The following is a 72089-nucleotide window of genomic DNA, read 5'->3' as shown; positions in this document are numbered from 1 at the left end:
TGTCATGGGAAAGAATTACTTATGCTAAAGGAGGGACGGGGGAATGTGCAAAGAGAAGGCATATCAGTCGTCTCGATTCGTTCCCAGCAGACAGTCAGTCGCAGCCGCGTTTCATCGTTGCTCTCCCGCATCAGATCATCACCTGCTCGCGAATGACGCACATGTTTGGTTCCCAGTGTAGTAAGAGGAGGTCAAAGGTTGTGAATTTCAAACCTTGGACTTGCGTGGGGTCGAATCTGACTACCTAACCGATTCCGATCCGGAAATTCGACGGAGAGCAGTCTAGAGAGTAAACCGTTTGTGTGGTGAATTGATTTTTGAAGTTGACATCAATCATGTCTTCCTCCATGGATAGTCCGTCGACAGTGATGCTGAATCAGATCACGGAGTTTACCGACACAGGTAATAATAGTGTTTCGAATCAGTTTTAATGCGTGTGGTGTTGAAGTTAATGGTACTGCGAGGTAAAGTTCCTGAGGAATTGTTATTACTTAGAAGTCTACAGTTTAAGGCAGGATCTGGATATGGACAGACTAAACACCACTATATTACTTATCCTAGTCTAATAAAACACAACCCGACACCCGACATTACAATAAGCCTTTCTTTAATTTTGCATATATTCAGCCTTCCTAAATTCCGTCCAATTTTCCAATCGTTTTTCTCCCTCTTCCTCAATTGCCTAACTCTCTCCCCTTATCCAACATTCCATCGCTTATCAAAATGATCCTCATCCACTTCACCTACCTCTTTGTATTTCTCTCGACCATCTTCTCTCCTTTTCCCTAATGCTTGGAACTTGTTCGTTTATTTTCCTTTCCTTCCATATTACCTTGTATATCATTCTTTAGACTCACATTTCAAAACCCTTCAATCTAGCCCTATTATTTTGCTTCAATTACCAAATTTCCGTGCATTACAAAACCACGCTCCATATCATTTTTTTAATAATCTAATATTGGCATCCTTCCTTAACGACTTTTATCAACTCTTCCTTGCGTATTTTTTCCTATCGCAATCCTTTTCCTTATGCCACTTCTGCTTCGAGCATCTTGGTCCAAAACGCTTCTATGATAGGTAAACTGTTCCACCTGCTCCAGCTAATTTTTTCTCTCCAATTTTATATTTGACTTAGCCTTCCTCTTTCTCGAAAACTTGATAATCTTTTTTTTCATTACATACCTATCACTGTATTTATATGCGAACAGCAGTTATTGTAATTTCTTGCCTGATTGTCTAAGTGTAGCTTCTAAAAACTGAAATTGTTGCATTGTAACCGAAGCTTGATCATCCGCATTTCTAACAGCTTTTATCGTATGAACTCCTCACTTGCTTTCATTCCTATGTTCAGTTCTTTCCATGCCTCTTTTACATTTTCTCCACATATGCGTTGAACAGCATGCGTAATATTGGGCATCTCTATTTTACCCCACTTCCTAACAGATCTTATCCCAACTTCCTCAGGTAATGTCCACGTTACGGATAAGTCGCCTATTCGTTCAATCTACTCCAATCTTCTCTAATACGCTCATTAATGCTATACAATTAACCCTATCAAACGCCTTCTCGAAATTTACGAAAAAAAACTTTTAAAATACTATGTGTCCCTTTTTATTAGTGGCTTCATTTCTGCTATTCCTTCACGGCTCTACCCTTTCTGAATTCCAACCGATCATCCCATAAGTTGTCATTTACCCTCCTCTCTGTCTTCTTATCGTCGATCCTGAGAATCCTCTAAACATTCTTTCTGTCTCTCTTGAATCTTTCCTGTTCAATTAAAAATATTTTCGATGTATCTTTGATATTGGGCTCGGATTTCCTTTTCTTATTTCCTTATAGCTCTTTAAACTTTCTCTACAGCGCACCATTTCACCCCTACTTTGTAAACTCTTGATGTCCTTATGACCTCCACCACACTCCTTTTACCCTATTAGTTTTCCGCCTTAATTTATTATTCAGCTCTTTGTACTTTCTTCTGCCTAACCCTCTGTTTACGTTCTTCCATTTCCTTCTCTCGTCTATCTTCCTAATCACCTCGCCCACAATCCATAGTTTCCTTTTCCTATTTTCTGCTCCTATAGTTTCTATTGCGGTATTCGATATCTCATTGCTTTTAGATGTTCCCATAATTTCGTCCTCAATCATAATGAGAGTTTTTTTTTTAAGAATATGGAAGGTAAACTTTAAATTTAAAGGCATGGATAGAATGTGGATTTATACAATTTTTTTGCTTTTCACATTCATGCGATATTAAGGCGCATTATTTTGATGATTTTTTTATTGTTTGCATAGGTATTTACGAGTATTTAGGGCGTAAATTACAATCAGGCTTTGGTTTTAGTGGTAAGGGAATGATGTAATCGGAATATGGTAATGTTATGATCAACACATTCAGCAAGGGCTTACATTTGAAGGGATATGCTTTTGAGGAATTAGGATGAACTTAGATTTGAATCTTCAGACACTGACATTCGAATTATCTCATTGAAACATTTATCCGAATTTAAGTTACCAGATTATGACTCTTTTATATAATTAGGAATAGCATACCGGGTTAGGGTATGTTTTACCTGGATCCAGGAACCACTTTACTTCTCCACTCTAACACGACACCAAATATCTTTAAACCCTATTGCATATTATAATAATTTGTTCTTTAGCTCAGCCTATTTTCTGCCTCGCTTAGTGCCATCCTTGAACGTGTATTCTTTTCCTACGTCTGCATCTATTTCACAACATTCTCTCCTCTATTGCCGTACTCAGAATCACGATGTTTCTTAGTATCTCCTTTATCCACCGCCTCTCTCAAATATCTCCCAACAGCCTCCTATTTTCCCCTAATATCTCTAGAATTTCTTCATTTTTTTATCTTTCCGTCCATTTTATTTTTTCTATTTTCTCCACTTCCGAATCACAAATTAATCCAATCTATGCTTATTCTCTTATCTGAGTGCACAAGTTTCCGAATGATACAAAACTTTGCGCTTATTAAAGGTTTCTCTATTCCTTTCTTAAAACCTTTAGGAAATCTATCTATCTCCGCCTATTTTGAAAAGCCTACTCTATGTAATCCGGATATCTTCGGTCTTTATTGCGCATAAATTATTCGTCAACCCGAGGTTTTGTTTAATATTAATGGGAAGTAATGGGTAGTATGGGTAGTTACAGGTATTTTGAGCGTTTAGTTCTCTTTTTTGAGCTTTTGCTGAAGGCGAACAACAGAATAATTTACATGTTCCTGATATTGCTATGTCACTTGCTTCCTTGTATCTCTTGTGTTTATCCTGAAGGATCTAGTGCTTATGAAATCTTATGGTCGCGGTTGATATTAAATTTATATTTGCAAACTCGCTGCGAGGTCAGTGTTTGCTACATGAAGATCTTCGAGTCTGCAAACAAAATCTTCGGCGAATTATATGTCTGATTGGACGGACTCTTATACGTCACGATTCTGATAGATTGTATTTGAATCCCTCGGCAAAATCTATTTCGAACCCTAGATCTTCAACCATGGTGATTTCGCCGGGTGAATTATACCATCACCTACCAAACCGACCTTTGGGTTGATTACTGTGTTTATGGTTTATGGTATAAAAATAGATTAAACCATTTTGGAGAGGATATGATGATGGCAATTTATCTTTTTTGATGGCATTTCTGCATTGTTCTTACGGATGATTCTCTTTTCCAGAAATATCCAAGGGAATCAAAAGGAATTTTCCTTCAAGTTTACGTATGAGTTGTTCATGTTTTCAATCTAAAAAAGTTACTCAATCCTAATCGGCGTGAATGAACCACCTCGTCATATTGTAAAATATTCAGTTACAAATAATTCGAGAGTGTATATATTTAGTATTTGTATCTTCAAAAGAAGTCTGTCGTGTAACTATCTGTATGGCAAGCTTAGAATACAACCGTTGTGTGCTTCTCGTAACCATATATGAAACTTTATTCTCTCTTATTTTTTGCGATAGAAACGAGTTGGTTGTAAAAATTTAAAAAAATTTGAAAAACAATCTATTGCACTGAAAATGGTCTAAATACTCAAAAAATCCGAAAATTCCTCGCTCAATTTAAATTTTGTTTGTTTCAATTTACAGAATTTCCCATTCAATAAGTTGACTTGAACTAAATTTTACCGGTTATCCGACATATTTTATCGTAAAGCCCTTGTGTTTTAATCTCCTTAAAAGGTAAATTTATCATTTACCATTAATTTTTTTGTTCACTTTAATGTAACAAGAATTTTTAAATAAAACAATCAAATAATCATTTTTAGTTTCGCTTGCCTCCGATGTGATTTTACGCTTGCCTTTGGTCAAATGTGTCTAGTATTTCCAGAGATAGGAGCGTAAACACTCGTAAAATCGCAATATTTTCATCTTGTGCTTGAAACAATTCCTGGAAATGAGTTCGTTTGGTTCATTTTCTAAAAATAATTCTTCCCGCCCGGTCGCACTTAAATAAAAGTGGTGAACACGATTTTTCAAAAACACTGCAAGAGTTTTGGTGGCCGAATTATAGCGTCCACTAGGAGCATCCTCGAGTCGGCCATCTCGATTCCGTCAATTTCACAATTTACAGAATCCCACGAAAATAAACCCCTGTTCCCTTTGCAGCAAAGAACAAACGGAAGATCGTACATACTTGACGACAAAATGCGCGAATAAAAGTCGGAATCGTATGTCCCGGGGTGGTACTACCTGTTCAAGCAAGAAATGAGTCCTCGCTCGATGCGCGTTGCCAAAGACTAACCCCATCTCAGACTCGCGGAGCAAAAAACGATGCATAAATTCTATCCAGTGCTCTGTATCGTTGATTGTTTTTATCTTCATCCAGAAATCTCTTGTCTTTGGCAGCGCTCTTTGAGACGCTGAGTACGTGAATCATAAAACGTGAGTAGGAATGATTAGAGGCGAGTCAGGGTGAGCAATGTTGTCAATGGCAATAACAAGGTTGTCACATATCACTTTTTTGAGCGTTTGGGTAGAGAGCGCGATAAGAGTTACCATATGAAGAGCTGTACTTAGGGGTCAAGGTAGCTAGGGAGTGGATTAAGAAGCTATCGCGGTTCGCATATGATAAAATTTCTATGAGTCATTCACATCAACGATTTCTGATAATGGAAAACAGTATGAATCATTCGAAAAATATCTTAAATGAAAAATCAATCAATCACTATAAAATTAAGTTATTTTATACAGCTAGGTGCGATGTGATGGGCACGTTTCGTTTTAAAAAGCAACATCATATACTTTTCTGCTAAATGGGCATTTAAGATTTGCAGATTTTTTTACGGTCTAGCTCCGATATGATAAATAATTATCAGTCTAAAATTTTCTCAAATGATGGCGTTTTTTTTGACACACATATGTTGCCTAGTTTTACCAAATGTTTCCTAATCGAATACAGATATTGAAATACATTTTTCATAGTAGTGAAATAAGTAGACGGACTCGCTTATAATTGAAGAATATATACTCTCAGAGAGAACGAGCGAGTAATATTTTCCTAGCAAGAGTGTATTATTTTTTCTTCATAAAACAGTGATATATGTTGCTACTATAGTGAAAACAGCTCGAAGTAGCTTGAAGTTCAAGGTATCCACCATAAGACCGTTATTAGTACTCTGTCAACGCTTGATACCTACGATAAGATACAAAACAAGAATTATGATGATCTAATTGAAACCTCTTTTCGTTCATGGTGCGTTGCAAAGTTTCGATGACTTTATAATATCTAATTCGGCGACCTAAATTTGGCAATACCTCCATGAGTTTTTACTCGAGGCAAGGGGTTCAATAACAATGGGAAAGTAATCGATAGATTTTTCAAAAACCGGCCATTAATACCAAGGCGAAGAAGTTTGCACAAAGGAAATTCTTTGGTAATATTTCAGCGTGACGGCCTGTTCATGTTGGCGTCGCAAATTGTATGAGTCTGTAAGTCAGTTCGTCCAGCAATATATCTTTCGTAATTTGTCATCCCTATCGATTCCGCATGAGATTTGTATGTTTCCCTTCTTCTCACAAGTTGCATCACACTATTGTTCGAAGTTCCATTTGTCTTTCAGTCTTCACCTTTCAGGTGGCTCAAAACCCATATTTTGTGCAAGGTTATTTTGACAGCAGTTTTCCACTAAGCAGGTGGATTTTCTGTCCATGCATTCTGTCCACTTCCTGTATACTTATTTCTCTTCTGATATGAATCGTGACTTCTGTCATGATATCTGTTTCATGGTCTGACCTGCAAATATTTTCATGTCTTCTTTTTCATTAGTAGTAGTAGTTTTGAGGGGAGGCGACCGACAGCTAAGGTCATTTGCGCCATAGGGGATGGACAGGAAAGGATGAAGGGTGGAGAGAAACCCGGCGTCGGCATTAGCCTACTCTTTACGAAAGGCGCCAAGGGATCCGCAGTTTAACGTCCCATCCGACGGACGGCGTACTCCCTCAAAGTGCCCTCCACAAAGCACCTCAAGTAGGGATCGAGATACCTCTGAAAAATATTCAACACCGCCGGGATTTGAACCCGCGCCCTCAGGGTGGGAAGCCAGTACGTTAGCCCTTTTTCATTAGTGTATTTGCTCACTGTACATCATCACTTCCTCATTATATTTCTATTTCCTCAGTACACACAACAATTCCTCAGCAATTATTAAGAGTTTCACATAAAATAGGTAATAGACCTGTAAATTGGTATGTAATCAACAGAAGTGATTATATTTTGCATATTACGCACGTAGTAAGCATACTGTTGGAGGTGTGAATAACGTCCTATATTTGAGACTTTATAACTAATTAATATCAAAATTAATTAATACTTCAGCTCATTTTCGGGAATACCGGGGTATAATATTTTTTCTAATTCTCATGGGCTCAAAATTCACCTTCAATATGAAAAGAGGTGAGGCATCATTGAAAGGAATCAATAAGCAGATACAATAAAATGTTTCATGATTTTAAAGTGGTAATTTGCTTTAATGGGCTATGTGTATTTCCGTTGTGCAAACATTTCCTCAGCCAACGGTTATCACCATCAACTGATTAAGCGCCTGTGTTAAATCGAATTGAAAGACAACCAATTAATTCCTCTATAAAATCTTAAGAATCATTCCGAAGACTACAATCATCTCCTCGCTCATTTCCTTCCAACTACGCAGTTTCGGAATTTTCGAGTCCAGCGGTCGAAGAAGTTTTCTGGCTGCATCTTTCGAGTTAAAAAAAATCTGAGATGAGTGGTAAAGAGAGTAAAAGTGGGGAGCTATTTGATGCATCACCATAAATGTGAATAATGTCATATAGAGCCATCACGGTTACGGTTTTTGTGACATTGATGGCTTTGCTAAAGCCAACGAAGAAAGGAAATTTATGGTTTTATTGGGAAAATAATTGACACGAAATGTTTATAATCGTTGAAAATTTGAGAGAGAAATCAAAGTAAAATAATTTGTAGGCAATAAAATATCCAACCGTCTTCATATGCAGATGCGAAGAAAAATCTTCAGCGGAGCCTGGAAAAGTTAAAAACTTTATGGTTATTGCTTGTGTAGCTTATTGCAATTTTTTATTATTTAACTTTAATTTTCCATAAAACTTGTGCAAGATATAATAATACCCACCTTCCACGCAAAGTCACGCGTTTAAGCGATTCAGAAAGGGATATCTTGATGACTCCTCTTCCCACAACAATGCCTCCTTCAACGTTGCTTGCTAAAATTAATCTCCTTGGAGATTTTATTATTCTCTCACTATTCCTATGTAATCTAACCTGCACTCGTCCTCTCCTCATCATCCTCCTCCCATTTCGTCTCGAGTGTCACACTCATTGGAGGGCACTTATCTGGATGTGATTAGATACTAATCGGCACTACTCTCCTCTATTTATCCAAGGATATATGCCATTCTGGTCTCGATAGCGACAGAATCTAAGGAGGAAAACTGACGAAAGAACATGATTGGCTTCTAAAAAGCATCTTCTTGGTTCTCTGTGATTGCTCTTGTTCACCCAAAGACGCTTCTCTTCAAATTAATATTCAGTGTCCACTGAAAGAGGCTTGGGGCACCATGCACCAGGAATAGATTGGAAGCTTGGTTACGGGGTCACAGCCATCCATGGCTTGTGGAACCGAAACTCTTTACTGGGAATTTAGAACTTGAGATAGCGCTCTTCTTGACAAGCCTCCTTTGTGCGGTGCACGTTCAGTAGTGCGGAGTGGCCCTTCTTGGTTACATGGCATTCATATTGACGCGTCATTTCCGCCGATGAGAACGCCAGGACCTCGATTAGCATTGGCAGCGGTGTAACCAGAATTTCATGATTAGCGTACAATTTATAGTTTCATTATCAGAGCGCAATCATACATTATCAGAGGGCAAACAAATCCAGAACCTTGCGTCCCTTAAATGAAATTGCGTCCTAATATTCCTAATAATATCAAATCAAATTGCACCTTTCTCTCTGCTCTTTAATAAGATAGTGACTGAGTTCCACATTTACAAATCATTATAACTATTATGAAGTACGGAAGATAGATATCTATTGTTGGTAGATTTGTAGATGAATAAATATGTTACCAAGGTGGTGATAAAATAATTTACTACAAAATTTAACATTATTTTTCCATGTGAATCTTGGAATTCATTCTTTAATTACATGGCTGAGATTCTCCAGAAGGGATGTAAATTTTTTCCAAATGTATGTATTTCGATTGAGGTACTCATCAAATTCGCCTACTTTATTGACGCTATTTTAATTAATCCTTGTAGACACAAGTAGGCAAATGAAAAGCTCTCATCTTAAATTCGCTACTCCATTTCGCTATGCCAATATCTTAAGGCCTTTGAATTATTTCTTGTGGTCTTCCGTATGTCCTGGGAAAAATATCTCTGTATATGAAGAAGCTTGGGTTGTTACAGAAATCGTACTGAGAAAATCATTCAGGACAATGGTGTTCTGGGTTTAATTTTCAAATCCTTTGACACTAAGGGCTTTCGATTATAAAAATCTTTATATTACTTATAAGAAGAATTTTTAAAGCATTATCCCGATTTTTTCTTAATTTTCCTAAAATTGTTGCGGTTCATAACAGTTAAGGTCCATATGCGTGTAATTTATTATTTATCATGAATGAATATTTCGGAAGAGCGAGATAATTTTGAGTAAGGTCATATGAGTTCTGCGCCTAATTCTATGAGAAAAGACGAAATCTGATGCCCCTTTCTTTGCTTACATTCGCATAATACACTGGTTGGTGTGTAATTGTTATATCATGTTATACTGAAGTAGCAGCCAACCCTTCAATATTTCATTTGTTATATGATGAACAATTGATTCTAAAGAGATTGCCATTCTTCCAATAAACCTCTGAAATAATAGCTGGTAATCTTATCATTGGGCTCATAATTTATTATTAATATTGCCATTATTTTAAATCGGAGATTACTCTGAGTTGTTTGCTAAATATTTCAGAGATATCTGTCTGAATTTATTATCCTTCATCTCAAAATGACTAGAAGCAATAACTTACGGAGGCAAAGTCACGTCATGAATTTTTCATTTAAGTTATCGCCATTTCTAATAGATGAATATTCAAGATATCCACTCTCTGTTCGTTGATGAAGAAGGTTTATGTTGTTGCTTGTTCTTTATTATTGCGCGTTCATTTTCTAAGGTAAATTTCTCTCTCGGTTTTCTTGATTGGTAAGGGCACCTAAGTGAAAAGGTATATCAAGAATCTGCCAGCCTAGGGAAAGTGTTCCGGCGAGAAATGTGGACAAAAGTGGTCCGCCCCTATGCTCTATGATCTGATTGGAACACACCAGAAGTGGGCTCATCACATTGGTTTGGAATAAGAGACGTAGTGCTTCAGAGAAATACCATGTTGACTTTAAATGCTCCCGCCAATGCCAATAGCTTCGCAGCAAGGGTGTGAGAACTTTCAGGCTCAACCTCATTACCTCGATTCGCCTGGTTCTGGAATCAATTTCTTTAAATAACTCGGGGATCGAGATGGTGCGGGGGCTAACGTACTGGCTTCCCACCCTGAGGGCGCGGGTTCAAATCCCGGCGGTGTTGAATATTTTTCAGAGGTATCTCGATCCCTACTTGAGGTGCTTTGTGGAGGGCACTTTGAGGGAGTACGCCGTCCGTCGGATGGGACGTTAAACTGCGGACCCCTTGGCGCCTTTCGTAAAGAGTAGGCTAATGCCGACGCCGGGTTTCTCTCCACCCTTCATCCTTTCCTGTCCATCCCCTATGGCGCAAATGACCTTAGCTGTCGGTCGCCTCCCCTCAAAACTACTACTACTTTAAATAACTCCCAAAATAATCAACTCAAAGGTGATTTTGATAGATGTGGGTTAAACCCTCCCATAACTTACTGTTAAACTGTACAATATTCCCACATTCAGGAGTCCCCATTGCAGTCAGCTGTTTTCCATGAAGCCCCCCGTATCGGAAAAATTGCACTTCTTGGATTTTTTAGATGGAGTTCTCCAATCTCTTGTTATTAATTGTAAAAAGGGGGTAAAACTATTTTAGCGATGTGTTGGTAATCACAAGGACCATCAACTAAGAGAGAAATTTCTTGAGGTATTGACCGCCGGAAGAGATCAGTGCTGATGCACCGTCCGTTGTCAATGTTCCAAGCAGGGAATGAGTAGTTGGGGACATGATTAGAGGAGCGTTTTCCCCCGCATTTCTCTCCATTGATGGTCATATTCTGTGGCAGAAATATCGATTCTAGAAACTTAACTTTTGTAACTGATGCCGGCTCTGGAATTGTACTACTACTAACAATTGGCCAATAACTCACGTCATCGTCTCAGTCGCCTGGTAGTGGTCTGAATTCTAAAATATTATTCTCCCCAGGATTAATAAACAAATTACTCAGAATCTGTCTCGAAAATCCATTTGAGAACAATCAGAATGTAGTTCCATCAGTCGCCCGTCATTAATAATGATGCTTCAGTACCAAGCCAACTTTCCAAATATCGAATTTCCAAGAATAAATTTTTTTACGTGGCGTTGCCAGAAATTAGTGACTCACTGTATCGCATTTTATAAACTAGGAATTATTGAGGGCAACTGTGTCAAAACAATAATTGTGATAATCTTATATGAACATACTTTGCGTGCTTGTTCCCCGCCGCTAAGTAGGAAGCTATTTTGCCTATCTTCATAATCCCACAAAAATCACTTTTAAAAATGAACTCATGATCGTCCAGTAGTTTGGGCCGTACATACCTGACACCGGTCTTTGGGAGAATGGTTTCCAAGTCTTATGACAGAGCGGTCATTTTCACCCGGAGACAAAAAAACCGTCCACCCCACCCTCTTCCGTCGGCACAACGTCCAGACCGAGAGGGTAAACAAATTGTAGTGCCATCCAAATGAAATCACGTTATCGCTTAGAACATACTTGTATTGTTTCGTTATCAATCCCATTGTCCGATATTCTGCGATATTCGTTGGTCATGGTCGCTATCAATATCGAAATTTGATTGGCACGGTAGCCTAGTGGATGGAACAGTTCCAATCCCGCACCTGGGGATCCCTCGTTCAAAAACAAAGGATGTATCCGAACCAGAGACTCGGGAAAGACGTGCATACTACTCTGAACACGCCGCGTTTATTCACATGCGTTAATTCACGCGCACGAGGACCCCGAGACCGAAACAGGTTTTCAAATAGATAGTATTCACCTGTGCCGTGGAACACTTCTTAACGCATATCTCAGAAAAGATGTGCATGTGATTACTCGCATACTTCATGAATAGTGCGCTCGTTCCTCTTTGCGTTCACGTGACACTGATGGTAACACACGGCCATCTGGGCACGTTCACACGTCTGATATCTGCATGCATCGTTGCATGATAATGTTAAATGCCTGAGTACACGTGTATCTGTATGATAGAGAGTTCTAACTAAAACATTAGGGGGAAGTGGACGGCTTACTGACAGTCCGGGATTCAAATACTGCGCATTTCATTGGACGATCACATATAAAATTGTATTGTTCCATTGTGGTAGAACATCACTGGTATTTGCTTATAATATTTGGCAAGAAGCTGAATGTGTGCTTCTACACATAAAAAAATGAAGCCTTATTTAGTGTAAAGAGTACATAGACTACGTTAAGATTTTTGGATCTCCTACTATATCGGTCTACAGTTAGCCATAGATGTGCAATCTTTGTGAACTTAGCAAAAGTGTGATGTTTAAAGAATGGTTTGAGAAATTATTATTATTAAATTATTGTTCTATCAGATATTTTCTAGACTTATACATTGTAGACCAGATAAAACGTTGCACTTGTACTTTAAGCGGTAGCCAAAAACAAATCTCAGGGCTCTTAAACAATTATGTACAAGGTGCAGGCAGTGCAATCTAAATTGTCTAAATTTAGGGTTGGTATTTTGGTATTAGTTTACCATAATAATAATAATAATAATCTTTATTTGCCCAGAAGACACTGACACAGTGTAATAGATACATCAGATAAGTGTATAGGACACGTCATATGTACATATAGATGTTAAACAATGATGAAATTCAGAAAAGCATGACACAATAATAATTTTTTGCTTAAAATATATTCCATATTCAGTATGGTTATTTTTTCTCCATGAATTCCATTACAGAATAAAACTGTTCTTTCCTTAAAAATGATATTAATTTCTTTTTGAACAGGACTGGATCCTTTACGTACTTAAAATCGTAAGGGAGCCTGTTCAGTGCAAGGAGGCCCATTGATTTAGGCCCCAGGGATGTATTTAAAGTCCTGCAATAAGTTTGATGCAGGTCTCTGCAGGCTCTGGTTTGGTGACAATGAACGTTGTCATTTGTCATATAATTGGATATATTACTTTTAGCGAAAATGCATACGACATAAATGTAAATACATGGAACAGTCAGAATATTTAACCTTTTGAAGAAGGAAAGACAAGGTGCATTGTAGGGAGCATTGCATATTAATCGTATTAAACATTTTTGAGCTTTAAAAATTGAATCAGAATGAGGGGAAGAACCCCAGAACAGAATACTATAGATAATTAAAGAATAAAATTCTCCGTAATAAATTGAAAGTAAGATATCAAGGCTTACAGATTTCCTAATACTTCTAATAAGAAAGCAAATGGAATTTAACCTGCTACGAAGATTGCATATGTGTTCATCCCATGATACATTTTTATTTATAACAACTCCCAAAAACTTGGATCTAGAAATTTGGGGTACACACGTTCCCCCTAGGTCAATGGCCAATGAAGCAGGGGCTTTATTTTTATTATAGAAGTATATGAGTCCAGACTTGTCAGGGTTGAGTTTCAGAGAATTTTGTGAACACCATTCACAAAGAAGTTCGGAAACTCTAGCTGCTGTCAAGGTCAAGTTGTTTAACGATGGTGCTGATACAATTACGTTAGTGTCATCAGCATATAAAATTGGCTCGGCTCCTGGAACTGACTGCAGAACTTTTGGTAAGTCATTAATGTAAAGTAAAAATAGGATAGGGCCCAAGACTGAGCCTTGGGGTACACCTAATGTAACTTCTTTACTAGGAGAAGTAAAATTAGTACCGTTCTTTAACAAAATAACCTGTTGGTGCCTTGCGCTGAGGTAAGATTTGATCCAGTTATAAGGGATACCTCTGATGCCATAGTGTCCTAATTTGGACAAGAGTAACTGATGATTAACTAGGTCAAAAGCCTTGGAAAAATCGAAGAATAGTCCCAAGGTTTCAATTCTATTATCAAGATTTGAAAGTATTAGGTTTACGAGGTGATAGGTGGCTGTAGATGTAGATCTGCATTTCCTAAAACCATTCTGTGAGCCAGACAAGAGATTAAAAGATTCAAGAAATGATGTAAGTCGATTATGGAAGACCTTTTCAAATAGTTTCCCTATCTGGTTTAATAAAGATATTGGACGGTAAGAATTCATATCCTGCTCACTACCTTTCCCTTTATAAAGTGGTACAACTTTGGCAATTTTAATGGCATCAGGAAAAACACCAAGTTGTAGGGATTTATTAATTAGGAAGAGTATCTGTTCCTTGATAGAATTAATTGATTTTTTTATCACAATCCCTGGGATACCATCTGTACCAGGACTACTTTTGTTAGGGAATTTTTTAATGATGTTCATCAGTTCCAGTTCAGTACAAGGAAGCAGTTACAATGAATTAGACAGGCTTGGGATTAGAGGATAATTAACAGGAATTGGAGTATTTGTAGTAGTCTGGTGGGACAAGTAGAAGTCATTTAAGTTGGATGCCATTTGAGAGTAATCAGAAATAACATTACCGGTGGAGTCCTGTAATTTGAAATCATGATGATTATTGATAGAACACTTAGCTTCCTTTATAATCTTCCAAATTTCTTTAGATTTGTTATCGGCATTGAGAATTCTACAGTTGTTAAATGTTTTTTTAGCCAGTTGTAACTTTTGACGGTACGTTTTTTTCAGTGTTCTATACTCCAAGCAGTCTATCGAGTTACATTTATTTTTATAAGAGATAGCTAACTCCTTCATTTTTTTCGAGAGGCATCGTATTTCATCGGTGACCCAATGGTTTCTAGTATTTAAGGACAAGTTTCTAGTTTTGTGGGAGACCAATGGAAAACAAATGTCAAAGTAATATTGATATGAAGAATAAAAATACTCAAATGAGTCATTGTAGGATCTGAGTTGGTATAAATCAGACCAATCATGGGACTTCAACATATAATTGAAGATAATAAAGTTTTGCTCTGTAAACTGCCTTTTATAAATATTTTTGCAGTGACTAGGAGAAGAAATTAAAATCTTGCATAGAAGAGGATAGTGATCTGATATGTGGGATTTGATTACCTCAGTATTTACTTTTCCCAAATCAATGTTTGTTAAGATATTATCTATAATAGTAGAGGAAAGGCCGTTTACCCTAGTGGGTTCGGTATTAGTAACACAAATGTTGAAAGAGGTGAGGATATCTAAGAATTCCTGTTTGGCTTTGGAATTACTTGCGAAATCACAATTAAAGTCCCCAGTTATAATTAAATTAGGTTTTGGTATAGCATCATGAATTAGCTCTAATAGTTTAGCAAGTTTGTTAAGAAAAACACTAAAATCACTCGAGGGAGAACGATAGATAGATAATAAATGATATGCGACATTATTTACACTGAGACCCACGACACAGGACTCGAAGGACAACTCTTCATTGAGAAAATCCTGTGAGAAACAGGTCGGGAAAAGGCGCACACACTGTGAAACTAGAACCAATACACCTCCATTTCTATGCTTTGAACGGCAAAATACATCGGCGATGGAATATCCAGGTAGATTTAAAAATTTCAAATCACTTAATTTCAACCAGTGTTCATTAATACAAAGGACATGAGGTTCATATTCACTCATCAGGACCTCAAGATCCAGCAACTTGTTACTAAGACATTGAATGTTAATGTGCAGGACCTTGAGGTACTTCGCTACCCTGTCGATGTTGTCGGGCGTGTCTTCCAAAAAGAATAATTTCCGACGTGCACATATTTGGGCCAAAATGAAGGCTTTATGAGGGTTTCCCGTAGCTCACTATTCACTGAAATGCGGAAGGAGGCATGGTTGCCGCGGGTCACTTCGAGCTTGACAACTTCCATGACCGATGAAGTATCCAGATCAGGAATTTCCTCTCGAACATATTCCTGAATAGCTTCCACAGTTGTGCTGGAGTTGAGATTCCATACATGAAGATGCGATCGTCGTGGAATACCTGCGAGGGAGCACATCTTCTCCGACGATCCTATCGCCAGAGGAGTACGGCGTCTTCGTTTATTGGTCGCAGGGATGAATCCATCATCAGATGCATTAAGGGGATGACGAGGTTTAAGAGTCATAACAGATTCAGGTTCAGGGAAGTCACACAATTCGACATTGCGGGCACTTGGGGCAGATTTGCTCAAAGTGGCAGCAGTGAATGTATCACATTTCTCGGAAACGGTACATATTTGCTCTGGGGCTCTTTCTTTAGAGATCGCAGTCTTAGATTGACGCGTGACTGGTTTCTCGTACTTGGGAGTAAGAATTTTTGGTTGAACTGGTTCCACAGCTGCTTTCACAACATTTGCGAACAAAGGGTTTTCCTTCTGTTTGTCCTGAGTCAATTCACGGACACTTTTAAGGTTGTTTACGTCGTGCTTGATAGCTTCTAGGTCGGCCGCCATCTTAGCGATCGAGAACTTGTTAGTACGGCATGAAAAACATCTCCAGAAAATATCCCGGCAGCTTGCTAGCGCTTTACATGCTATCTCGTCTAAGCCGGAGCATTTATAATGAAAAAGAAGTGGACAGAGTTCACAAGTAATAAACTTTTCGCCTAGATTCAAGGAATTATTGCAGCCACTACAGGCTCGTACGATATTACTGGCCGCCATAAAATGACAAAAAGACTTATCTTTTTCCTTTCATTTTGTTTATGAAAAAAGAAGATTATTTTAATTTAAGTTTATCTAATGTTAAGGAGACACCTTTTAGAATTACCAACCCATTCAATGTTTACATTTTTCAGCTATGTCATTACAGAATAAATTAATAAATATGTCTCGGTAGCTTACATAGTTACATAAATTAAACATGAAATCACTATTTGGATTATGAGTAGAATACATGCTCATGTGTAAATTGTATTGTATGGCATGTCTCTAGAGAGACCTCTACTGAATCACATCAATTGAAGGTTGAATTTGCTTGCTCTTTTAGCTATATGTGTGTGTTCATATTATCTTAATTGTGGAGTTCGGAATTAATGCTCCCGTTTTTTTTTATTTTCAGAGAGACGGTTTAGAAGAATAAGAGTCGCTTTAATAGCATTCTTCTTTTGCTTAACACTGTCGTTAACTGTCTACCTAATCTTGTCCTGGGAAACATCAGAATGTGAGGATGACAACACGGATGTAGTTCAAAGAAACAGCTCAAGTTTTCAGATGATAATGGTGATCAGCATATGCAGTGTGGTGATTGCTAGTGCGGCATCATTTGCCATCTTGGAGTTCACCAGGCGCAGAGCCATCCGTCACCTAGCTCAGCAACATAATGAAGTGTTGAGGAGATACTATGATGAGGGAGGATCTATCAGTGAACCCAGAACAGTAAAGTATCCATTTCAACTCTTCATTCTGCATTATACTTACTTTGCTATAAATTACTTTGAAAGCAATGACCAAAGTTTCCATCAGAACTCCCATGAGGCCATTATTTCTTGAATTCAAAATAATGTCACTACTGTGCACATATATTTTTTATTGTGTGTTTCTTATAAAAAGGAATCCAGGTTTATTTTCACCTTATATCTATGTGTATTGTTACGTCACTCATGGGAGAGACGATATACATTTTATTCAGAAGTCTTGTACTGAGTCTAAGTAAGGACCACATTACTCAGCCTCACATATTTATTTTGAATTACCAATGAATATAAAAAATAAATCTGTGGTAAATATGTGTGAAATGGAACTTAAAAAGCCGCTTTTAATCAAGTGCTATTACAATTTGGATACTTGCAAGTACAGCTCATCTAATGCAAACCCACTCAAACATTCAAATTTGAAAAACATGAATTGCAAAGAAGTAAAAACAAAAATAGTGTGTTCTTTCACTAGACTAGCCATGTACATGAATATAGGATTTATTATTTATTTAAGAGTTAATATCGTTGCAATTAGGCAATTTTCCTGGTGGCAGCAATCAAGTCAGGTAAACGGTCACTCTTTCAATGCACTCACATACATACACAAGAAGAACAGATATTAGACAAACTGCTCTTTTTACAATGACACTTTCAGATTACCAACAGCCCTTTTACCATCACACAAGGGCTAGGTTTACACCATACCTACAACGCTCCAACCATCGCCGCACTCTGTCCATAATCACACACTCTTCAATATCATATGCCGTTCAAAATCACGCACCGTTGACACATCATTCACTTCTGCAATACAACTTCTAAAACTGTCCACATCACATACAAACAATATTTCAATCAGTACAATATTATAATAATCACTGATCAATGAAGTTTCATCACCCAGTGGCTGCTTTACACTTATTCTTAAAACTCCTAAAATTGGATGGAAAGAGCTCAAACAAACCTCCAGGCAGCTGGTTCCAATCAACAATAGTTCTGTTTAAAAAAGAGTATTTTTTTCTTATTTGTTTTTTGCATTTTTATTTTTAAGCTGTGGACGTTTTTTTCCATTTAAGTTTGGTTTTTCCATCTCTTTCCATAAATCTTCCCAGCACCTGTGAAAAGTATGGATATTTTTATTTTGCATACAATTTAAGGTTTTACTCTCAGATTGACTGACGGAAACAAATTTGAGATCATATATGGATGGACATAATATAAAATTTAAGATTTCAAAGAAGTTTGGCATCACTTGCATAATTCAACTAGAGACTGAAAATGGGAGAAAAGTAGCTTGGGTTGGGCTTGAGAGAACATTTTGTAACTCGTGAGAATATGCAGGAAAAGATGTGAATTTCATCATGCGTGATGTGATTCAATTCAATTCAATTTATTCCTTCACCATAAGCATAGAATTATGCATGGCTTTGTCAATACATGTTTTACACTTCATATCAATAAAAGACGTTATGCAAAATATCAAAACAATATGAAAAATACAGATACATACAATTTACAATTTTCTTGGGATTAACACATTCCAATTATACATTTTAAATGGTATACATTAGAAAATCATCTATACTATAGAATAATTTACATGAAAGTAGTTTTTTCACGGCACACTTGAATTTAAAGGAACTTTTGATATTTTTAATATAAGCAGGCAATTTATTGTACATAAGTATTCCCTGATGATCTATCCCTTTAATCGTTTTATTTCGTGATGTCTCTTCCATAATTTGAAATATAAGATATTATATACAAATATGGCATCCTAACAAAAATAAGGTACCTAAAACAGTGAACATTCCTATTCTTGAAGAGACTTAGCTTGAACTATTGCATTGCATGATCCAAATAATAATGGCATGTTCAAGCATTGTATACAGTTGTTTGGATGTGTTTACATGCAAACTTAATTTTCTAATTTGCCACCATTCATCTTGTTTATTTTAAGGGACTGTCATCCAGAGCTAGTATGTCGACACGCTCATCATGGACAGGGCGCACACCACCATCAGCGGTGTCATCTTCACCATCTACCCCTCCCCCAGCATATGAAGAGCTAGTCGAGAGAGGGGAATTATTTAAGTTGCCTAATTTATCCCTTGAATCGCATGAACTGAAATTTTCTCCAGCGTAAACTTGTTTTAAAGTAGCTCAAGACTGATGCTTAAAGAATGGTGGATGCTGGCATATTTCATCGTTGCTCCTCAAGAGGAAAAGTGGAAATTTTGCCCAATAAGAAAATATGTCGTACAGTTTTATTTATTGAAACAAAGAGTGAAATCTACATACCATTATTCTGAAATATAATGGTTAATTTTGAGGAAATGTCCTGACAGCCTACCCTGAAGTTGATTTTCTTATGTAGCCTGCCTCAGGAGGGAGAACAAATTCAGGTACCTGAGTAATAGAGATCGTTGATCCAAGTAGCATGACTAGAGCATCGAACACAATTTTTGTGCTTGCTAGCGTGTATGTGATAAATTGGTAACTCATCTCTCTGCATGTTACTCCATGGGTGCCATAATTTCCCGAATAGCTAATGCATGCTGCATTTTAATATTTATGAATAATTCTAGTTATGAAGAGATTGTCAACCAATATCATATGGTATCTTGTGAGCATATTATCTATAGTATCAGCTTGTTTGTGCATAAATATATTTTGCACCATCCTGAAGTGCTCCATAGCTTTTGGATGATAGTACTTGCTCAGATGTTCTACCTATTTCTCCCTGGTTGACCTTCCCTGGTCTAGTATTGCCGCTGATGCCTAACTTTGACTAGGCATGGCAAACTCCCTGATCATTCACAACACAAGTAATATCATATCATAATATGGTGTGGTCTTTCTTTCTTACCATCTCTATCTATCCTGTACATTGTGATGACAGTACAGTAGGCCACGACATGTGTACTTAGTAGACTTCCAGGATAAACAAAACCATGGTTCATCCCTGAAATGAAGAATTAAGAAAAAGTGCATGAAAACAACATATTCAAAGAGATTATCCTTTATGTCTTGATCCATCTTTATCTATCGAGTACCTTGTCGGCCTTCAGGATACCACAGCACACTGAACTGTGATTTGCATAGTTTTAGTAGACTCCTGAAAGGTTGGGATATTGATCAAGTTCCCTGGATAAACAAAACCAATACTCATTCCTGAAATAAAAAAATTCAAACCAGAGTGCATGAACTTATATTTTACATGTTGGTTAACATCTCCTTTTTTCCATTCCTCTTCCTTTATGTTTGTTCTTCATCTGGCAATGGTTTAAAAATTATAAAAGCATCTGACCACCACCATCTCTTAACAAATTAATTTTTGATATTATTATATTAACCCATAATGATTCCAACAGTGATTATAGATTCCTGATAGCTAAGTAGTCAGGGGGTTGGTCCAGAAAACCAAATGTTGATGGATCAACTCCAGGCTCAAAAACTTTTTTCTGAATGGAATCTTCTTCCATCCACCTGGGCAAGTGAACATTGACATTTTGTTCGTACTTTTACATGTTCCCAATTATTTTCATACCCAATATCAATGATTGTATGTTTTTACCTAAAAGTGGATTTTTGTACCTTTGCATAATCCTGCAGCAATTATTACTATGCTACCATTCATTAACATAGACTGTATTCTATTAGAATGAAGCGGTTAGTATCACTGTTGATAGTGTTAGCATGAAGACTTTGATGTTTATTTAATGCCAAAATAACCATCCCAAAAGTATATTTCATAGGTAAATCTTACCTTTGGCTGAGCCTTGTGAATTTAATGATCATAGAAGCAGCAGCATGTGAAATTAATAATCATAGAATGGTTGGGGATCTAATTCCTTTCACTGTGCTGCCTGGTGTTCACCACAAAGATCTGGGGTCAGAAAAATATCAGAGCTTAGAGTTTGCCAATGGTATCAGCAGTCATCAAGATTTGAGCCTCTGTTCTGATTGGCCAGTATTTGAGCACTGTGTGAATACTCAATTCTTTTGGTATCTTAAAAATTTTCATGTACAGTTGTAAAATGAAATAAATTAACCAACCTCAGATGAATTTGTTCCGACACCAGTGAAAATTCAGTTGCCATTCTGAATTCAGCAATATTAAAGCCTCCATTTCATATCGCCAGGGGGAGAATGGGAGCTTATTGATAGGTGTGGAGGTGGCCATCCCTGAGGGAGGTGATAGGAAATTGAAAATCACCGCCAAATTTGGGGAAACATTTATCCTTTTCAAATGTATCTTTGGAGCAGAGAAAGAAACTTTCTTCCCTAGCTTGAATTTCATAGAGCATAGACCTTTGTACAAGATGAGCTTTCCTGTCATTTATCAAAACCAAGATCCAGAGTTATTACGCTTCTTGCCCTTTCCATAGGAAAAAAAGCAAATCATGATGACTTGGGAGGCTCCATAAGGTGAATATTCACACATCTTTGTCCACAGCTATAGTAATATCTCCAAAAACAACAAAATTACGAAACCAATGCTCTGAAGATAATACTTATCTCAAAAATAATATAAAATGATTCTAATCAAGTAGTAGTACAGGTAAAGAAAGGTACATAGCTGTAGGGATTCAAGATGTGTCATGTGATAGGAACCTATCACAAAATGCAGAAGTTTCCAATATGTAGTAGATGGATAAATAATTTTGATGTATCAGGCAGCTGGAATAGATGAGCGCTTGGTTTGCATGAAGAAATTATCCAGAAATTCTGAATTTAAGTAAGATGTCCATTAGCCATCTAGAGTTAATGCAAACATATTGCATTTTTTGGTATCAGTCTTGAAATAAGCCAGCAAGATTTTTGCATGTACAATACAAGTACAAGGTCACAAAACAAGATGAAACTGGTCTTTCAGTTGATGTGCAAATCACTAAACGGATCACAATCAGTAAGATGTCACCTTCTAGAGGCATCAGTAAGAAGTAAAACACCACCTTGCTGTGGTTAATTAAAAATAGCAATTTTCCACAAAAATACTTTGTGGAAAACTTTATACTACAAAAATATTTTTGTGGAAAATTGCTATTTTTAATTAATCATGATATTCCACCATATCACGCCTGAAACGTCTCTTTTTACCTTGCTGTGGCCCTATCTCGACTTGTATCTGCACAATAGTGATTCCTGACTGAGTTTGCACACGCTTGCTGTACAAATTCTTGTGTTGGTGAGAATGAAGGAGTACGAGAAGCAGGGCGTGTGCATTGAATTTTGTTTTAACCTCAGGAAAAGTGAAACTGAAGCTTATTCAATGATTCAAGAGGTATTTGGCAATGAAACTTTGAGTCAGACACAGTGTTTTCATTGGTACAACCGCTTCCAATCTGAACAAACCTCGGCGATGAAGAACCCCAGAAGTGAATCACCATTGATGTCAATAAACGACGCCCATGTCAACAGTATGAATGATGTAATGCACGCAAACCATAGGTTAACTGTCTGAGAGATTGCCAAGGAAGTTGATATTAGTGTTGGATTATGTTTGACCATTTTGGTAGAAATTTTGGGCATGCAGTGCATCACATCCAAGTTTGTGCCACGAGTGTTAACAGATGAAAAGAGGCAGAAAAATCTTGACATCAGCCAGTAACTGCTTGATTGTTCCAACTACAGCTGAAGCTTCTTGAAAACAATCATCGCAGGTGAAAAAACCTCAGTTTATGTTTATGAAAGAGAAATCATAGCATAATAAGCATAATTAAAATATAACTAATAAAATCAAGTAGTTATTCAAACAGTCTCATCTTTTTTTGAACATACTTTGTATATCATTCCTTGGATTTTAGAATACTTGAATGGCATTCATTTCAAATATGGAAAATGCATAACTACTATGAGCAGAGCTTGAATATAGTTGTTCACATGATTCCATGGAAACATGATGATCTGTTATCACTATGGAGGGAAGGAAATGAAGTCCAACTACCACAGTCCATTCACTCACTCTATAAAGTGTTTTCTTTGTCAAATGTACTTTAATGCTGCCCAGAGCCTATACACTGGTTGTACATTAAGCTCAAAAAATGTATACTTATGAATGCCATCATTTCAGCATAATGCAAACCCTTAACTTAGAACCAACCTCACAGTATTCAATTTAAAGGTTGATTTGATGGGTGAAGATGGAGCTTACCTAGTGCTAATCCCAAAAGCATATAAAACTCTCACATCAGCTCTACCCACTGTACTACCACAACCCTCCCTTAGTTGAGAACAATCAGAAAACTTCATCTAACTTGCACAGAAAAATACCTCCGTCAAAAATTTCATGACTTAGGCCCTTAAAAAAATGTGTTTGGGAAATTTTGAGCCAAACCAGAGTAGAAGTGCTTTGGGAAACACTCCACTTCCACATGAAAACACTTTAATCCATGATCAGTTTCATAGCATGGTGACATAATGATTCATTCCTAACTGTTGAGACTATTCCAGCAAAAAATATATTTATATATTTTCAAGTGAAAGTACACAAAGCTTTACATAATGGAATCAGAAACAGCTTCCTATATAGAGACTTCAAAAAGTTTTATGTTCGAACCTATTCAAAATTTCCCAAAATATTATTTTTTCAAAATTATAATTGGAATGAGTATGCTCATGAATTTCGGATTCAATTATGCCCTAGGAAATTATATAAGGAAAATCCCATGATAAGGACAATCATTTTTTTAAATTGTTATTAAAAAAGCTCTCATCCCAATTTTTGCAATCTGCACAAAATTCTGTTTCTTTTTTGACAACATGACCAGGTCCTCTATTAACTTTTTTCTGGGCATCAAAGTTAGTCTAGGACCAATGTTTTGTAGAATCATTATCATTATTTGTCATTAATCCTATAATTGATGTAATGCTGCTCTCCATTTAAATCTTCTATTGCTAACTTCTTCACATGTATTCATATATTTCTTGTACATCCATTAATACTGATGTACTAACAGGTATTTTCCCGGCGATTCTTCTGGGTGAAAGTCTCGTGGGTTTCATATGATGTCAGAGACTTGGAGAACCTGACTCGGTGTGAAACCTGAGAGACTCACCCATCCATGATTACTCATTACATGAATCTAATTTAGAGTTGTCCTCTGTTGTTCTTCCCATTTACTTTCCTTTCAACAACTGTACTCATCAAGCCATGAGCAATGGGCATAAATAATATAGTATTTATAACAAGCTAGTTGTTTTCCCCAATTTCTCTGGCACATTCATAATACTAATGTTCTATTTGTCTCTTATGAATATTAGCTTCTCACACCTAGGTCCTATAAGTAAAGTCAGTTTTACTGGTGGGAGTGTTTTCCTAGGTTATTTCTCTCCCTTATATCCCCAACATATTGAAAATTAAGGAAATTTGCTGCCTTTAATTTTTATGAAGTAATAAATATCTAGTTTTAGTCTTCAAAAACTTGTGGTGCAATGAAAAATCAAATCAGGTTCAAAAGCTGAATTTTTCATTAAACCTTCTTCCCTGATGTATCCAAATGTAATAAAAATGTATTTAATTTTAACCCTTTACATAAGCTTTCTTTCTGTGCATAGAGTAGCATTCAACAGATAGACACTTTGCTGCATGTTAAATTGCTTGTAAAAATTATATCCATCATTTGAACTACATAACTTTTCCATGATTCACTTACATTTCGTTGCCATATAATTTTGGTTGTGCATGCCTGGTGTGGAAACGCCCATTGCCTCAAACCCTAGTGGTGACCTGGAGGGTAGCATGTAGGCATAGATGTACATTTTGGTTTTTTGGCCCTAAAAGCTCACAAATCTGTACATCGACGTCAGTGGACGTTTTGATGTATCCAATTTTTACGTAAATGTGCTACAAAGAGTTGTAATTAATTTCAAATTTGCTTAGCATAAATATATTTAATTACAAATTTTTCTGACTTGATTGCATTGATTCGGGGACAAGAGAAGGACAAATTTTTCCTATATTTCCGTCTAGTTTTCTTATCTTTCCATCAAGTTTTCAGTATATTTACGTCATTACAAATATATCAAAGTTGATCAGGTGATAATATATCTTAATAATGATGTTATTACGTTGAAACTGGTCGATTGATAATGAAATGAAGTGGAAAAATACAATGCTTATCATTCCAGTCTTTTTATTTTATTTCCAATCCTCTGTGCGTCATTGGAAATTTTTATCTTAAGCATTTCTAAGCTACTAATAGTTTGGAGAACTCTTCCATCTCAGTACTCATCATCCCTTATTATGAGGAAATAAAACCGCTCAAGCAAATTCATTGTTGATTAGCACAGCAGTAGTACTTTAATTTTTTGGTGCCTCGACGACTGAGGTTATTCGCTCCTATTACTTAGCTTCCTCTCTGGCAATATCACTTACCACTTGCATTGCAAAGGTGTGCCGACTCACAATCTTGGGAGACGAAGGAAAGAGGATGTTGGATGGAAAGGAAACAATTCTATTAATCTTGTGTACAAGCCCTATAGAGAAAGGAAAATATAAAATTTTTCTCTCATGGTGCACCTGCATGAAATGAGTCAACATAGAAGGAAGAAAGCAGGTCAAACAAGACCATAGATAGGCATTTATTTAACAGACAGTATCGCAAGGGATTTATGCAAAGTAGTATTAAAATCATGTGGCAATTTCACATTTTTTAATGTGTAACACTTGATAATTCTTAGTCAATGTGGAATTTATAGCAAAAATCTTATTAAAAGGGTTTGTCTTAAGATCAAAAAAGTTTAAAAGAGAAGGAAGATAAGGTGCTGAGAAAAGATATTGAAGAAGGAAGTGAAGGGAATAAGAGGGGTGAGGAGATATGAGAGGAATGTAAGAGCATCCAAATAACCCTTCCATTCTGTTGAGGGAAGCGGTTTCCGGCGAAGAAGGGTGAAGGAAAACGGCGACCTTTACTATCTTGGATTCCCCGAAACTTTAAAGCTCTCCCTTTGGTTGTCACCACAACAGAACCTCGCAGAGTCCATCCATCCGTCCTTTCGCCCTCTTCCTACTTAAAGAGACTGCGTAAGTTTTGACTAGAGCTGACTTTGTCTCTTGGAGACGACTCTTTCAAGCCATTACCCTGCGGGTAGTGAAACAATAAGTGTCATACGGGGAGACTCCTGACAACGGGCAGAAATTTGTGAAAATTTGTCATGAAGTGAATTATTTTAATTTCACCTAGTTTAGAACCCAGTTTGCCTTTCAAATGTACTGCTCGTGATTTCATTCGCTCCTTGTCAAATGAGGGAGGGTTGACAATTTCCCTAGATCTCTTGTAGTTATAAGTGTCGAAATCGAATCTTAAGCTACGCTGATATCATTCCTAATGCACATGCATATTAAAGGCCAAATGTGTGTTAGACTTAACTTTAATTATCAGGCATCCCGACCTAGTTCGTACATACAGTTGAGTCGGCTTTCTAATCGAAAATTTGATGATTCCTTTGTAACCTTAATTTTCTAGAAGAGAATAATCGGAAGCCCACCTTCAAGTCAAAAAACGTTTTCTGTGGTGAGTATTTGTATTTTTTCTGGAAATTTATGCATTAATATATGAACTTGCGTGTGAATGTATAAAGTTCCCTGTTGTGCCATATTATACAGTTATTCAGAAGTCTAAGCAATTTCGTACATAATTCAAAATGCCGTTTGGCTCAGTCAATCCATCCATCTAAGTATATATTCTATTGTTTCAGGCTTCACTTCGTGGAAGTATTTAACAAAAGAACATTTTATCTCTCTCCCTATTCTAGAGTAATGATACTAGAAACTCCCTTAATGCTCTTTTCTATCTCACTGTCAAGTAAGTCTGGACCTAAGCTATGTATTTACTTACCATAGAGATCCTCTATCTATTCTTATCATCTCTCTTGAATGGTTCTATTAATAATAATTCTGATGCATCTTAAATATTGTGTTTGGATTTTCTTTTCATACATCCTAATAGTTCTCCTAAACCTTCCTCTACTGTGCACCAAATACACCCTTCCTTTATAAACTCTCCACAATCTTTCACTGGGTCTTCCATCACACTTTTTTTATCCAGTCAGTTTCCTATCTTGGTGTACGCATCCCTGTGCTCTTTCTTTTGCCTAGTTCTCTGCATTTCCTATTAACAGGTCCTATAATTTTGCTGTCCCTTTTTTGATATACTCTTATCTGTCCTCTATTATAACCATTACTGAGTCCTCACGCATCATTTTTCTACTCTTGCTGGGTAGTTCTGTCTTTTTGTTCCAGTTAGTGCTTCTAAATTCCATTTCCTCATTCATCTTAGTTGTTTAATCTTTTTGAATTGAACATTACACTTTATTGCTTCTAAATTATGATCAGAATCCACATATACTCACTGGAAACTTTGCAAATTGATGAAGCTGCTCCTAAATGTGTGGTTCCGTATTATGGTCTTTAAATGAAGTTTTCATTTTTAGAAAATCCTATATCCTACAGAACTGCTTTCTTTTCACTGTTGTTACTTTCTTGTTTCTAAACTGCAGTCTCTACCTAACTATCATCTCTCCTTTTGCCCTCCATCATAATCAAAAGTTTCCTTCCAGGTACACTTGATCTTATTTTCTTTGATTGATCATATACTCTGTCTTGATTGATCATAAACCCTATATACAAGGGTGTTCATGCAGTGCAGACATCTTTAGGTTGATCCTTGTGAATAATGCAGGGCAACTCTTACAACAAATTTCTAATTTATTACAGGTTGCCCTTTTTATATTTACTTTTAGATACTGACAAAAAAATACAATTTGTCTAAAGAAAAACTTCTCTCTGCTGTTGGCCAATCCATTACTGTAGCTAGGAGTGAATTAACATAACCAAGGCACACAAAAAATATGCCCTCTTTTTTATCTCCAATACTATCAGGAGCAGTCAATATTCAGCTTTTTGGGTGTCACTGTCATCAACTTGATTTTGTAATTTTTTCTTTTAAGTTATCACTGGGGTGCCCACATAAAATTTTTGCATAGAGATGAATGAAATTAACTGATAAATGAATTTTACATGGCCTGCCATTTATTGCAGTGAAAATTAATTCACTTTTTAATGATTTTCCAGATAGTCTATATACTTATTTACTTTTGTATGTGCTCTTTAGTAGTCATTTTATTCTATTTAAAATTATATGGTTTTTGTATTAGCTGTTCCTGGAGCACATTCATTACATGTGATGGCTTGAACTGTAGCCATACCATATGTTATGTAGATATTTATTTTAATTAGAGTTTCATTTTTGTGTATAATTCATAAAGTGCATTACTCGCTCTTCATTTCTTTTAGAGATGGGAAAACCATTTGACGTTCTAGTGTTTTTAAATCGAACTATAGTTGGGACTAAATTTCACAATGCACACACAATTTAATTGTTCTTTTATTGTTTTAACTTTTTGTAATATTGGCAATTTACACTAGTATAAATAAATTGCCTGTCACTTTGCATTACTGCTTTTTATGGCTTAAATTAGCTTTGACTCTCTCATTAAAATATCATGATTAGATGCTGTACATATCGACTTATATTATTAACAGCATAATTCATTTCTAACATTGGGTACGATTGGTCATTATTTTCTGCAACGCCACAATCTACAATAATTGTGTACTTTAATTGCAGAGCCAGTACCTAGAAATAACGGCAGCATCTTTGGAAGATATTAGTGACGACAATTACGAAAAAGTTTATTGTGAAAATATGAATCGAAATATGAGGTGTTTCGAATTTGTCCATTGGTGCTGTTTTTTTAATTGAACTCGTGTTCGTTATTCCGTTCAATAAATATATCACGGCCAAAGGAGGTGTTTTGCTTTTCTGCGAACTTCACCCAAATCATTTCCTAATTTCGGGGCTTTGATTTTGTAGCATAAAATATTACGTCATATAAAATAATCAAAATATGTATAGGTACGAAAAACAGTGCCACAGCCACATCGCAGTAATACGACGACAGCGCTATCTAAAGAAGTAATGTAACTACGATGTACTTTCGTTGTAAAACAACGCTCTCTTCCAACGGGTTTCCTAAGGAAAATAGATTTAAAGATCTTAATACAGGAGTGAACAGCTCTTGGCCATTTCTCCAAATAGGAGGCCCCATCCCTCTTCGCCGAATTCTTTCCCCCCTCTTTCTCTTCCCCCCCCCCTCCGTGGTCTCGCACCGCTCGCTCAGACCAACTTCTCTTCTGCGTATATGGTTCATTCTTCAGTTTACCTGCGATGAAATTAGTCCAGCTGATTGAGTGAATCTCAGTGTTCTAATAGCTTGCAGTAGCAGTTACCGGAGTGGACTGAAGTAAGAGAGGACTTCGAGGAGGTGTTTCGAAAATTTCAGGTCATAAAATTAATCTTTTTACCTATATTTAGTGCACGTTTGTTTAGTGCTAGCATTTACAATCGAATTACTATCAAAATACCTTGTCTACGCGAGCAATTAGGATCCCAGTACCAATTTGATATTTCACTCAAAGCTTCGTCAATGTCGCATTTGTACATAATGATGAATTGCACAAATTGGATCACTGTTAATGTTGCGAACCGTGACTACTAATAGTGACGAAAATGGGGGACTTAAGCTATTAATTAGATTTCCTAGTGTGTGATGTCTTCTGTATGAGTATTTGATTCTGCAATCTCATATATTGTTGACTAAATGCTTTATTACAACAGTTTCCTACTTAAAATTTTAGTTTTGTCTTTGTTTTAGAAGTAATTTTGGAAAATGATGAAATCTTCGTTGGGCGAAGTGCTATGGCCAAATGGAGATTGAATATTTCGGTGGAGTAAGGTTTGGAAGAGTCAAATTAATTCACCTAAGTATTGCTGTTGAAACATGAACTATCATTCGCCTGAATCAACGAAGAAATATCGTCTTGTGAAATTTTATGAAATTCTAATGCTTATCAGGATGTGAAATGAGGTGAAACATGTATGGCTCAAGTTTAGCCGTTCTCCATTGTGATAGTCTCTCATTAATCTGTTTCTAGTTATTAACATTCCCGAAATGAAATACATTATTTGATAAAAATTCACCGTATTCATAGAAATTGAATTCATTCATTCATTCATTGAAATGAGTTTGGTTCAATTATCCTGTATTATCTCATGTGTTTTTCAATGTTTACTGAGACATCTCGGAGGACTAAATCCAGTTTTTTGACGACGGAGATGAAGGGGTCAGCAACGAGTGGTGCTTCTCTGCAAACCTTTGTTCATCTGTCAATGGTTCAATGGCTCTACCGCTGTTTCAGAGAGGTAATCTGCATCGCTGAATACACTTTGCTGTATTGGAGATACTTTGAATCAATCTTCTTTGTCGTCTGATCTTCTATCACAGCGAAATTATGACTAGGTAAAAGCACATTGCATATATCGCCAACAATAATATTCTAGAGTAATTCGGCGTCAGTTTTGTAAATTCTTTCGAAATTAACTTGCCACAACTCGTCGTCATCGGTTTTCGTCAATTTTGCGCTGGTAAACTACCGTGAAGGTTGCGGTTCTTCCGTCGGATTAGACGTTAAACTTATGTGACCCCCAGGCAGCTCAGATACGGCTGACATCGAGATTCTCTCCCCACCGCGTCGCCGTTTCATTATTATTTAAATCTTTTCAGCCACCGGCAAATTTCAAATGGTGGAAAGTACTTCGTTAGTTAATAGCGCGCTGAGATAACCCCCGATTCTATATTTTCCAGCTCAGGTTTGGACATGGACTTCATGGAAGATCACGATCATGCCTTGATTCAAGAAATTGTTAGATAGCCCATACATATGTTTTTCACAGAACATTTTTGCCGTGCTTTATATTTTGTGTTAACTTTTTTATAGAACAAAATATGACGCCTTGTTACTCGTTGCAAGTAAATTGAAAGCTGCTCCAACATTGATCTCAATGTCCATAAGTATGTGTAGAATAGCTGACCAAAGAAATTTCAATTTCGGGGTAGTTAAGCTGTGTTAGACACTATCAGCTGTAAGTGTAGAGTGACAAAAAATTCGGCCAATGTGGCTCGTCTCTTCTTCTGGCTATGTATGCCTCGAAACTCACTGTTCTTATCCTTTATGATGTTGTATGATTACTTTACTACTATCCTTTCTTCTGTGTCTTGTCTATTTCTCCTTTGGTGGGTGAAACAGCTCCCTAATGCCATCTCTTGGCCAAAGAATTGGGGCTCTTGGTTGCATAAAGCATCGCAGATCTCATTGTAAATTAAGTTTCCTGGATAGCTCAAGTGGTTAAGAGCCTCCTTCCCGGCAAGTGGAAAGATGCGGAGTTCAAATCCCGGTCTAGGAAATGTTTTTACATTCGTGATCTGCCTGATTCTGCCTTCCCCACTTCTCCTGTGTTTGTCCTTTGTGTGTTCCTATCCCTTTTCCTTATATGTGTTTCTATGTAAATGAGTACTTGTTCGCCGTTTGGTGGGATATTGTATTTGAATGTATATATATCATGCAGCAGTCCAGTAATCTCCGCTATCCTTCCATCTCACCTCACATAAACCTAAAATATCTATTTTTCCCCTTTCCATCTCTCACCTAATATTCTCTATTTTTCCTGTCCTCCAAATTGTCCTAACATTCCAAGTTCCTATTCTAACTAATTTCATCTTCTTTTTCTGTGTCTTCTGTCCTGCTGCTGCTGGTTTTCCCTTGCAAGGGTTTCGTGGGGTGATGACGGCGGAAGCCTTGCCTCCCCTGCTGCCGGGCACGACACACGGCCGATTGGGCCGAGTCCCTTAGTTGCCAGGACTCATATTCTCTATATTGTCCGTTTTTACATTCTTGGGAATAATAATTGAGGTGGTTTCCTGTTGCCTTCCTCAATAGTGTTTTTAACGTGACACCATCACTAAATGGCCGCCCCACTGGGGTCAGATACCTTTGAAGCCACCTCACTGAGGAACTAATGCTGCGTGGACCACCTTTTGTCTGGCTTCTAACCTCCGACCCATCTAGCATGGGTGACTCTACCAGAAGCATTTATCATTGCTCCCGCCAGCACAGCTCTAGGGATCACGCACAAGCTTTTCCACCATCTCAAGGTTGTAGTCCATGGGAGGGAGAAATAATGATATATATTGATATTCAATTTGGTGTAATTTCTAATATAAATAAATTAATATGTAAACATTAATTGATGCCAAATATTTTTCCCTGCCACTCAGTGGCATGGAGAGGACCAATGTATGTATACATCTAATGTAAATATCCTTTTCATTTTAGGTTCATGAAGGCATTCCGGCATGAGATATAATATCTATCAGCTTCAATACTCCATTTTCTTCTAATAGTGTTTGTTTTGATTGAAAAAATATAAGTGTTAAAAGTTATGTCTGCAGTGTCATGTCAGTTTCAAAAAGATAAAAAAGTGAAGAAAGTTGAAGAAATGGAATCTAGAAACATTTAACAGAATGAGTAAGAACTACTCCTGGGATGCAGTGAAAAAATTGTCCACAAGCTTAAGTTGCCAGCCAGATAAAGGGTTAAAAGCATTGCTGAACTTCTTAGAAAATTGTGATAGATATGAAATGAAAATATTTGAAAAACTAAGGGGTATTTGGTCTAGGAGTCCGAGGAAGGTTGTAAAGAAAAACATTGAAGTAAGAGGACAAAACCTAATCAGGTAGAACAATTACATATTTTGGAAGTTTTCCGTACCAAAAAGGCCAAAGTAGTAGGGACGTTAAGAAATTAATTGGGCAATGAAACTTTCACAAGGAGCTGGGAATTGGCTGGGAGATTTATTATGTTATGAGAAAATAATGAACACTGATATGGCGTTCAATTTTGTGTGATATGGAAAGTTGGTCATTGAAGAAAGCTGAGGAGGAGGAGGAAAAGGTAAAATGGAGGGAAAGGAAAATGAATGAGGAAGTTTTAGAAAAAGTGGACGTAGAGCATTTTGATTGAAGATGGGATATTGAAGGCTGATGAGGGGAGGATGTTTGGCAAAAAAGTCAGGGGGACAAAATGGATGAGCGGGTTGGACAGAATGAATGGAGGTAGAACGTGTAAGCATAATTGAAGAAGGGTGCACTTTTCCACAGTTGATTTAACGTACGACGCGTTTCAACTCACAAGAGTCATCATCAGGTACAAGACAAACTAAATGGTAAGGAGTCCTTATTTATATGTACAACAGATGTGGATGGGAAGAGAGAGTCGAGTAGGGGAGAGGAGGAGGGGGGGGAGGAGAGGCGGAGAGGTTATTAAGAGCGAAGAATGGGGGGTTAATGAAAGGAAAAACCGCATAGTGGGGGAAGAGGGGCTGGAGTATCGGGAGCAGGTTGTTGTATAGCAGAGGGTTAAAGGCTTAAGGACATAGGGAAGGAATTATCAATAGGAGATAGTGGGGGGTGGGGGAAGATGGGTTAAACAGGTAACTTTCTAGGAAGCAGAGCCCACTGCTGGTTAGTGGAAGGGATGAGCCACGTGCTGCGAGGGGGGGGGGGGAAAGTGCACTAGTTAATTCTTGGAAAATATGATGACCGGTGGTAGTGGGCAGAGGGAGACCCTGAAGGGGGGGGGAGAAGAGAGGAGAAGGTAGGAGGGTGAAGTCATGAAAGAGGAGGGGCAGTAGGATTTTGATTCTTGATTTTATTCATCGGGAAAGGGATCTTGAGGAGGGGTGAATGGTTCACAAATCAAATGGCAGAACAAAGAGATGCTGGACATCGGGTGATGAAACGTCTCTCCTAGCCAAACATCTTATAAGGACATCGCATGATTGCAAGTTCGTTCCGGAAATCCTCCACCTGGAGAATAAGGGGATGAAACTTGACACACTGGAACAATTAGAAATACTGCAGGAGGACCACAATGTTCTCCTAAATGAACAAATTTTTGTGAACCATTCACCCCTCCTCAAGATCCCTTTCCCGATGAATAAAATCAAGAATCAAAATCCTACTGCCCCTCCTCTTTCATGACTTCACCCTCCTACCTTCTCCTCTCTCCCCCCCCCCCCTTCAGGGTCTCCCTCTGCCCACTACCACCGGTCATCATATTTTCCAAGAATTAACTAGTGCACTTTCCCCCCCCCCTCGCAGCACGTGGCTCATCCCTTCTACTAACCAGCAGTGGGCTCTGCTTCCTAGAAAGTTACCTGTTTAACCCATCTTCCCCCACCCCCCACTATCTCCTATTGATAATTCCTTCCCTATGTCCTTAAGTCTTTAACCCCCTGCTATACAACAACCTGCTCCCGATACTCCAGCCCCTCGTCCCCCACTCTGCGGTTTTTCCTTTCATTAACCCCCTATTCTTCGCTCTTAATAACCTCTCCGCCTCTCCTCCCCCCCCCTCCTCCTCTCCCCTACTCGACTCTCCCTTCCCATCCACATCTGTTGTACACATAAATAAGGACTCCTTACCATTTAGTTTTCTTGTACCTGATGATGACTCTGAGAGTTGAAACGCGTCGTATGTTAAATAAACTGTGGAAAAGTGCAAACTGTCCTTATTTCATTATGATGAACTTCCATGACCTCAAGCCTGAATCTGTTGAACTGAAGAAGGGTAACTGGTAGTGGGAGGTGTCAGGTTGTTTTGACTGTTTAGGAGAAAAATTGTTGGAGTTTAAAGTTTGTTCATCTGAAACCTACTTTAAATGGTAGGCTATAAAATAATAATATTAAAAGACCCTGTCATACATTTCTGTAACTACGATGCAGTTATTTCAAAATGAAACTTCTCTTTAGTGTGAAGGTAAAAAAGAAACTTTACACTTCCAAAATAAATATTTGATGTTTCACGACCATGGTTTCAATGCTGCGCATAATCATCTGGTAACAAACATCAACATTTTTTCAACTCCTATAGTCTGGCTGCAAGAGGGGAGTAAGGGAGAGGAGAGGGGATAAGGTAGGGGCAGTAAGGGAGAGGGGGTAAGTTGAGTTTAGTTGCAGCAACCTATTAGTGGTCTAGGGGAGGGGGAGGGTATGTATTGGAAGGTTACTGGCTCAAATTTGTGAAAGTTGATATTAATTAAATGATCATTAAATGAAGAACACTATGTAACACTCCACCATTCTTAGATATAGCGGCGGAAAAAAACACATTGTGTTCTACATTTAATTAGGGGGGGTGTTTGTCTACAATGGTTTCACCTTTATTAGGGGATGGTCAATATGATCACGGCCTTGGTGCGGGTGGGATTGGTGCGGAAAGGTATTGGAGTCTTTTAACAATTTTAGGAGGGGGAACGGGAGAGTTATGATGTTTCATTGACCACGTCAGACCTGTCCGACTGAAGGGAAATTTGGCAATCTTATGAAGCCGAGTCACTTTCATCTGTTGTGGATTCCCCCTAATTATCACTTTAACCCCTGTGAAAGCATTTAAACCGGCGAATCTGAAATACGTTTGATGTCAGAATTAGAACCAGATATCTCCCACCACTTTGAATTACCTCACAGATTTAACTCACCCTCCATCCCCATCTCTGCCTCAAATTTTTTCTTCTTCTGTCTTACTTTATTGCAATTTGTAGTGCAGCCATTCTAAAATTGTTCTTTGCCTAATGAAGTTAGCATTGCCATCTGTGCAGCATCTGATCTTTTTTCTTTCCTCTCATCCATTTGATTCTTCCCTAATGTTTTTCCCCTAGCATTCCATTACACCACATCCCTAACCCCATGACTGTCCATTATCTCATTTCACTCAGATGTAAGTGGTAGCATTAATAACATCCCCCTAGCCCAACAGGTGCTAATCTATATTCTGTATCGAGTGATCAATTTCCATGAGATACCATTTTTCCCTTTGTAATCCTTACTCCTCCCCAATCCCACTCCTCTCTCCCCACTTCATAATCATTGACAATCAACAACAACCCATCTACCTAATCTTGTTCATTCATGATTTTCAATGCAATATCTGAATTTCTGGTACAGCTCTTTTAATTTATATACAATCCAATGGCGACCCTTACTGGGATGAATAAATTCAGAAGTATTTTGTCATAAAGTTAATTAAAAACTATTAATTAAAATTAGTGCATTTCAATGGAGAGAAAATAAAAATCGCAAAGCACCACTCTATTAGCATTAATATGGACCATCAAGCCCAAAACATTTACCAGCTAACCAGTGCAGACATAACTTACCTTATATTAATTTTCCTTGGAAGTTGACATTAAAATTTACTCAATTTCTGTGGGTACTTTGATACTCGTCTTGTCAGTAGGGTCTTTGCATTTTTATGGTTGATTAAATTGACACCTCCAATGTAATTGTAACATTGTAATGGCAAGTTCCATTTTCAGCACCTCATTGTCCTTTCATTCTTCACAAGTACTTGATTTCAAATAAAAATGTCTTGAATGTTTTTGTAATCACCTCTTCCTTTTCCATGTGTAAATGTGAACATTTGAGCTGAAACAAGGGATTCCCAAAAAATAATTCATTTAAAATTCTCTTTACATATTTATTTCTTCAATTCACATATTTACATCGGGCAACCTTTGGTTCAAATCTTTTTCCTCAGAGGCAATGCTATCGACACAACCCTGACCATTAATGTTTTCATTCAATAGGAGGGCAATTCGAAAAGTAAGGTCTCCTATTTTTTTTCATGAAAAATCCGTGGTGGGAGAAAGGCACTACACTGGTATTAAAAAGCTACTTACAAGGATGCAAAAAGTGATAGAAAAATAGCTAAATGCTCAACCTTTCCAACGATGTACACAAAGTTGAGAATAAATTTGATTTTTCATGAAAGAAAATAGGAGACCTTACTTTTCGAATCTCCCTTGTAGGATACTAGGCTCATAGCTGCATGTTTAATGATACACTAAGTACTAGTATACACTCATTTGCCAACTCTTCGTGTTTCCTATTAATCATACATTTGACATTTCAAGTTCTGATTACTCTCATAACTATGCCAAATGTGTTTCTGGACTAATCCAATTGCTCTCCACTATGGGGCAGTCCTGTGGCAGTTTATTTTATTTGAATTACTACAGTTGCAGCTTCAACTTTTCTTTACTAACTTTTCATTTTAGGAAATAACATCCTGTATATTTCTCTTCACCAAAACCAGTATCAAGTACTTATTAAAATATTTGCAAACTGTCTCTTTTTCTAAAACATTTACCAAATGCTAAGGAAATTCTTAGTCCATGTTCCACATTAAATCTTTTGAACAACTTGCAATCTAACTTTTTTCAGACAATTTAAATTCTTGCTTAGTAAAATTGCTTCTCATTGGGTGCTTCATCTTTATCTCAACAGCCTTTAGTGCTGACACTTTATATTCTAATAAGGTATTCCTGGATACTTTTTCTTTTGGTTCCTATTACATTATATCCTTTAGAATGCTCTTTGACCCCATACTTCTAGTTTTGATAAACTTTCATAGCTCATTGTAAAGTTGTCTGAGGTGTTCATTCTCCCAGTGAACATGTTTATTAAACAAATACTGTTCTGTAGCCACAGTTCCTAAGAATATTTTCAACCCCTGTAATATCATCCTCCTACTGAAGCCTTTTGTTATCTGGATTCCAGGTAATTGGAAAAGTCTGAATCAAGTCCTCTTAACCTTTTCAATTCAGCAGAAGTGCAGTTTTAACTTAAGTAGGTTATTTTACTTCCCTGGAAACAAGGACAATTATATGATTTCCACATTTTTCGGGCTGCGTCCGCGTATGTCGTTTAAATGTACAACAGTTTCGCCAGCTATCCTGCTGGCGTCCTCAGGTCAAGGATGAAAAGAAGCTTGTTGTCCCATCTTATATAGGGAAAATCCGGCGCCAATACCAGGAAATTTCTTGGCCAATCAGGGAACGTCCTCAAATATGAGGACGTTCCCTGAAGAACTTTCTGACGAAGAAATTTCCTGGTATTGGCGCCGGATTTTCCCTATATAAGACGGGACAACAAGCTTCTTTTCATCCTTGACCTGAGGACGCCAGCAGGATAGCTGGCGAAACTGTTGTACATTTAAACGACATATGCGGACGCAGCCCGAAAAATGTGGAAATCACCTACTCATCGCCGCGGAAACCTGCGAACGAACAAGGACAATTATATTCTAAAATTTTAAGAAAAACCTTCAGTTCTCCTGTTTATAACGAGTAATTGAATGACAAACATCGGTAGTTCATTAGCTTAAAAATTAGTTCGGCAACTCAGCATATATCATGAGACCAGCCTCAATAATTATGTGTATAGTATATGTTATGCATTCAATTACATCTCACTCTAGATGGAAACTTAAAACTTTTAATTTTGATCTATTGAATTGTTACTTTTTGAATTTTGATCATTAAATTTCATTTTCACAGAACTTAAAATAAGTAGAGTTAAAAAGTGTTTAATTCATGATACTAATGAATTATGTTGATGTAAATAATTCAATATAGAGGAATTACAGCTATAACTATAAAACTCAATATGACTTGGGCCATCTGTGGATTTTATTCGTCCTATAAGTGAACAACATCGTCAGACTTTGAACTATGTGCCACATCCAACACTCTCGTTTCTTAAGTTTTAGCACATCATTGCCAGCATGGAAGTGGACCTAAATCCCATTGAGTACTACTACAGACTTGTTGAAGTGACAATTTTTCCTTTTGAAAGACAACCTGATAGCTAACATATCCTTGCCCACAGCTGACAATTACTAGCTATAAACTATACACATATGACATAGGTCTTTTCAACTCGGGAAAAAATGTTCTCCCAACTTTATAACTATTACTTACTATTTCTTGAAGTACTTTTTTGTGTGAGAAGTACTACAAATGGGTACATTAGGTATATGCTCCAATATTTTGTCTTGAAAAGCCGTTACCATGTCTAAATGGAGAAATATAATATACCCCAGGAGAAAACCTCTTGAGTACTAATTTCATTATCTAGCTTATGATTGGCAGTTTTAATTGTCAATTTTCCCCTTAGGCTGATTATTATTCCCCATTTTGTCTAATGAAATTTCATTGATTCAGTTTTGCTTCAATGTTTACTTAGGTTTGGTAGGCACTCCTCAGAGGCAAGAGAGTCTCATACCAGCAGCTAAAAGGGAGATTTGGTCAAATTGCCAATTCTTGAAGGATTGGAAAAAGTATTGTTTGCTTGGTCATTATGAAAGTATTGTAAACTGCTTTCTCTATATTGTTTTGTCTTTGTATTGTGATGCATTCTGCTGTGCCAGTAGTGCAGTTTAATGTGACAATTTAAGTGTATTATTTTGTCCCTGCACTGTTAAATAAATTTTTTTGATAAAAAATGAAATGAACTTTCTTTTAGTAACACCATTGATAGTCTTAAGCCAGGGAAAAATAAATTTGACAAATTAGTATTTGGCATGGTAGTCGGTTCTTAATTTTCATGAATTAATTTGCAGTAGTAAAGATATTTAAGATAGAGGAATGTTAAATTTTTTCATACTATTGCTGATCTTCTGTACTGAATACTATTATTATTTAAATAATCCACCAAGGTGGGGATTGGGATGATGAGGTGGCTAACGTACTGGCTTCCCACCTGAAGGACCTGGGTTCGAATCCTTGTGGCGGCAGATATTTTTCAGTGGTATCCCAATCCCTACTTGAGGTACTTTGAGGAAGGCACTTTGAGTGAGTATGCCATCCGTTGGATGGGACGTTACGCTGTGGACCCCTTGGCGCCTTTCATTAAGAGTAGGCTAATGCCAACGCTGTCTCTCTCTCCACCCTTCATCCTTACCTTTCCATCCATAATGGTGCTATCGTGCTGGCTTCCCACGCAGAGGGCCCGGGTTCAAATCCCGGCGGTGTTGAATATTTTCCAGTGGTATCTCGATCCCTACTTGAGTTGCTTTGTGGAGAGCACTTTGAGTGAGTACGCCGTCCGTCGGATGGGACGTTATGCTGTGGACCCCTTGGTGCCTTTCGTAAAGAGTAGGCTAATGCCGACGCCGGGTTTCTCTCCACTCCTCATCCTTTCCTGTCCATCCCTAATAGCGCAAATGACCTCAGCTGTCCCTCGCCTCCCCTAAAACTACTACTAGTTAAGGTAGGTTTTGGATGTAGCCTTTAACCTCTCTTGGAAGCTCTAAGGAAGTGTCAGCTTAATTCCTCTCTCAAAAATGCAACAAATTAGTTTCCTCAATTTTCCTGGACCTAGCTATGTCTAAACTTGCTGGCCTAACTACTCTACCATACAGTTCTTCTATATATTCCATCCATCTCTTTTGGATCTTCTCTGGTTACAACTATTAAGTTTCCTGACTTATCACTTAGTGTTAGCTAAGATTTTCCCTTCTTACTTTGTGACAGTGTTATAACTTTCCTGAATATGACATCAATTTCACTCTTTCTCTGTAACCTTTCCATATCTTCACCCCGCATCTTCGACCATGCTTCCTTTGCTTTACTTATTACCCATCTCAATTTATTATTTAACTCATTATACTTCCTTCTACCCAAGTCTGTATTTACATTCTTACACTATCTTCTCTTATCTATTTGTTAATACCATTATGGTGACCAAAATTGAATCATGCAGAGTGTGTGACTAAAGGTTTACAGAGGTAGCAAAAATAGCCTAAGCCTAGAAGAGCTTTATGATCTGTTTACAGAAGTAGAATATTAGCAATAAAATAATACACAGTGTACAAATACAAATAATGTCTAGTAGAACTTTATGGTCAGTTTAGAGAGGAAGCAAATTAGCAAACATATTCAAGTTAAGAAGGGCTTCATGGTTTGATCTCAGATTTAGCAAAAAAAGTATACAAAGTCTACTAAAGATTTGTGGTCGGATTATAGAGGTGGCAAAGTAGCAATAATATGGAAGTCCAGGAAAAAATCATAATTTTTAAACATAGAGCTTCCTTGCATAAAGCATTTACAAAATGTGATATGATGGTTTGTTGGAGAAAATAACTACCTATTCAATAGCATAAGTTTTGATAGAGTTTATTTGGTAATACATTAATAAAGGAGAAGAATTAACAATAATCTCCAGAGTGTAGTAGTTCCAAGTCAAGAATCAAGCACTTGGCCTGGGGTCTCAGGGTGGTGGGTGGGCTTGGTAACCCACTCTGCGATCTGCCCGAGGTGAATGGGCCCCCATAGTCCCCCCCAACTGTCTAAAGGGTAGGCTATGTCAAATTTTTTATCACTTTTTTCAAGGTCAATCAGAGTCCACCCCATGATTCATGGCATCACCTCTATGCTTGCTGGAGTGCTTCCAAGAACTTGGTCAGTAGTCATGCGGGGGTTGCCAACAGCTCAAAGATGAGTGATTTGACTTTCAACCAAAGTCCATACCTTTGCTCACAAGTTTGGACTAATGAGTGAGGGTTTGGACTTCAGTCACATCACTGATCTTTGAACTGTAGGCAATCCCCACGAATACCAAGTTCTTGGAAGAACTTTATCATGGAGATTATAAAGGTATCACTAAAAAATAATTAAGCACTGGTTTACAGTTTTTTTATCTAATTTATTTCTTCCTTTTAAATACATTGATATTTAACATGCAGACTGTAATTGAAAACAATACAAAATCAACCATATATACGTCATGCATATAATTTGGAGCAGGAATAACAGTGATCATTATGTTTCATTGCATTCATTTCATTTGACCTTGTTCGACAGAAATGTTTAAAAAAAAATTAACAAGTATCACCAAACGTGAACAAAATGAAACATAACTTCATAGATGAGTTAGCACATCTCTTGCTTTTAGGAAATGAAACTCATACGAGAAGAGAAATGCCCTTCCCCATTATGGACGACCAAGAGAGAGGCAAGAGTCAGCGCAGAGCATGCACATCTCGGAGCACAGCTGATTTTGGGGAGGCAACCACGGCCATGAGCACATCATCGCCCAAGGGCAGCAGTGGAGAGCCAAATACTGCTGCAGCATTTGGCAACAAATAATGCTGCAGTCCAGTAATTCACTTCAAAGCAATCTGGTTTATTAATATGTGACAATTTAAGTGGAAGAAGTCGTTTCTTGCTTGTAATTGTTAATTGACTGGATAGACCATGACCTGTTTAAACATTATATTTATCCTTGGGTCTATCCATAGTATGTGACTGTACCAACTTACCACTGTAATATCTTTGGGCTCGTTAAAGACTTGTGACACTAAGATTCTGAATTGTTCCTTGTGTTATATTTCGTTCATCACTATCAACATTCAGCCCTTGCCCTAACTAAATAAAAATGAGAAGAACTTAGATTATGCAACATGGATAAGTATAGTTCCAGATTAAATAAAAAGCAAGCCTAGACAAAACAGACAGCAAGGTAGAAAAATGAACACTTGAAAGAGTGAAATGCTTTTGGAATAAAAAGTTCAGGTATATAAGTATTTGGTATTATGCAGCTGCTAAGGAATTTTGGAAAGATTTCTGTTTCTGCAGATTTGTGAAGCTGGTAATAAAAATTTGTGACATGAATTTAGTTACTACTGATAAAAGAGTAAACTCAGTAAATGAAAAAATGCACAAGAACATACAAAAATTTGAAAGGATAAATTGAGCTTCTTACGGCATCCATATGGACTGACTATATTAAATAATTTTTCCTTAAGCTGTAAAGGGTTGAATGCTTATTTCAACCACAACATGGTCCTATTCAGTGCTCTGAAGGACAAATATCCCTGCAAAACAAGTTTGAAGTGAATCGGATTGAGGAAACCTGGGGTATATATATAGGAGGGGGAGAGCATAGAAGGAAGGGGGGAGGAAAAGTGAAGGGGACCTAATGAATGACCTTTAGAATAAGGAAGGAGAGGGGTGGGGGGTATGAGAAGAAACAACTGGTCATTCCAGAGTAATGGGGGGGGGGGTGAAATTAAGTGACGACTACATGACTGACTGGCTATGATAAATGATTCCGAGTTTGTTTGAGTAGTTCTGTGTTGAGTGATGTTCTGTCCTTTACGGCTTGAGGAAATATTACTCCATATAGTCACTGAAATACACATTCAACCCTTTTGGCTTAAGGAGATATTATTTAATAGAGTCATTCCAATACAAAAAGTTAACTTCATGCATAAAAATAGTACTACTATGGTTGATATAGGGTAGGTTGGAAATTCAAGGAGCCATGACATATTCAAAAGTCATGTTGAGTATTTAAAGTGAAAAGGAATGCGTGGCTATGTTTTACAATAGAATAATAGCAATATAAAAATTAATAGCAATTGAAAAATCTTTGCTAGCATGAACTTCTAGGTTTTTCTGTATTATAGTGGAAAAATGAGTTTGTGAAATTTTTGGAGGAAGTTGCAGGAACATGACTAATCTGATAAACCTAAAAATCACATGAATCACAAAGGTAGAGAATGATGATTTGGGATAGCCCTCAGTAATTAGAGAGAAATCAGGTGGAGCTGTCACCATACTCGTCATTGTGTAGATATGCAGAGTAAATGAGGTATGGGAAAAGGCTCAGGATTAATGTGTGTCAGGATGGTAATCAAGCCAGATTTTTGAGACAGCTTCAATATGAAGATGAGCCAATTAATTAACAGTCGCTGATGAATGCATTAAAACTACAATTATCAACATAAAATTTGCATCAAAACTCAAAGTGTATGAAATACTATAGAAGAAAATTTTGCAAAAAATAAAATAATGGCATTCATGTGTATGAAATATGCTGGCAAAAATGCATTTCCAATGTGTAATGAGCTGAGAAACTGCACCAGCATTTCGAGAATAGCACATGGAAATGGATGTACACTGGGTTAAAAAGAAATACAAGCCAATTCATAGATCAGTTTAGGGGAGAAAATTAATTTGGGATTATTTGAAGAAAGGTAAAACATTTGGGGATAAAGATTTTGATTGGGATGCTGAAGTATATGATATATCAAGCATACAATGCAAGCAGGAAAAAGTGAAGAAATCATTTGGATAATGAAATGGAAGAAGAAATTATGGGAGTGAAAGAGGGTATTAGTGTACAGCAAAGATTATTTGAGTTTTTGTAATATACACAAATTTGCATAAAGGATTTCACCAGTTTTAGGGATCATCAGATCACAGTAAAAATCTATTCACTAATTAAAAACTTAATATTAACTTCAGCCATGGAAGTCTCTGTATTTGTAACACAGGAATATTTACAATAAATATTGCAATCAACTAAGTTGAATTTAAACACACTGCTTTTGCAATGAGATCACCATAGAATCTCAGTTCCAAGCTATCAATATTAGGAATTTGTGCTAATGGCAATATAATCAAAGAATTTTATGAATTGAATGCAATCGATTCATATTAATTTCACTCACATGAATTAAGATACAATGAAAAATATAAACCTACTCAACCTATTCAGGATCTGACTGCACAGATCCTGAATGATATCTATATCCGAGGCATCAACAGAAACTACTCGTTTAAATAAAACAAAATTAATTACCAAAAAATGAATTCATATAATTACATTGGCTAGGATCTGTGAAACTAAAATTTTGACAGGGTTAAGTAATTATTCCATGCCACAATGGGATTTCATTCCATCAATTGGTTAATGTTTATCTACATGGCGGCTGCAAAACTGGACTGTTTGATCTTCCACTAATTGCACTTTCTTAACATTTATATACATCTAATTTTCAATTAGATATTAACTAAGAAATTACTTAACTTGATTGAGATTTCATTGATAAGACAAAATGTTTATAAGATTAATTAATTGCAATAACTCAATTAATAATCCATTGGCCATACTATGAACCATAAAAAAATTAACCTCACTGAAATTTCCACTAAAACAGTAATATAATAATGAATTTTTCAGTTCTTTAATCGTTATGCCAATTATTAACGTTAAAAAAACTGTGCAGTGAAACACTTTTGGAGAAAACATTTTGGATGAATAATAATGTAGGAAGATGATAGTATGCCTATACTGTATTTTACTGGCAGCAATTACCTTGTGAAGTCAGTAAGATAGTCTCCCAATAATAAGGCACGGACTATTACTGAGACCAGAAAGGAAATGCCCACAATCTGAGCTGATGTTGTCTCCCAGGGTATCCTTGGTCCATAAATTTGCTGCCTTGAAATTAGAATCATAGGAGTCTTCTCCAGTAAACACCTGGCAGACTGCATTCCTATATAGTGATCATAATGGTTGCATTAATCACAGGACATTTAAAGTGTTAAATTGAGAGTATAGTAAGTCCTCTCTTAAATTATAAGGTATTTTTTATTTTCAAATGAATTAAAGAGCATGACACGATAACCAGGTTCACACACTTGAACTAGTCCAGTAAAAACACTTTTTTCAAAGTAAATGTTACTAATAATATTGATATATAAGCACTACTAAGTAAACTACTATATTGAGATGCAGATGCTAAGAAATGAGCTAAGAATAATTGGATAAGGAGTGATTTATAAGGAGGAATAATTGCACTAAGATAAGTTGGATTGGCTGTATTTTGTGTTTTCAGGACCTGATCATCCATTGCAGGAACTGTTTAAAATAGGAACCATGTGTCAGTGGATGCCGACAACGCTTTCCAGGGACTAAAAGAAAGAGTTGAAGCAGCCCCTAAGCTGACATAATTTGGTTCATCCAAAAGAATCAAGACTTATCTGCAAGAGAATACCCCTGGCCACGATTTACAACCTGTAGGTTTTACATCAAGGAGTTTCACAGAATGTGGACAGAATGTTTCTGCACAGGTGAAAAAATATATGCTGCAAAATCACTTTGCAAATAACAAATTCTACAATTTCATTTATGGGCTCCGTTTATGTGCATAGTAACCATATGCTACTTATCCCTATGGGAGTATTCCATAAATATTGGGAACTATGATGAAATCGAAAACCATTTTATCTTACCCCATGAAAAACTCAGAATGTGTTAACTGGAACCTTTTACTTGTTTCATAAAAATTAATATTTTAGTGATTTTCATTTTTTGAGCAGTTAAACTCCATTAAATATGACCACTATTACATGAAGATCAAATGACAATTGTATAGATTTAAAATCACTAATAAGCACTTAGGTAAAACTTTTCTGGGGACTTTTTCAGGTGTATGAGAAATTTACTTCTTATGGGAAAATGTTTCCCAACTGTAAATTTCGATACAAGGTAGTTATAATAAGTAATACAAGGTCATTATAATAGTAATAAATACCAAGTAGTTATCATTACTTATAAAAAGGGTATAGCAGTGCACAACAAATTCAGGAAATTCAACAATAGTGATATTACTTCCATTACACCTCAGTATACAAGGTTTTTTTATGAAAAAATAGACTAGAAAGGAAAATACATTGAAAATATTAAATGAGATTAATTATATAAATTATAGATTAAGGCATTCTTGAATTTCGAAACTGAGAATGAAAAAATATCTATATTGTGTGAAAATCGTTACAGTATGACAAGATTTTAAATAATATCATGCAACAGGTAAAATTTTTATTTTAAAAGGAATATTAAAGGTATTAGGTGTTTTTGTTACTCTTGAGGTGTGTAGACAACATTCTAGTTTGTCCATAAGTAATGACAGGAAATTTCGAAATAAATCAAATTCAGTTTAGATAATATCTTAACTAATATCAAAAGAAGAGAGGCCAAACCTACACAATAACATGCAATACCATACAGAACATTCTTCTATTATGTTTAAAAGGCTTTTATACAGAGTGTAATAACATATTATAGGGTTCCTTTCACGACTGTTTTTTACGATGGTTAGTATGGTACTTAGTTTTTATGCACAATTTTTGGTGAGCTGATTACAAATTTTGTGAGATTACTTTCAGCAGCTTACCAGGCTTTACCAGCTCCTTCGTTCGAGTTGACCTTCTAACATTTGGAAATGTTACCGCTGGATCAGGGTTGGGTGCAATTGAGCAATTGGAACTCATTGTTACTCACGATTAATTTTTTAGTAAGGCCTATGCCTCTTGAGGAACTTTTCAACACGACTTTAACAGGGTGCACTCTATTTACCAACGCTTTGCCTCATATAAACACGGGTTCAGTAGTTTCGATAGTGTCAATCATGGAGATCATTTCTGTTACCCTTTTGGCGTCTTCAATTTGATCCGCGGATTCACCGAGATGGAAAATAATAACACAGTTTGTTCTTCTCCGCCTCTCTTCCAATTCCAGCGAGGGGTTGTTGATATCCAATGCGCTGGTTTGGAGAGAACTCAGCCTGTTTTTTATTGCAGAAATTTCAACATCTGAGGGGCCAATATTTTTTCAAAAGAGCTTCAAGAACTACAATACTGAGCACATTCTATCAGGCTGCATCTTCCGGGTGCTTATCCGGCTTTGGTGTCGATGAATTCATGATCATGTCCACAGAGAGTTTACTTTTACATGAAATAAAACACCATCCATCTCGTCAACCTTCTCGATTTTAAAAATGTAGTATCACTTACACTATGCATTTTTCACAAAAATGCATGCCAACACGATTAGAACAAATTATGTGTTCCTGGCCCGTTAAAAGCTTCTTGCAACATTTCGATCACTTCATGACTGACTAGACTATCCACCAGACTATCATTAATGATAACACGAGTAATATGCACTCCCATTATGTAATATAAATAAATACGGCTTCAATTTACATCTGTTTACTCCTTAAAAGCACTGAAATATACCTAACCAAAACACACTAGTTTTCAAGATGGCGCAATATGTTATTTTCCTGAACATATACTAGTACCTAAGTAAGAATTTATATAAAATTTATCTAATGTTTCGTAAAGTTTGCAATGTTTTTAAGTTGGGAGACTTAGTATTGGTCACTTGTTTGTCCCTGACACGATATCTTCGATACTATTTTTTATTTCGCAGTAGGGAGATTTTTTAAATGTCGTGAAGGAAAAAATTTCCATAATTGTTAATTAACGATGACATTCGATAAATGCTGAATTTTTTAATAATATTGTCGTAATTTGCAGTTTTTATTAATTTTTTCTGCATGTGACACAACATCTTGGATGTTGTATACAATAAGTTATAAATTGAATAAAATGCTGAAGAAACAACTTGAGTAGCAAAAGTAGTAAGTCTACATACAGTGTCTCAGCAGGTAGCTGTAATTATTCACATGAGAACATCACACATGTTGTGGGCTTATGTAAATTATTCTTCTCTTGGAAATTTTTGTAAAGCCATTAAGGCGATGTTAACAATTATAAACAACCTATTTAATTTCTAGAAATATTGAGGCCATGGCTGAAATAAACAACTAATATAACCATATTCTTACAAACCTCTTTATCATTAGAGTAACTGTATGCAAAACCGAACTTCATAATTCATCAAGGACACATAAAGCTGTAGTGAGATATCTGGCAAAATGTGTTAGTATAAATGATATTAATGAAAAGAAAAATCTTTCTTGCAATTTGGAGAAAAGTAATTTCTTGTCAGATTTTCTGCTCAATAGATATTGTTAATGCATGTCACTGACCATATGATCATTTGGAATAGTAGTAAAGAGGATAAACTCTAAAGCCACTCATTCCCTGATCATGTTTCGTCCTCTTCTTGAGCTTTCATATTTTCAGCGTGAAAAATCCACATTTTAAAGTAGCCTATTTACAGTTTTGCCATTTTTGGCCAAATAATGTTTTCTTTCTAATGGTTACTCAAAAAAATCATTGCAAATGAAAACTTGATGAAAATTGCCTTACAAAAACACTTTTACTTTTTAACAAATACATATATTTAAATGAATTATGACCGAATATAGAGTGTGATGGCAGACTTAATTCAGGAAAATCATTTGTGGTAAGTGCTAAATTGCAAAATAGTTACCTATCCCAATTTAATCAGTGATTAAAGTATATTGGAGTGTATGGAACAAGGATAATGATGGATGACTTTATGTATATAATGATGGAAGTGACTCTAAACAAAACATCTTTTGGTGAACTTTTGGAGCTAGTAACTACTCAGCTGCCAGCAATTATGCAGCACATCATTGTCAAAAGAATCTTATGGAAAGAGTTTGAAGGAGATAAAGATGCAGAAAATAATAAGTTTATGTCAACTTGACTTTACAATTTAAAATGTAGCTCTTGCAGTCAAAAGTATTGATAAGAGTGCTCTTTGGCCACAAGCAAGTATACTTTTATTTATTTGTCAGGTTTTTTAAATAGAATAGAAAGCCTTCTTCTTTTGTTTGACTGACTAAAAAGGATGCAACCACTGTGCAGGTCCTAGTTAACTATCTAGATGGCTGCACTGTTTAGTGTACGGTGCTTTCATAGCTGCCTTCAGAGCAAGGAGCAGTTTCAATAATTATCATTGTGCTGCCATTCAAGAAAAGGACTTGCTATCATCTGTTTTCTCCACTTGTGTTGTTTTCACACCCATTGAAATCTACCTTCAACTGAATGAGATGTATGTGGCATTAATTAATTAATCACAAATGTAAAAAAATGTGCACTTCAATTCCACATACTTCTTTCCTCCCTTCATCCCATAAAACATGTCAATCCTATTCCTTCCCCTTACTCGTCCATAACTAATGAAAACGCTCTGGATCTGACTTTCCTGCCTCCTTTGGATTTCACCCCAGAGTCCTCTCTCCTTCAGCACCATTCCTAGCAATTCCTCATTTGTTTTACCTTCTTTTTACTTGGCCTTTCACATCCTTCTTCACACCCACAATGCAAAAACTTCAAATATATGCCTATCATCTTAATTTAATGAATTTGCCTTTTTCTTTCTGTAAAACTGCATTACCTTCATTTTGTTTACATTTATTCCCATTCCATACCTATTGCACTAACTTTCTAATACACTCAGCAATGCTTGCAAACCCTTGTCTGACTGACAAATTAGAGCTTGGTCATTAGCTAACCTAACTGATTTTATGGATTCCCTAGTGCCTTTCAATTCCTACCCTCAGATCTTCCCATGTCTCTTCTACCATTTCCTCCAGATATACGTACATTGAACAGAACATGTGATAATCGACACCCCTGACTTATTACTCTTCCTAACACCGCCCATATGGACTGTCCATCCCCTCCCACTCCTTGTCTCTCCCCTTGTTGAATATCATTCATCATCAAAAACTCATCTACCTAATCAAATTCCCATTTGCCCAAAATCCTATCAACATTTTCAACTAAAATTGGAACCCTGGGATGCTAAATTGTTATCATTTTTGTTCATACAAGTATTGTATATTCTATTTCAATATTTATAATAATTCATTTTAATTCTTTCCTGAATTTGATGGATGGTGCGGTGGGTTATTGCTTAGAATGATTATTTTCTAGCTAAAGTGGCTGAGTTTATGGCTGGAGACTAAAGATGAGGGTAAAAGCAAATATTTATTGTTTATTTGCATGTAACATTGAAATTTAAAATTTTCCATCAAAGGACTTATAGTCTAAGTGACTATATTCTTACGATATTCTGGCATAATATAAATAATAAATTTTATTTAAATTTTGAAAACATTTGGTAGAAACTAATTTAATAAACCAACTAAATTTTTTAAAGTTTTAGATCAACTAGAAATATGTTTTATTAACTTTGAATTTCATGTACAAATGTGAAATGAAAATTTGTCCGTCACTGAATGACTCCTTCCTAAACATCAAATTAATACCTTCCAGTAGAAGCTAGGTACTTGGAAAACTAGATCATCACCCCTTCCAATCTCTAGAAACAAAAGAAAGAAATGGATAACAGTCATAATTGATTCTATAGAGAAATTTACATTGAATATAATTGTCATTTATGCTGGAATAATAATTTGAAAACGAATTTAACACGTACCTTTGCATAATAATAATTTAACTGTTCATAAAATAAAATAAATTTGACATTCATGTCACTGAATATTTAGAATTCAATCAATACAAATAAATGTGGTAAAAAGTTATGATGGCAAAATGGATAAATTTTTATGACCTATTCTTTAAAATATATCCGGATTGCTCTGACTTCAATAAAGGTTACCCTATGATCTCAATGATCTCTTAAGATAACATAGTTACAAGGAAAATAATTAATTAAAAACTGCAATAAAAGAAGGTAATGAACAAACAAGAGTTTTAGAAGCAAAAATATGCTGAGTGACATCGAAGGGAATATTGAGCAATTTGAAAATGGATAGAAAAGGGGAAACTACAGTTTACTGAAAACTGTAGTTTCTCCTTCTTCCAGATAGGAAAGGCATTACTACGAAACAGAATATCAGTGTATAATATATAATAAATTTGAAACTCCAATAGCCGTAAACAGTTTACCTTTCTAAACAAAGTGAAAATGAAATTAATTGGCTAGCGCCACAAGTCAAAAAGGGGTAAAGGTAAAAAAGGATAATGAGGTAGGTAAAAGGGGTAAAAGGTAAAAAAGGAGAGGATAAGAAAGGTGAATACGAATACGCGTATTTCGGCCACTAAGTAGCCCTCTTCAGCGTACTGAAGGGTAATCGTCACTACAGCACAAGTCGAAGTGAGAAGGGGTAAGGGCAATCCGAAGAATATATAGTGTTACATGTGTGGGGGAAGGGGGGGGTTGTGAAAAAGACAAGAGCCAATGGACGAGGCTGATAGTGGAGGAGTTTGAAACGATAGGTTATGTAGTGAGGGAGAGGGGGAATTACACGGTCAAAGAAATGACCGTTGCAAAGAAGGGGAAAAAGTGAAAGGGAAGCTTTACACAACCGTTAAGCGAACGTAGAAGGGGGAGGGAAAAGTGAAAGGCAACCTACAACAAATAACCGTTGAAGATGTGGGACAACCGTAACAGAGGAAGGGAATACCACAAGAACGGAAAAATGACGGTTAGTGAAGGGAAAGGAAAAGAAGCACAAACGTTGAAGAGACTGTAGGTTTACAAAGAACTAAGAGCATTTTAAATTTAACAGGGAGAAAAGAGAGGAATATGATATAGGTCCTGTGTCACTGTTTAGGAGATTGTCTCTGTTTTTGAAAATTAAAATGCTCTCGTAAGCGTCAAGTAAATTATTCTTAGTTTGTTTTAGGAGATTTAAATTGTCTTTTGTCATGTGGTGTCCTGTTTCAATTAAATGCTGTGCCATACTGGATTTGTCTCGTTTATTGTGTTTGTAGTGGGCGTAGTGTTCTTTATATCTCGTAAGAATGTTTCTGCGTGTTTGGCCTATGTAAGAAGCTTGGCAAGTCCCACAGTTGATTTGGTAAATGCCAGACTTCTCTGTTGTAGGTATTTTGTCTTTGGTGTTTCCTAGGAGCTGTTTTAGTTTGCTGTTGTTGGTGTAAGAAATTTTCGTGTCAACAGTCTTGAAAATTTTTTCAATGCCTCTGGTTAACTGAGGATAGAAGGGTAATTTAATGTATTTCTTTGTTGCGTCTTTTTTGTGTGTGGTGGCCGTGGAAATTAATTTCTTTAATTTGTGTTTCTTTAATATGTTGTCAATCAGTGATTCTTGGAAACCATTAAGTTTGGCAATATTTTTAATGTATTCTAATTCTTTATTGTAAGCCATGGTTTCCAAAGGGACATTTAACATTCTGTGTATGAGAGAATGGTAGACAGCGTATTTGTGGCTAGGATGGTTAAAAAATATATATATATATATAGTATAAATAGATATATAGAATATCAGTGGTTGTATACTCTGGGGTGAATGAGGAATAGAAACTGTTGGATGGAATATTTTGACTGATTTGTGATGGCAGTGTTGTGAATTATGAAATTGAGTGAAATATACATGATGATAGCTTCCTGCGGTCACGCCGACTGTATCCTTGTTTATATGTAACCCTGATTGCATCAAAGGCTCGAGGTTATTCATCCACCATCACTCTCTTCAGTTTCAAATGGCCTCTGCACACCCAGAAGAGTCTAATTAATGAGTTTAGCCGACATATGGTGGAGAAAACCGAGAAGAATATGATTTAAGTTCAATTCGTCTGATTCGCGCATTACTAAGTTCTGCCTTAACGTAAAGAAAGAAAAGACCCTGGAAGTCCCTGATTTACGTAAGCCTTGACTCATCTGAGCGGTCACGACCCAAGCAGATACCATTTGCTTTAGTAGCTTCCGAAAATGGGACAAAAATATATGATTTTCATAAATTTGTTGTTATGTATAACGTATAAACGCGATAGAAAAATATCACCGCATCCTGGGAAGAAGAAAAACAAACATGAATAACATTTGGAAACAACTGTCTCGAATTCGTGGGTATCACGGGTTTTTTGACAAATGATGTCGACGAACTGTAATAAAGTTGGCAAGAGCAAAGGCGCAAAGGTAAAAGGCATTTAGACACTTTTATTGTACAAACCTTTGTGTATTAAGCACACCTTTTTTCTCCGATATCACCCCCAAAAAAGAAGCTGAACGTCTTACGTCCGCTTCCCTCCGGGCCCTTAAGGCACAGCGTGAGATCCAAGGATGTTTTGTTTGCTTGCTTACCGTTCAAGGCCATTAAGCACCAGCTGTCGCCTAAGCAATTTATGACACCATTACGACGTATTTTCTTCATGGATTTATTTTTTTTCAGTGACTATATTGACAATTTCTAATTCGCTCTGCGAACATTTGCGAATACGAGTTACTCGTAGTTACTGAAATAAACTGATGCTTGCAAGGGTCACTTGTTCATTCGGATCCTACGAACAGTGAAAAACTAGAAGAAAGTCATAGGCAATGTGGGAATAAAAAATCGCGCTTCAGAACAAAGGCAGGATGTGCTGGAATCTTGCGCTAGTAGAGGGAATCTACTAGTTATCCAATGTTTGAGCAACGGCTAGCCAAGCACATAAGTTATAGACGACACATTGACTTTCAGTGTTCATGGAAGACCAAAAGTTCAATACAAGGTTACACTACAGCAGCTGAAATCGAGGGAGGGTGGTCATGGTGCCGTCGACGCCCCAGAGGGAATAAATGTGAATGAGGACGTATTACGGCAAAATAACTATGACGCCAGCATTTTGATGATAAATAGGCGTTTATCCTTTGAAGCTTGAAACACCTTGCTTACGCAAGCCGCACTTTGATAGTAGAAATAGTTTTCATGGGGGGCGACCGACAACTGAGGCCATTTGCGCCATTAGGGATGGGCAGGAAACGATAAAGGGTGGAGAGAAACTCGGCGTCGGCATTAGCCTACTCTTAGCGAAAGGCGCCAAGGGGTCCGCAGCTTAACGTCCCATCCAAAAGACGGCGTACTTAGTCAAAGTGCCCTCCACAAAGCACCTCAAGTAGGGATCAGAATACCACTGAAAAATATCTGCCGCCTCCGTGATTCGCACCCGGGCTCTCTTGGTGGGAAGCCAGTACGTTAGCCACCGAACCATCCCTGTGCTGCCTATGGTTTCCCCAGAAGATCTGGTGCCTGAAAAATCACACAGCTTAGTTAAAGCCGAGTGTTCCCAGGAACTGAAGCCCAACCCCCAGTCAATTGACCAATGCTCTATCCGGTGGACTACCATTCCCCACCACATTTGTATGAGGTTGACAAAAGACAATGCACCTGTGCTTTTCATGACCGTAAATATATCAAAATTATTGATTGATTGTCATTAAATTCCTTTTCTGGTTTGTTATGAATACAATTTGTGTCATTTGTACAATAATCTGAAAAAATAACCCTTAAAAACAATTAAATAATTTACTACCTATCTGAGGTAGATAAGGTTGCTGGATTGTGTTTTGTTAGGAGTCACAAAATATTTACTTGGTAGTTGTGTCCATCCAAAAACCTACCTTAACCGGTAGATTACCTTATAATAAACTACATAACTTATATGCAACTAACTTTTGATGAAATATGCCATTATTCACAGGTGGTGAATTGCATACAGTATACTAAATGCGTAATTAGTATAAGTTTTGAAATTACAACAGGCATTCAGGAAGTTCTCTCTGGTTTCCCACCGGGTCAGCGTGGTGTGCACCGACGTTTCGACGGCTAACTCTGCCATCGTCTTCAGGGTGAAGTGCAGAGCAATGAATTCGCCAAGTATTTATACCCTGTCGTAGGGTCAGGTGTCATCCGATTGGTCCGATGTGTTCCCAAGTGCCGAGCCGCCCCGGTGACGTCTCGTACTTTCAATTTTTCTCAGCACAGGTCTCCACGTGCTGCTGATCTGGAAGCCAGTGTCCCTGTTGAAGGTATTCTGTCCTTCCAGTCGGATTTCCACGGCTTCCTTCGCCACTCGGTCCCAGTAGCCGTTCGTGTGACAAAGTCTTTTGGTGCTCCCCCAGTCAATCCGATGACCATGCGTGATGCTGTGTTCGGCGACTGCAGACTTCTCAGGGTAATGGAGTCTGATGCATCGCTCATGCTCCGTTAGTCGCTTTTCAATTGTGCGGCCAGTCTCCCTGATGTATACCTGGCCGCACTCACACGGGATCCGGTATACCCCCGGCGCCTTCAAACCCCGTTCGTCTTTTGCCGTGCCAAGGAAGTTCTTCAATTTTCCTTGTGGCTTGTGGATGGTTTCCACTTTATGTTTCCTTAGTATCCTGGAGATCTTATGGGATACCGTGGAAACAAAGGGGATGCTGACCCTGGCAACGGGTTTTTCTCTTTCCTCTCTCTGACGGTCGTTTCTGGTGAAGGCCCTTTTAAGGGCCAAATTGACCTCCCGGCTTGTGTATCCATTCTGAAGGAAAGTATTTTTCAGGTGATGAACTTCTGCCTCCAAACCTTCCTGGTCTGACACGCATTTTGCCCGGTGGATGAGCGTTGACATAACCCCTCGTTTTTGGGCAGGGTGATGGTGGCTTTTCCCGTTCAAATAGAGATTGGTGTGGGTAGGCTTCCTATACACCTTGTGGCCTAAGCTCCCGTCCGCTTTCCTTTCAATTAGGATATCCAGGAAGGGCAGCCGACCGTTGCTCTCAATCTCCATGGTGAACTGGATGCTGGGATGAATGCTATTCATGTGGCCAAGGAAGTTGGTGATGGTGTCCGGTCCGTGCGGCCATATGATGAAGGTATCGTCCACATACCTGAAGAAATGCCTCGGTTTTAGTGGGGCCGTTCTAAGTGCCCTCTCCTCGAACTCCTCCATGTAGAAATTGGCAATCGCCGGAGACAATGGAGAGCCCATGGGGACGCCTTCCACTTGCTCGTAAAACTTCTTTTGGTATTGAAAATACGTCGAGGTCAGCACGTGGCGGAAGAGATCCACGATTTTGCTGTCAAACTTCTCTTCCAGCAGCAGTATGGTGTCCTTCACCGGAATCTTAGTAAATAAGGACACAACGTCGAAACTTACAAGAATGTCATGCTGATCCAGCTTAATGGTCCGTAGCGTCTGGACGAACTCTGCGGAGTTTTTGATGTGGTGCTCACACGACCCCACGTAAGGTGCAAGGACACCCGTCAGGTACCTCGCCAGATGGTATGTTGGAGCCCCAATGGCACTCACAATGGGTCTTATGGGAGTACCCTCCTTATGGATCTTGGGTAGACCGTATAATCTTGGTGGAGCAGGCGCCTGTGGCACCAGGCTGCTATTCCTCTCTGACGTTGGCAAAGATTTCTTGATGAGGGCAATCGTTTTCCTTACAATGGAGTCCGTGGGATCCCGGGGTATGGTCCGGTAGGTTGGATCATGGAGGAGCTCTTGGATTTTTCTGTGGTAGTCCTCAGCATTCAGCAGTACAGTGGCATTACCCTTGTCTGCTGGCAGGACCGTAATGGCACTGTTTTTGCGCAAGGTGTTCAACGCTCGTCGTTCTTCTCCCGAAATGTTGGATTTTGGAGGAACGGCCCTTTTAAGGGCCATAGAGATTTCCCCTCTGACGTCTTCCGCTGCTTCAACGGGAAGATTCCGGACAGCCTGCTCCACACTCCCTAAGATTTCCAGGTAAGGGATTCTCCGAGATGTTGGAACGAAATTCAGACCTTTGGAGAGAACCAAAGAAGTGGCTTCGTCGATTTCTGCGGAGGAGAGGTTGACGACGACTCGTTTCTGCTCCGGCGCATGGAGGGAATCCTTCCTCACGTCTAAACGATCGTACTTGGTCTTCTGCCTCTCCGTGTTCCTACGGAGCAGCATTTCCCCTTGGGCAGCAGTAGCTCTGTCGATATACTCCCAGTCCATCGGAGATAACTGCGTTGCCAACTGTAGATGAAGGTCCAAAAGTTGTTTGGCGTTGTCGTCTAGGGAACTCCTATGGTGGTGTATCCGCTCCCGTATCAAGGCGAGACCGATCCGTTTCATGATTCTTCTGGCTGCCGGTGAATTCACCGGGGGTCGTAAGTTGACAAATCTGGGTAGAACATCCTTGTCCCGACACCTCTGTAGAAAGGCTAGGGAACTGAGGAGTTTGGCTCTGTCCTTCCTCAGCTGCTCGAAGCGGCGAACGCAGCGGTGTAGTCCCTCCCCGTAGAGGTGAGTAATGAAGGATCTCAGTTTTTCCCGGCGTATTGTATTCAGGAAGTTCTCTCGGGTTTCCCACCGGGTCAGCGTGGTGTGCACCGACGTTTCGACGGCTAACTCTGCCATCGTCTTCAGGGTGAAGTGCAGAGCAATGAATTCGCCAAGTATTTATACCCTGTCGTAGGGTCAGGTGTCATCCGATTGGTCCGATGTGTTCCCAAGTGCCGAGCCGCCCCGGTGACGTCTCGTACTTTCAATTTTTCTCAGCACAGGTCTCCACGTGCTGCTGATCTGGAAGCCAGTGTCCCTGTTGAAGGTATTCTGTCCTTCCAGTCGGATTTCCACGGCTTCCTTCGCCACTCGGTCCCAGTAGCCGTTCGTGTGACAAAGTCTTTTGGTGCTCCCCCAGTCAATCCGATGACCATTCTACAACAGGCATTCTCCCATTTTAGGCAGATTTTGAATGGACAAAGAATTGATGATTATACGTCTATTTGCCAAAACACAAGCTGATACCTGGCACTAAAATAAGCCTTCTCCATTCTACATAGTTTCTTCTTCCTTTAGGTCAAAGTTAGGTTCCAGATGGACCCTGCTCATTTACGATTTCATAAGTTTATAAAACTCCTCTCCACTGTCTTTTACCTGTCATGTTTCATGCCTAAATACTTATCTACATTAATTTTGCTGTTTAAGCAGCCCAGATTTTCCTCCCTCCTAATCAGGCTTCATATTTTTATCCCAACCAACTCATAGTTGCACATAATTATCTCACTGATACATGTAATGGCCTGTGATATCCAATTCTTTTGATATCTCACATATCCAACTATTTCTTGGATTCCTCAACCGCTTTCTGTGTACCCTCACCACATCCATCACTCTTTCTTATTATCTGTCCTGTTTATTATTTTCATTTTTAAAAACTTCCAAAAGTCTCCGATTAACTCTTTCTTCTCCCTTAAAGAGCAAGCAGATTTCAAAACTAGGTGGGTTCCATGAGCCATCACTAATAATTACTTGCTTTCATGAGTACTAGACTGGTTCTTCGGAGCTTACTTTATTTGGGGATGTTTTTATCTTACATTGTGATTACAATGTTTTTACTCAAAAACTCATTATTCTATGCTTTTTCCTTTCATTCCAATCTTCTTATTCTTTGTGCTAAACCTGAATATGGACTTAATTGTAAAATATTAGATTATCATGAAAATCTTATCTTGATCTTTATTTTTTCATATATATTATTAGATCATTGGTAAATGACCTTTACACAGCTGTTTAAATGGGAAAATAGTGTTTGAATGCAAGAAAGAATAGGGCTCCTGATACTTGTATACTTTCTTCCTAAATTTCACTTCTGCCTCATTTCAGAAGAAATAATTAACTACCAAAAGACATATGTGGCTATAGACTGCAAAATAAGGCTACATGGCTGACAAAATTCTTTGACATGAATATTTTGGTGAATCAGAGCATCTTTCATGGATATTTTCTATAATTACTCTATTCAGTGAAATGGCAACCATTTTCTATCTACTATTATTAGCAATAATCTGCTAACCCAAGTCTATGAGATGTGAAATTTAGTAATGCATCTACTTTCCCATAATTTGGACAGTGAAAAGATGTACAAGGGACAAATATTGAAGGGAGGGGATAAAAGTCAATGAAAGGATTGACTTGGGACACAATGTAAGTTGCATTTTAAAGCCAGTGACCATATTCACATTCAGATTATCTATATATATATATATATATATATATATATATATATATATATATATATATATATATATATATATATATATATATATATATATATATATAAAATATCTTCGAAATGGAACGCTCTTCAGCGATGCACAAATATATAAAAACACAGATGTAGATTTTTAGAATATAGAGACACAAAGAAAGGACACTCACAATTTGTTATTTGACGTTTCACCAGCACGGCTGTCGCCTTCAGAATGGCGTTCTTGGGGAAGAGCGGAGAGGATGTGCGGGGGAGAGGTGGGGGAAGGAGAGGTAAAGGAACCAATAGGAAATGAACAAGGGGGTGCGGGGGATATGTAGGTAGCCATATGGTGCATTCAGTGGGCTTGGTTCAGCCCAGGCGGTTTGAATGATTGGGCCACCCAGATATGCGCCATCTCGCGGGTTCTCACCTCTATTATACTCGCAGATTTGGGAAGGATTTCAATCACCGAAATGGAGAAGCAGTCGTCAAAAGATTGATTGTGGGAAGCGGTGTGAGTAGGGATGGGATAATTAAGAAAGGTGGGAGATTTGGTGGAATATCGGTGGTTATTCATACGGAGGGAAAGTGCGGTCGTGCATTCCCCCACGTAGAAGGCAGGGCAGAAGTTACAGGAGAGGCGATATATAATATTTTTTGAGGTACAGGTGGCGAGTGGTTGGGAGTTGGTACTGAGTGAGGGAGAGGGTCTTAAAAGATGACAGCATTTGCAGCGTGGGCGGTCAACAGAAAACAGAAATACTTGGCAGCCAACAGAAATACTTGGACCAGCTCAGAGAATGTAGGTACCCTGAAAAACTACTAAATAGTAAAATCCTCAAACCGTCAACCCAATACACTCCCCTCCCCAAACCAAACCGCCCAAAATGCCTTAATCTTATCACCACTTTCTTCCCCGGAACACACAAAATCTAAAAACATCTAATCCGTGACCTCTTCCCAATTATCAATAACACTCAGTCCACATCACTTTTATTCCCACACTGTCCCTCTGTCTTGTTTAAATGCCCGTCGAACTTGGCGCCTTTTGATAAGAGTGGGCTAATGCTAACGCTGGGTCTCTCTCCACCTTTCATCCTTACCTTTCCATCCCTAATGGCACTACTGTACTGACTTCCCACCCAGAGGGCCCGGGTTCAAATCCCGGCAGTGTTTTTCAGTGGTACCTCGATCCCTACTTGAGGTGCTTTGTGGAGGGTACTTTGAGTGAGTACGCCGTCCGTCGGATGGGACGTTAAGCTGTGAACCCCTTGATGCCTTTCGTAAAGAGTAGGCTAATGCCGACGCCGGGTTTCTCTCCACCCTTCATCCTTTCCTGTCCATCCCCTATGGCGCAAATGACCTTAGCTGTCGGTCGCCTCCCCTAAAAACTACTACTACTAAATGAGGGCAAGGCAATGAAAATGGTTGGGGAAAGTTGGTGGAGTTTAGGAAAGGGATGGAAGGGGCAGTAAAGGAAACAATAGGAATGAATTTCGAAATCATAAGTAATAGGAGAGATACTTTAGAGGAAGGTTGAAAGAATAAAATAGAAGAATTTAAGAACTGAAATGGGGAGAAAAGTGAATATGGAGCCAATAAAACTTAGGGGAAAAATTAATGGAACCAAGGAAATGTGATGGAGAGATCTAAATGATCCTATGGAGAAATTTCAGATAAAAGAAAAAGTAGGCGTAATTTTAGAAGGTACAGTAATTTTCATAGTGTAGAAAGGGAAAAACTCTACCAGCCATAACAGATTTGACAGGGAAGTCATTAACCGAGCCTGAAGAGACTCAGAGAAGGTGGGAGGAATGCGAAAAAGATTATGTCATATTAGCATGTTCAATTTACAAATGGAAAGGAAATGTGACATGCATGGGGATGGTCTGGTTCTAGGAATATTATATAGTGAGATATAAAAAGCACCAGGGAGATGAATTCCAAATAAACTGTACGAGATGCCGCAACAGTAACTTTAAACAGAGTCATCCGCTAATATGCATTTCAATGCAACAATTTCAGAGTGTAAAAGTCATTCACAAACAAGACAATAGGAATGGATATTATCCTTGCAGAATCACGAAAGAGCTAATGGAAAAATGGAAGGAACAGATTCTTTGAACAATAAGCAGTACTTAGGAGGATGGAATTCACATATTTTAACTGGAACACGTGGCTTTTTCAAAACTTGCTCATGAATCAGATGACACTGTTGAGTGAATTAGGGGAGAAGTGAGATGGACAGTGATTGGTAAGTTAGTGAGACATGGTTGTCCATTATCTCCAGTACTTTTCAAAGTATATGCCAAGGAAATGCTAAGGGTAGCAACGGAATGGCTGGCGCTGGGATGAAAGTGGATTGCAAGATGATTAAATCAGTTAGGTGAGTAGATGACTGAGCAATAGTGAGTGAGACAGCCAAGAGATTACAATTTTGAAAATGTGGTCTACAGGAAAAATGTGAGGGGTATAGGTTGATGATTTATCACAAGCAAACAAAAGTAATGAGATTCACAAGAAGTAGGAAAACTAAGTTACACATTGAAGTAGGAAGGAATAAACTAGAGGAGGTATTTGGGTACTATTTTAGATGAATATTAGTATAGACGTGGGGATATTGGAGAATTGTGTTAACAAAAGAGGCATTTGCAAGAAGAAGAGGATTGATGATTACTGAGTAAAGATGCGAAGTTATTAATTATATTGCTTTATGAATGTGAGACCTGGTCTTTGGGGCTAGAGGACAATCATAGATTGGTGGCTCTTGAAATGCAAAATGTGGAAGCTAAGGCATTATTGAATACAGTTAAAATATGCTTTCCATCAATGTTCCACCCAGTTCAATTAGATTTTGATGTGTGTATCATTACTTATGATGCCACCTGTGTAAAGAGTTTGTGCATATTAGATATTATTACAAACCATAGTCACAAATCACTTCAATATATTTCCTGAACTGTGCCGTAAACTTAGACTCATAGAATCATATTTTAAATGCAGAATACATATAAAGAAACAGTAAATCACCAACAGCAAATGCTGGACGAAATCTCTTATAAAAATGACCCTGGCATAGAAAATGTGTTTTGATAACTTATTCACTGGATTTTCACTTCTCAAATATCTATGATCAAGGCATTATAATTACTACTGGTGTCATAATAGATGACAGAAATCTGAAAGATTGTTCTATTAGGATGACAATATAAATCCATTGGAATTTGCAGGGTTTCTTTGATAGCTACCATGCTGTAAAAGATGGAATTCTTTTGACAAGGAGGATTTATGGTACCAATTATGAGATCTGTTAATCTTAGATGAACCTGTTTGAATATATGACCACTTTGTGCAAGGAATAACAGCTATTCCATCAATGTTTCGTGAGAAATTAATTTTCTTGCCATGTATGTACTTATTAAAGTTATGATATGGTGAGGTGAAAAAAATTATATTATATTATCTTAATATTGCTTAGAAAAATATTTATTGAGATTCACTGACAGCCCACTGCAATTGCTTTAAAAAAAATATTTCTATTATTTTATAGTCTTCTCTCTAGAATCAAGCTAAGGTTCAAAATAGCTTTTCTCGTTTCTTTACCTTAACAGAAATTAAATTAATCTTCTTCAACCTATTCCTCTATTTTATTTTTGATTCTGTTCTTTATTGTATAGAAGGATCTTGTAAGAATTAGACCAGATAGCAATTGTTCTGTAGCTTATGCTTTCCATTAACTCCTTGTTTTGGAAACAGTTTCGCTTTTATGGAAGACCCGAGGTATCTCGTCCTTCTCATAGCAATCATACATTATTTCAGTCTTCCTTTCAATCTGTTTCCAAGACTTTTCAATATTTCAGCAGTGATGCCACTCACAACTTTTGTCTTTCCACTATTTAGCTTACAATGGGCATCTTCATGATTGATTGACCAACTTCTGTTCCTGCTTTATCTATAATTTCATTAGTACTTCCTCTGATATCTATACCTTCACCATAGTGCATCACTTTCATGTACTATATCCAATGACCACAAATTTCCTTATTTTCTAACAGCAGTTTTATTCCTCTTTGTTTTAAATTGCCATTGATCTTCTCCTTGGCTAGTATTTTTGGACTTTCATTTTCAAATTGGCTCAATCTTGTTTTCCCATCTGGGAGTACTTCTATTATGTACCCATAATTTTGTACATTCTTCTCTTCCCAACATTTATCTGCTATCTTATTTATAACTCCCTTGTATTCCTTTATATCAAGGTCTTCGTTCTCAGTTAATTCCTCTTTTCAAAAGGTTTGAAATGTTCTCCATTATCCATGCTTTTCAAATGCTCAAGTTTCTTTTACCTAGCACTTTACTCCTCCACTACCTCTAATACTCCTTGTTTAATTACATTCCACTTAACCTTTTCCTTCAATTTCTCATGTTTCATTTGTTATCACTTCATATAAATGATGGATATAAACTAAAATAATGAACTATTTGAAAATAATCTGAAGAAATTATTTCCATACTTTCTGGTTCTACAATCACTTTTACTCCTATAAATGGAGGGTTGAATCAATGGGAGAATACATTTTTTCCACTTCTGAAGTCCTCACATGAGTGTGGTATTGATGAGGCCCTAAAAATTACTTAAACCATACACACTGACGTTTTGCAATTTTCTAAATGCTATAATATCTTTTCTCATTCACTTCAAAGATTTAGTTTCCCCATTTCATGTGGCTAAGCCATCTATTTTATTCCTATTTTCCGTAGGGTAGCAGTGTTACTTCACTTCATTTAAAAAAAATATTCCCTTGGTGAGAGAAAAGGAAAGATTTTATTTTTATGAAAGACTGACTGGACCCCATAGTAGAAGTTTATGTATAATTAATGATTTTGATTTCTCCTAGTATAATTATACTCAAGAAAAATGCAGGATAATGCCAGTTATTAATAAAAATTCATTTTATTTCTTTCAATTAATAATTTTTATCATTAATTTTAATAACAATAATGAATGATAATTTTTATCAGCGATTGTTAATTAATCATTTTAATTATGAATTATATTCATATCCAACTTGGCATGATCGTATTTAAATCTAGAAAGGTGAGAGGAAAGAATGGAGAGAAGGAGCTTGTTTGCTTTCCGAGGGCCTTTGAAACCCTTGAAATATCTCGCCCTCCTCTTCTACCAAGGCCCCGCTCACGCCTACGTATCTTTCCGACCGTTCACTTTCAGATTCCTACAATCCTTCTCAAGTCCAGAGTGGGAAGTAACGCGACGGCGACAATTAGAATGACTCTTAGGCGGAAGAATGACAAGGGAAACTTGAACAAAAGGGTCGGAAGCGAATCCGAAAAAATCGAAAGAATGCTTCCGTAGCTTTGTGTGTATCAGACTGAGAATTTCTCGGGAGGGGATGAATGGTGAAGGTTGTTTGTGGTTATTTACGTTGGCGAAAGCTGAAGGTCGGTCGTGTGTTGACTCCCGGAAGCCTTAGGGGTGACCGGGTGTTTGCTGAAGATCCACCGTGCAGTGGCAGAATTCCGTCCCCAGAGGCCCAAGAGCTGAATGCTCGAATTTTTATCCCATCGCCACAATCCCGATGGAATGAAGCTGGAGATGTTTTCTCGCATACCGGAAGAGTACTTTTCAGGTGCCATCGTATCGACGAGCACTTTCTCAGTCGGAATGCTTTTTCTCTCCCAACCACCTCAACACTTACCAACCCGCAACTTGTTTGGATATGGGAGGGTAGAGCTTCACCTAGTAATAGGCCCAACGGCGTGTGAACTTCACACATCAGGGTAGGGAAGGGGCTATTTCCTTTTCCTGTGCCGACTATGGTTTCCCAGGAATATCTGGTACCCGAAAAATCACGCAAATTGGGCGAAGCTGAGGGTTCCCAGAGGTGTCACCCAGAATCGAACTCGGGCCCTCCAGTCAGTAGCCCAGCGATAAACATACTGTACCATCACGTTCCCTTTTCTGTTGTAGATACTTTATGATTAATGGTATCAGGAGTATCTTTGTGGGAATATTTCACATGATAAATATTGCTTTATCAATGGGGCGTGGAAAAAATCTTGCTTTGCCCAAATAAACTTAATTTTTTAAGACTTCAGGAATATAAGGGTGTACAATTATCAAAACCAACATTTTTAAGCTAAGTTTAGGAAGGATGTGATAGCCTATCATTCAGCTACTAACCAGAAGGCCCTGATTTGATTCGTGGGACACCTATGGATGCCCAATCCTTCCCATGAGCTGTGTGATTTTTCGGATACCAGTTATTACGGGGATACCACAGTTGGCACAGGAGAAAAAAACCCTCAACCTTTTAATATTTAAATTTCACCCACCTTTGGATTTATTATTAGGTAAGATTTATTCTCGCCTATCAAACCAACCTTCGAGTCGATTACTGTGATGGATCAGTGGTCATCAACGGTGACACGCAGATGCCACGTAACTCATCGTAGTTCTCCAGGCTGTACACGCGAGGTCCTGTATCAAAGATGATTCTCAATAAAAAACTTCTCTCCCTTGGTTTTCTAGAGACCTTTAATTTGGCATGAGCCTGTTTCGGGTGCCTAAACTGTTCTGTTACTTACGTTGCCACGCAACGAATCTTACGCCATCAATATTCAATTCCCGTGATAAACTGAGTGAGGAAAGTTTTTGGCAAGATTCTTTTGTTTTCTCCGCAACTCAAAATAGTCATTTAAATGTGTTGCTTGCGGTATGTACTACCACAGATGTATGCAATTAACTTATACTCCTCTTACCCTACAATTTATCACTGTGGCGTATGGCAGGAGGAGTTAAGTCACCATTTATTAGAGGAATTATTATTGATTTAGGTGCCGTACATGTACATCACATCGTGCAGTTGTGGCCTCGAATTGTGCGAGTGAAAAATGGTTCCTTCACGTCATCGGTTCTTCGGTCAATTTCGCTCACCTTACTATCACTGTGGCCTCGCTTACCAATGTAATCCTTTCCTGTCAGCGTTAAACTTCATTGAACTAAACTTCTTATGATGCAATTATATCTCATTTCGTGGATTCAGAGGGGAGTACAGAGAGGTCTGATACTAATACAGCCCACGAGTGCTTCTCGTTATGGCTTCCGCTGGAACGATACAAATGCGAGACCGTTGTATTTACCGCGGCGTGTTTCTCGAAAGAAGGGGGGGGGGAAGAGGAGTGATAATGTTATCTGAATGGACATATGAGCTGCAGTGTTTGCATTCCAGCAATGTGAGTTCGCGCGAAGAGCTTTCAGGGTAAGAGAAGTGTGGGGAATTGAACTACACGCTTCCAAATAAAAGTATATCTTTAATATTTTCATTTTTTTAACTTTGTACAATGGAGATATTTTGGTGTGATGTAGTGGAATCGTTCAATAATAACAGACACAGAGAAAAACCACTTGAAATTTTCCATTTTTTCCACTTAAAAAGTGAAAAACAGCAAGTGTGTTTCTCTTGTTTCTATTTTTTAACTTTGTTAAGTGTCAGTCCATCGCGTCAACCCATCAAGAGTTAGTGAATTAATAGTATTAGCAAGTCCTCAATATCTATCCGAGCAAAAACTACAGTACTGTTTCCCTTAAGATTATCCAAATGCATTCACTTCTCGTTCGCTAAAAGCTTGCGCCTCGTCTGTGCGTCAATGAAATTTGAACTAAGCCCGTGAGACGTTAGCGACGCAGTACAAATCGACATTGAATCCGACAACACAACAGCAGCCAGGCGTTTAGAATGTTAATGGGGTGCGGCTTGACATTTCTTTCTCCGCAAGGATCACTTCCATCCTTATGCGGTGATGTCACCATCACCTCTACCACACGCAAAGTTGGATAGGAAAGTCGTTAATGGACCCGGAGTTAAGTTTTCGTTCATTGCCAGTTATATCACCGTTGTCGAAATCAATCTCGGATGCTCTAAAGCATCGCTCATTTACGTGATGTTTCAAGTCTATGCGTAAAAAACTATTGTCTTGTAGCAGTATCTTTAATAACAGCTGTTAATTAAAGGTAAATAAAATGCACGAGAGGTCAACTCGACCATTCAAAGAGGCCTTGCCGGGAAGACGTTGGCACATCTTCTCCATAAAATCATTCTTTCGTAGATAAATCACCATGACAGTAAGTATCATACGCATCCATCGCTGTTAGGGCTCCTTTCACCTCACAGTGGTATATCTTGCATCGTATTTATAAGTAAATTCTTAGTTCTCATTCATTAAATTTCAAAATAAAATCCATATATTACTAAGAATAAGTATATACACATATACGCCCAATTCATTCGCTGTTGCGTGCACTGATTAGATGTTGAAGTGCAATCGAAAAAATGTGCATTCGAAAGGATCTTGAATGAATTAACAGGGGAAAAAGGAATCCAGATAACTAATATTTTATGAATAATTATATCCGCATCGAGTTATAATTAAATTTCTCGAAGAGAATAACCCAGCTCGCTATTGAAAGGATTCATCAAATGCCTACGTTACAACACCTCTCTTGGGTAGAATGGTTAGTCCCTGGGGTTACAACAAAAACTCAGATATCCTGATATATTTGCTCATAGGAAAGTGAAAGAATGGAAATTATTGTCCAATACAAGTGAATATCAACTGAAAAATAACAAAAATGAAACGATATAACTTTTACTCGACTGGAGTTGAGCCGGTTTAACAATGCAAAACTCGCTTAGGTCTCCACGCTTACGACCAAAAACACTGCAAAGTTTTCGTTCTCGTGATTCAATTCCCAACGTGCGAAAAATATATGTGTATAAATAAATATACTACTTCCCGATTCACTATAGCATCTGCCAAATCATTGGACCTAAAATGTTGACATTTTGCGAGAAGGTTACACTTAGGATTCAAAGACCCCCTAAAAAATCTGTCCGAGCAATTCGAGGTGAGACTGTAGGGGTTAAAATTTTCATGGATGATTGAGTTCCCATTACTGATTCGGATCGCAAATACGAGACTCGTACCTTAAATGTTACCTCATAATCTCATAAATGAGCTTATATTATGCTCAAAAGTCTAATTTTTCTTATTTTGCAAACGACTGGTGTTTTTCTTGGTCATTTTGATAGAGGATTTATGTCACAGAAAATGACTGTTTTGATTGTTTCAGCGGTTACCATGCCATATTTCTTATTTGTGATCAAATTCAATTACTATTTACATAACGCACAATGTAACAAATGTGAAACAGAAAGAAAAGTTGTTTAATGACGTGGTGAAGCACTGGTATTATGTCAACATAATCATGTAAAACCCACGAATACCGACCCAGTTTTGAATCAGTTGATTCGTCTTGGATACAAAACTCGTCGCCAAAGGAATTACCCATAGAATTTAACTTGATGCGGAGGCATGGAACTAGACGTTTCAGGCTAACTTCTGACTGCCAAAAATTATCTGGATCCAACTGAAGACTTATTAGTTGCATTTACAAAAAAGTAAACCCTGGGGAAACTCATAAGAACATTTAAACATAGCACGGAACCTATGTATCAAGATGAAAAATTTCAGTCGAAGTTATTTTGACGAAATTTACTTGAGTTAAAAAGAAACAGTAATTTGAGCTAGAACTAGGAGACACACTCAGGGATAAAAAACATATTTTTCCAAAAAACGTGATGAAATACGGCCAGAGGGGTAATTTTCATAGCCACCCAAGTGAAAAAAAGAGAAAAGCATGACGCGTTGGAACTATGCAATAAATAGGTAGGTAATACGTGTAAGACTCCTTAACACGTATTTTAACCTCCCACCATTTACCCTTGTTACTGCTCATTCCACTATAGTCTGGCACTGGTCCAATCCCGTCTCTCGCTGTCCTATCTCCTTGAACCCTGCAATCCCACCTTTAACGAAAATACAGATCATGTCGGTCCCTCTACAGTCAAATTTATATCGGCAACCCCTTTAAAGTAAAAAATAAAAAATCTTTAGGGAGGAATTTTTGAAAATTTTAACCTTACCTATATATTGATTGCAATCATCGTTTTGCGCATTACGGAATTAGTGTATTTGTGAGAATGAATGACAAGAAATCGAAGTTACTGAGGCTTTCAAGCAATAAGAAGGCTAAGACATAAACACTAAACTTAGGGAACATAAAATAAAACAATTCACAAATATAGGAAGTGTTGTAATCGGTGGGGAAAGTACCGAGGGCATTAAAAGACAAATTGCGTTAGGTAGAGGAGATTTTTGTATTAAGAGTAGGGAGTTGATAACGGGCACCTTCGGTATTGATGTAAAGAAATTATTAGTGAAAAGTGTAATTTGGGGATTAGCTTTGCATGGTTTGAAAACTTGGTCGTTGAGGCAGGAGTATAAGTGTAGATTTGGTGACCTTTGGAACATGGGTGGAAAAGAATGGAGAAAGTAAAATGGATGGGGAGGAAAAAACACCGATGAAATTCTAGGTAGAGTACGTAGAAGAAGAGAGACGGCTGTTGGGAGAAATAAAAGGTAAGACAAGTAGAGCAGGAGAAATCGAGAAGCAGTGGAATTCTGGAAACTATAATATAGGGGGAAATGTTGGAAAAGCAATGTACATTAAGGGAGAAAAAATATTCGATGAAATTCAGGGAGGAAAAAAGAATACAGAGAAAAAGAATGAATTATTAATATGCATGGTTCGGGTCATGTTAGTAGTGCTTAGAACTACAGCAATGTGTCTATTAAAAAACTATTAAGAAACCTATTAAGTGTCTATTAAAAACCTAAATTAATTGGGTCTATTAAAAACCTACCCTAGCCCAGTAGAATGCTAATATAATATAAAAAAATCAATTCTTTTTCAGACAGAAATATACATAGACATATTTTGGTGTAAAAAATTGAAGTTACTTGAGTTTAATAATATTAGCTCAGAGAAATCACTTATTTTCAGCAATCCTGTGAAGTTCCTTCATTGTTGAAGCTTCATGTAAGATAAAATTATTTAGTTTCTCGCTAGCTCGCAGTACAATTTCTCCAATTCCCTCCGACGCAATTCTATACCTTTCCATGGAGTTGCGAGCGAAGTTTTGGAGCCACAGACTTATCGAATTGGCTTCGATAACCTTCAACTGAGCTTCAAATCGTTTGAAGAAGTAAACATCTGGTAACGGTTGTTCATGGAATGAAGAGGAGAAATAATTCAACACTCCCGCTCACACCTAACCCTTGGGGTCGGAGGTGTAGAGGTAGGAAGAAGGGTGGCTGCCGTGGGGGCTGCATTGTGGGATAGAGAGGCAAACAGCTCTCCATTTCCGGCACCTCCCTCTCCTCCGCCGCTCTCCCCCAACCGCACCCTCAAGGAGATAACACGCGGCTGCGGACGTGGGTGAGCAATGCCGTCGTCACTCTGTCAACGACGACGGGAGATATCTCTGTCCTCGTCTCCTCCTCTTCCGAGCCGCCGCTATTCGATTTCGTGACCCTAACGCCCTGCGGTTTGTCATTCAGACCACTGAGCCCACCTCACCTTCCTCTCTTCCATCCCTTAACCCCTCGCCCGGACAACAAATCCATGCCCACCTCCTCCGATGAACGTAGAAGCTTCATATGAAACGGCGATGGCTATCTCCTTGAACGAAAGAAAGGACGGTCTAGTGTGTAGTAAAACGGTGCAGATGACTGGGAAGTACGCTGCGAATTGTTTCTTCTTGTTTTCATTTCCTTCTCGTATCATAGGAGTCGCCACGGAAACAAGGATGGCTTGAAAAGAGTGCAGGGAAGATGTTTGTGTCCGATGGCAGAGGCATCGGCAAGGTCAAGCGGCGAGTCGCGGGAGAAAGATTGGAAGTCCCATCACCGATATACAAGACTTGTAGCCTTGAGAGACCTCGACGAGAGAGTATCTATCCAGTAGTCTGAAGGCTTGGAGATCGAACCTCACCGGCGACTTCTGATAAAATGCATTGTCATGCATCAATTACGTTGTGCCGATGCCATTCTTTCATAGTCGTCTCAGTAATAAAGAAATGAAAGTTTTCTCGTCAAGGATGCCTTAAGCATATTCAACATAAATATATCGTCACTAAATATGCACTTCGGTAAGAATAGAAGTTTCGTGGATCTTTGGGGAGCATCGGATAAACTGAAAACATTTATAATTTTAAAAACATTCATTAAACGGATGGTAAGTTTGAATTCCATCGCTGAGCTCGCCATGGGGCTCACTCATTCAGTCTCGGTCTCTCCTCTTTCAGTCAATTCTTTTCCCTTTGATGCCTGTGATTTCTCAGAACATAATTTTTGGCAATAATCCGGAAAGTCTCCTGGGGCTCTCCCGGGTGAATACGTGGGCTCGTCAAGGGAAGTTAGCTAGATTTGAACTTGAGACCTGCCAACGGGAAAGAAAACCTTTCTACACACTGACTAACACTTCGCACCTTTATGTAATTAATTACTCTATGAATACTTTTTATCCAGATGCCCTTAATTGAAACGCATCGAAAAATATAAAAGCATAGTTTTCGCATTTGGCATCGACGCACGCGGACCCACCCTTCGCATCGCTCCCTTCCGGGGAAGACAAATCAGAAGGAAGTCTTGATATGAAGTTATTTCTTGAACCTTACTTCTTTAATCAACACATAATGCTTTCCACACTCCTTAGTTAATGCATACTTATTTAACCTAAATAACACTCAAACATTGTAAAATATATTCTATTCCGTTTCTGAGATCCCTAATATCCCTTGTTTTGAGATTCTCTCCGACTACGTTATCCCATGCCTCTGGTCCACACTTTCCTCTCTCAAACCGTTCACTCTTCTCTCAAACTTGTTCGGTGATTCAAACCTCATCCATTCTCTCGACATGACCAAACCAGCGTGACACACAT

General features: G+C 37.7%; 2 protein-coding genes across 3 annotated transcripts; both read right to left on the bottom strand.

The window, feature by feature from the left end:
• Positions 1-36465: 36465 nt before the first annotated feature.
• On the bottom strand, positions 36466-47800 carry LOC139689617 (uncharacterized). Of its 2 annotated transcripts, none has more exons than XM_071586788.1 (3): positions 46941-47800; positions 45077-45257; positions 36466-36556 (listed from the first exon to the last, which is right to left on the bottom strand). In XM_071586788.1, the coding sequence occupies exons 1-3, from the start codon at positions 47035-47037 to the stop codon at positions 36517-36519; spliced, it is 318 nt and encodes a 105-aa protein (XP_071442889.1). In that variant the 5' UTR covers positions 47038-47800; the 3' UTR covers positions 36466-36516. The 2 variants fall into 2 exon arrangements, 1 of the variants encoding a protein (XP_071442889.1); XR_011701340.1 differs by lacking the exon at positions 36466-36556 and adding an exon at positions 42228-42339.
• A 5130-nt stretch (positions 47801-52930) lies between these two features.
• On the bottom strand, positions 52931-57327 carry LOC139689610 (uncharacterized). The gene is made up of 2 exons (XM_071586780.1): positions 56530-57327; positions 52931-52966 (listed from the first exon to the last, which is right to left on the bottom strand). Exons 1-2 carry the CDS (start codon positions 57325-57327, stop codon positions 52931-52933), a joined length of 834 nt encoding a protein of 277 aa, XP_071442881.1.
• Positions 57328-72089: the final 14762 nt, after the last annotated feature.

Source organism: Hetaerina americana, unplaced genomic scaffold, assembly GCF_022747635.1.
Source record: "Hetaerina americana unplaced genomic scaffold, ioHetAmer1.1.p SCAF_26, whole genome shotgun sequence".
Lineage (NCBI taxonomy): Eukaryota > Metazoa > Arthropoda > Insecta > Odonata > Calopterygidae > Hetaerina > Hetaerina americana.
The sequence above is the reverse complement of the archived record's forward strand: the minus strand, read 5'-3'. Positions and strand labels throughout refer to the sequence as shown.

What these genes read in the sequence shown, in the direction of transcription:
- LOC139689617 (XM_071586788.1), bottom strand. Translation starts at nt 47,037, where the DNA reads ATGAGTTCCAATTGCTCAATTGCACCCAACCCTGATCCAGCGGTAACA. An exon ending in GAAGGAGCTGGTAAAGCCTG is followed by an intron (nt 45,258 to 46,940) that starts GTAAGCTGCTGA and finishes ATCACTATATAG; the next exon opens with GAATGCAGTCTGCCAGGTGT. An exon ending in TATCTTACTGACTTCACAAG is followed by an intron (nt 36,557 to 45,076) that starts GTAATTGCTGCC and finishes CCCTTGTTTCAG; the next exon opens with CTCAAATGTTCACATTTACA.
- LOC139689610 (XM_071586780.1), bottom strand. Translation starts at nt 57,327, where the DNA reads ATGAAACGGATCGGTCTCGCCTTGATACGGGAGCGGATACACCACCAT. An exon ending in GTACTCCCATAAGACCCATT is followed by an intron (nt 52,967 to 56,529) that starts GTGAGTGCCATT and finishes CTGGGTGTGCAG; the next exon opens with AGGCCATTTGAAACTGAAGA.